The 69,259-nt window shown below is 36.0% G+C and overlaps 4 protein-coding genes across 4 annotated transcripts; 2 read left to right on the forward strand and 2 right to left on the reverse strand.

Annotated features, from left to right (window-relative positions):
* The first annotated feature begins 5,057 nt into the window (after positions 1-5,057).
* On the forward strand, positions 5,058-7,998 carry LOC143556809 (ankyrin repeat-containing protein NPR4-like). Its single transcript, XM_077046047.1, has 3 exons — positions 5,058-5,085; positions 6,810-6,883; positions 7,384-7,998. The coding sequence occupies exons 1-3, from the start codon at positions 5,058-5,060 to the stop codon at positions 7,996-7,998; spliced, it is 717 nt and encodes a 238-aa protein (XP_076902162.1).
* Positions 7,999-8,289: 291 nt separating this feature from the next.
* On the reverse strand, positions 8,290-27,177 carry LOC143556790 (uncharacterized). The gene is made up of 7 exons (XM_077046030.1): positions 26,710-27,177; positions 25,761-26,273; positions 13,278-13,415; positions 12,366-12,449; positions 9,790-9,846; positions 9,025-9,482; positions 8,290-8,502 (listed from the first exon to the last, which is right to left on the reverse strand). Exons 1-7 carry the CDS (start codon positions 27,128-27,130, stop codon positions 8,485-8,487), a joined length of 1,689 nt encoding a protein of 562 aa, XP_076902145.1. The 5' UTR covers positions 27,131-27,177; the 3' UTR covers positions 8,290-8,484.
* Positions 27,178-32,609: 5,432 nt separating this feature from the next.
* Positions 32,610-34,210, forward strand: LOC143556791 (copper transport protein ATX1-like). The gene is made up of 3 exons (XM_077046032.1): positions 32,610-32,964; positions 33,129-33,204; positions 33,805-34,210. The coding sequence occupies exons 1-3, from the start codon at positions 32,956-32,958 to the stop codon at positions 34,083-34,085; spliced, it is 366 nt and encodes a 121-aa protein (XP_076902147.1). The 5' UTR covers positions 32,610-32,955; the 3' UTR covers positions 34,086-34,210.
* Positions 34,211-34,687: 477 nt separating this feature from the next.
* Positions 34,688-37,000, reverse strand: LOC143556792 (serine/threonine-protein kinase D6PKL1-like). Its single transcript, XM_077046033.1, has 2 exons — positions 36,235-37,000; positions 34,688-35,773 (listed from the first exon to the last, which is right to left on the reverse strand). Exons 1-2 carry the CDS (start codon positions 36,726-36,728, stop codon positions 34,996-34,998), a joined length of 1,272 nt encoding a protein of 423 aa, XP_076902148.1. The 5' UTR covers positions 36,729-37,000; the 3' UTR covers positions 34,688-34,995.
* Between the last annotated feature and the right edge of the window lie 32,259 nt (positions 37,001-69,259).

Here is a 69,259-nt window from a genome sequence, read left to right on the forward strand (position 1 = left end):
CAATTATACTAGACACGAGCCACTAAGTTAGACCACACTTGTTAGCCGAAACAAGTGTGTGTCTTAGGTCCGATCCTAAGGGACACATGACACATGGATGTTGTAGCTCCCACTCGATCCCGCATCCAAATGCTTCGAGCATCTTCTTCAACCCCGTTGTGATCCATTGGGCTTGAACTTGGGCCTTAGCTTCCATAAGCTTCCATTTGGGCTTAATTGGTGGGTTTAGGTCCTTTTGGGCTTGAATCCCCTTAATAGGCTTGTGAGACCCATTATCACCATACCCGGCCCAATAAGGCCCAAACTTCCAATTTTGCAATCTTCTTAATTTTACAAAATAAATGTCCTAATACATTTTTCTATAAAATAAAGATATTACAAATAATCTATTTATTACATACCCATATGAATAAATAATTACAAAATTACAAAATTGCCCCTAATTAATTATTACAAACCGAAACTTTGAATAATTAATAACAATCACAACAAACATCCATTTGGTCTACGGCTCGGTCTAGTTTTAACAAACATAACCCGTAAAGTCTTAGGAACCCGTTCCAAAACCCCTTGACCTTATCGGGCCTAGCCCAACCCATTTGGGCTTGACCCAATAACATGATTATGGGCTTCGGCCCATATGTACAAAACACATGGGCTTCGGCCCAATAGAAAGTTTCATGGGCTTCGGCCCATTTAACCAAAAATGGGCTTCGGCCCATTTACTCTCTCCCCTTTTTTCCGGTTAGCCCATTAACCAAAACAAGTGGGCTTCGGCCCAATTTCACCCGAATTGGGCTTCGGCCCATTTACTCGGTTTTTATTTATTTATTATTTTTTATTTTTTTTTTTTGAACAAAGCCAAAAATAATAACAAGATTAAATACAAAAAAAATCATGCATGTTAATTTTTGTATAAAATCTTTCAAGGGGAAAAATATAAAACCGAGAACCCGAAGCTTAGTTTCCCGTATCCCGGCTCTTGATGCCATTTGTTGGGTTTCTATGGATATTTTAAACTTAGTTAACCATTTAACTAGTCACAATTAAGGCGGAAGCGTGATATAAACAAACTAAACATATGTATCCATGTGTTTATATATGTATATATATTACAAGTTTATAGGAAATGTGTACATGAACAACCTAATTTATTCATGTTATAAGATTACCAATAATCTATTTATTAGAAACCCGAAGCAAGGATCAAATGATACGGAAAAGCTAAACTATCAAAGCAATAAACACTTACATTCTTAACCCTTTAAGAGTGTAGTGGATGTTGAAGAAGATGATGATGTTGATGCTAGACTTTCAAAGGGAAAATCCTCAAACAGAATATACCCCGAGCCTCCAACACACACCGAGCTATGTTAGGAAGCTTGAACACGAGAAACCGAGACCCGAACCTCTTCTTTCTTGATTTGGCCGAACCAAAGAAAACAAGAGAGAAAGAGAGTGGTTGTAGTTATATTTACTTGAAAGTCTTGAACCTTTTATATATAATGAGATCATATCTCAATCAAATCATTTGTTAGGTTTTAGTCAAGTGATCCTTACTCAACCTCCAACAAACCTTACCAACTTTGACCAAGTGTATGGAGTGTGTATGACTCATGTTTTTATCATATGTTTTATACCTTATAAAATATATAAACACCCCATCTTTTATAAAACATTTTATAAAAGAACACATGGTTAAATAATCATTCCAATAATAATTATTTGAATAAATAAATTAACCAATTAATTTATTTAACACTTTCAAGTAATTATTCAGAAACCCGATTTCTGAATGTGTCGTGTTCTGTATTTGTTTTATAGATCATATCTCAACAAATACATAATTGGTGTGTGTCTAACTCGTTATTGGGTATGACCCGACTTGGATCAAACACGGCTAGCCACATTAACCTAATTATGCGTCTCGGGCATACGGTATTCCAACAAGAACATGGAGACATAACCATACAAAAAGCAAACTAGTCAATCCTAATCAAGTATAAGAGTGGGATCTGCTAGTTAAACCATTCCTAATATATGCAGAATAAATTATTTAGAAAGTAGAATAATAAATGATCAAATCACAATTTTATATGCATAGCATCGTATTTTGGTGTTTACTACAAATCTAAAATCCATACAACTGTATAAAAGAAACTAATTCTTGGAGGCGTGTTTCATATACAACAATTAATACTTCTTATGATCAGTTAGGGCCAAGTCTAACTCACTAACACAGTAACATCAGCTATGAGCTATTATATGACTTGAATATAATTGAAAAACTCGACCAAAATAGAACGAACATACCTCTTCATTTCTTGCAGGTAAATACGGAGTACTAGTACCCGACATTGAAGGTATACCCGTCATCACAACATGTGGATCACTGATATCGTTAGGGGTGAGCAAAAAACGGTTCGGAACCGTTAGAACCGAGGAACCGGAACCGAACCGGTGCCTCAGAACCGCTAATGTTTGTACCGGTTCGGTTCTCGGTTCTCAGAATTTGCATTAAACGGTTCCCGGTTCGTTCCGGGTAAAACCGGCGGTTCTAGACTTGGAACCGAAGAACCGGAATATTCAAAACGCTTTAATTAAATTTACCAATCCCCATTTTTATAGAGTAAATTATTAACCGGCATCCATTCAATCATTTTTTTAATTCAAATCTTCTTTCTTTACGTTTAAGAATTAGCAACCATGTCAATTTTGATTTAACCTATCAAGGTAATTTATTATAAAATGATATGATCTTCCATTAATCTATCGTTGCTAATGGTTTATTTAACTTCAACACTTAGGTTTTAAAAACGGATGTTCATGTTGTAATCTAAATTAGTTTTACCGTGAAAGAAGACATACAATTATATAAACTTGTTTTGAAATTTGCAAAATATGCATAACTCATTTGATAAATAAATGATCGAACCGGTTCAAGCCAGAACCGCTTAGCGAGAACCGGCTTTAGCGGTTCTAGAACCGAACCGGTTTACTATAATAGGTTCCGGTTCCGGTTCTATTTTTCACTCATTTTCGGTTCCGGTTCGGTTCTCGCGGTTCTGAACCGTTGCACAGCCGTAGATATCGTTAAACCCATACAGTCTACCTTTTTTCTTTCCCCCAACGGCTTGTACCCATGAATCTGGATCAAATAACGGGCGTTTGCTAGCGTCATCTCCATGCCTCTCCTTGACATATTTCTGATATGATTTCTATAACAAACAAGAACATTATATTTTGCAATATTTATAACTTTTAATAAATAACTAATAAGAATATATATTATATAAGTAAAGAAACTTACAAGAGAATCCTTTGCTCGGGTGTCAACCCAATCACAATCGTTTGGAATATCGATCTCATCTAAATTGATGGCCTCTTCTGAACTGCGAGCTATGATATCTACAACAAAAAATAAAAAGTCATATATATTTGATAAATTTTATTAAACAGAAAGGCATAGAATCATTATTTTCTGAACTGGAAGCATCAAATCGGGATGTTGATGATAATTATGTTTTGTTTATTTGAGAATTTATTTGAAGATTGAGTTCAAAGTGCAAACAAATTTCAACTTGTTCTTATACAAAACTTGTATATTTTGCTCTAGGGGCACTTTAGGTATTTTTTTTCTAAACTGAAAACTTACAACAATGTTTAGAATTGAAAGTTTCCATCAGGTTTCAAAGAAACAACAGTCCTCGGATTACAAATTACTTTCACCTATTTGACTATCACGGAAGTCAAATTCGAAAACTTGAGTTTGTAACAAAGTTGCAAACTGCATGAAAGGTGATTTGTATGTATATATGTTTGGATAAAAGATAGCATATGAGGGCTGCAAATAACTAGTTTTGTAATTGATTGAAATTCTAATGTGATTTTCTCTATTAAATTACAGTAATTGCAATATAATGTATACAAAGTAAAAGAGTGGGTAATCAATCTAATTACAAGACTCCGAATAGATAAATATGCAGATGATGATATGTACCTTTACCAAATTGATCTTGGTTTTCAAATCGCCATGAGAGAAGAGAGTGATTGAGAGTTAAGTTATAATAACCGGTAGAGACCAATAATGCGGAGTGCTCCATAGAATGAATTAGCGGGATCGGATGAAGGGACAAGTGGCGGCTTGAACGTGGGTGGGTAATTAGGGTTGGTTGAATAAGGGAAAGAGTGATTTGAGATAAAGATGATGAATTTTAGCCACAGATCCCTTTCTTTTCTTCTTCTTTTTTTTTTTTTAATTATAACATAATTTAGGGTGCGAGTATTTGACATTTTATATAAATGTTTGGATTGGAGTCAATTTTGATAAACCACTTGCTTAATGATTAATTGTTATTATTTTTTCTTATATTGGGTGTGTGACACAAGTTTTCCACTAATCATTCAAATGATACTGCTTATGTTTAGGGGTGCAAACGAGACGAGCCAGCTCGAGCTCGACTTGTTTAACTTACAAAAATTTCGAGCTCGGCTTATTATGAAATATATTTTCAAAACTCGAGCCTGGCTCGTGAATAGATTTTGAAGCTCGAGCTCGGCTCGTTTACTTATGTTTTATATAATTATAATTATTTTATATATTTTTTCTGTCATAGCTTTATGTATAAAATAGTATATATTATTAAATATATATTTTTAAGAAGATATATAAATGACAGTATTGTTTAGGCTAGTGAGCCGGCTCGAGCTCGATAAATGAAGCTCGGGCTCGAGCTCATTTATTAAATGAGCTTACTTTTAAGTTCGGGCTCGTTTGTTAAACGAGCTTACTTTTAGGCTCGGGCTCAATTAAGCTTAGCTCGGTCGAGCTTTTTAACAAGCCGATCTCGATTAGCTCGTAAGCAGCTCGGCTCATTTGCACCCCTATTTATGTTTAGATCTACTGAGCGTCGATAGTCTAGGTACTTTATTTGTTATTCTTTGTGTCAATTTAGCTCGAACACGAATTTCTAGTGTTTTATTTGTTGTGAATGTTCTTGTATTTAAGTTAGGTTTTATCGTTCATTACATCGGTAAAACTTGGATGTTGGTAATACATGAGTATTGCAGTAAACCCTAGTGCTGGTAAACCTTGAGCGTTGATAAAACCCGAACGTTATAGCAACATGTCAGTGTGAATTTTATCAATATCGGTTACACACATCCCTGGCGTTGGCGCGCACCAGGTTGAAAACTAGTTGTATTCATTTTCCTAGTTTTGGATAAATAAAAACAAAAATAGGAATACTCTTTTCTCCTAAAGTTATCGAACCTCTTCTTTAGGCATGCAAACAAACCGAGTCAAACCAGAGCTCAACTAAGCTCGAGCTCGACTCCTGAGTAGTTTTTTTAAACTCAATATCGGCTCATTTGCTATTTATGAATATATTATTGAGTTATACTTATATATAAATTGAAATCCAAAATCTAAAATGCACTCAATATGTCGAATGAAAAACGCATTTCAAATGGGTCAATTTGAATTGATTTGAAAATTATATGGGTTGATTTGGGTTAGCTATTTTAACTAAAATGGTCAAAATTGGTCATTTGAAATTCAACCTTTTTAAATGGGTCAACAAATTTACTAAATTGGGTTGTTGTGGATTAGTGTCCTAAAGAAATATGACAAGTTCAGGTCAGATAGGTTTCAACACAAAACGAGTTTTAGATTGGAATGAGTTCGGTCAGGTTTTGACTCGAAAAAAAAAAACGAAACCTGTTCCGATTCATATTTAATTCATATATGATTATTCAACTCATCAAGTTTCTGGTGTCCATGTTCTAAGTTAGAATCGAATACTTTAAATGTATAAGGAAAATATACAACAGTTCCCGGGGGTCGGTTGTATTACGTGGATAGATGAATACGACATTCAGCTGATACAGAATCGTCTTGCTTATGGGTGACAAGTTAGCGATGATTTAAGCGGGATCAGGTGACTTACTGATATTAGGGTAGACTATCGTAAGATTGATTTGAGGTTAGGGATGAGGCTTAAAATTTCTAAATTTTAGGTGTGTTTGTTGATGTAGATAATGAGAAGAAAAAGGGATTTCAATAATTCTATCGTTTAATTATTATTATTATTATTATTATTATTATTATTATTATTATAAACATAAGACTAAAATTGTAAATGCCACAAACTATTTTTTTTTTCATTTTAAGATAACGTGACTAGCAAATCAAACTTTGATTTGGTCGCTAATGTTGCAATTGAACTCCTTTTTTGTAGGAAAATTTACAACCTTTTTAAATATATTCTATTCTTTAAAAATAGAGCCCATATTTGCGACCGAAACAATTTCTGTCGCTACACTTGTGACGATTAACAACCGCATAAGTTCGGTCGCCAATTTTTCGGCCGATCTTGTTTTTGTTGTAATTTTGTGATCGAATAATTTTGTGTAAACATTTGCAACCATTTTTGCAACCAAATAAACTTCGATTTTGTTATTCTTTAAAACTGCGACCATATTTACAACTGAAACATTTCGGTCGCAAACATTTGTGACCGTTTAATGACCGAAAATGTTTGGTCGCTAATTTTGCGGCTCTTCTTGTGCAAGTAACTGATTTTGGCGACCGAAACAATTTGGTCGAAAAAATTTGCGACCATTTTTGCGACCGAACATATTTACATTTTAAAAAGAAAAAAATTGGCAACCATATTTGCAACCGAAACAACTTCGGTTGCTACAACTGCGACCGATTAACGACCGAAAATATCTGGTCGTTAATTTTGCGACCGATTTTGTTTTGGTCGGTAAATTTGCAACCGCTATTGATTTGGTCGCTAATACAGTCGCTAATTTTGCAACCAATTTGGTTGGTCGCAAATTTCGGTCGCTTTTGCCACTTTGTGTAGTAGTGTTTCGGGTATAGATCGGGTGCTCGAAAAACCCAGTTTCGGTTACTCGAAAAACCCAATTCCGGGTAAGGAACCGGTTCCGGTTTTATTACCGGGTATAAATCGGGTCCGGTTCCGGGTACGGGTTTTGGTACTGAAATGCATACCCTATTTGTACCCTACGGGTACGAGTATTAAAAACCCGGTATTAGAAAAACCGATTCCTGTTATTTTTTCCGGATCCGGTTCCGGGTTCGGGTTTTTTTTTCACACCTCTACAGTAGGGTACGGGAGGATAACATGAGGGCAAAAGTATAAAAATTGTTAACTATAGAAAACTACTCTTTAAAGCATAATAAAAACAAAAATAAAAATACTAATAACAGAACCTAGAATACAATAACATAAGTTATAACATAAAAATACTAGTAATAGTAGAGGAAAAGAAAAAAGAGCTAGCACAGAACCTAGAAAGTAACTAGCATCAACGCCATAATGAATTAAAGCCCGATTTATATAATTATGGCAGGTGGTTAAAAAACTATCGCGTCATCAAGAGAAAGAGCAAAGGAATATCCGTGGCAAGACACCATCAACAATATTTACTGAATCACATGACAAATTAGCAAAGGAAGGCGAGGAATGGATGAAAGATAGAGCTAACTCCGGGATCATTGTAGCAACACTCATTGCTACCGTTGTGTTTACCTCTGCAATTACTGTACCAGGTGGAACAAATAGCGGCAATGGCTTGCCAATATTCTCCAAAAGACTATGCTTTGTTGTATTTGCCGTTTCAGATGCTCTCGCACTCTTTATGTCAGCTTCATCTATGTTAATGTTCTTGGGTATACTTACCGCACGATACGCTGTTGAAGATTTTCTTTACTCATTACCAAAAAGATTGATAATCGCACTTGTTACCCTCTTCCTCTCAATCATATTCATGATGGTAGCCTTTACATCGATACTTTACCTGGTCTTCGGAGATGAACAGGGATGGGTACTTGCCCTTGTGTCTTCATTGGCCACTGTACCTGTACTTCTGTTTGCATTCTTGCAATTTAACCCTCTTTTGGACATCATTTCATCCACATATGGCCCTGGAATGTTCAGGAAGCGTGGTGATTGCATTCTCATATAAACATACACTTCATGGAGAATCTATTAAGTGTTTTTATACTCGGTATATGATGATTTGCTATTATGTAACAAAGAATGAATGTTGCCTTTGTTTTGTGAAATAATGTTGGTACTGCTGCTGTATTTTCATTAAGAGTGTGATTTGGTTGTAATCTTTTTATTCGTATCTCAATAAAATTTGCCAGCCTCTTTAATTACCAAAACAAAACCCATTTGCTCCGGCCATGCGGGAGCCAAGTGCATCAGATACGCCAAAGCATAGTCTTTCAGAGAATATTGGCAAGCCATTTCCGCTATTCGTTCCACCTGGTACAGTAATCACAGAGGTAAATACAATGGTAGCAATGAGTGTTGCTACAATGATCCCGGAGTTAGCTCTATCTTTCATCCATTCCTCACCTTCCTTTGCTAATTTGTCATGTGATTCAGTAAATATTGTTGATGGTGTCTTGCCATGGATATTCCTTTGCTCTTTATCTTGGCGTCGCTATAGTTTTTTAACCTCCTGCCAAAATTATATAAATCGGGCTTTAATTCGTTATGGCATCGGTGCTAGACTGCTAGTTACTTTCTAGGTTCTGTGCTCTTTTTTTCTTTTCCTATACTATTACTAGTATTTTCTAGTTTCATCATTTTACTACTCTTATTGGTATATATTTTTATTTTTGCTTTTATTATTTATAAGTTATGTTATTGTATTTTTATACTTTAAAGAGTATAGTTTTCTATAGCTATCATTTTCTACTCTCTTGCCTTCATATTATCCTGATATCCTCCCATACCCTATTTGATGATCGAGTCATATTTTACTGGATATATGTTTGTATGTTTGTTTGCTTGTTTAAACCAATTGAACTTATACCGAAACTTTCAATCGTTTCCACGTTATTATGTCTTTATATTTTTGTAGTATTTATGAGTTCAAGTTAAAAAACCTATAACCCACAAATGTTCTTGTTTTTAAAAATGCCCTAATAATGGATGTTGAAATTAACATGTGTAGCAAAAGAAAAGTTACTACACGTACCTTGAACCATTGTAGTTCACGTTGCATTTGAAGAGCTGCACCAGGAGCACTTGATCTGAGATTGGGACTAGCATGATCCTTGGTTCCTTCAACCAAACGGGCAGCCAAGTGCAAAGCAGTGTTATATGAGGCATCATTTTGTGCCAGCAAAAGATGACGTTGTGTTTTTATCTGGTATATGATATTGAAGACGTTGGCCTTACGATTTGCGATTGCAATTTGGAACACATTGTGTTTATTCTCATTCACTAGAAAAAGCGCGTTTGGAAAGGTATCCAATATCTCTTCAAAAATCTCGGAGTTCCCCATAGTTGCCGCTGCTTCTATAGAATGCCCAATAAGATCTCTTATACTTTTACTACTATCCAAATTTGCTATTTCTGAGCAAATGAATCTAAGGAGTTGAAGAGCTTGGGCATGCATCACTTTTTTCTTTTGTACTTTCTTGATCTTCGGCACTGCATTGTCAGCAATCATTATGTCCCTTTAACCTCAATATTTGCTACATGCCTATTATCAAACTATTGTGTTGTTGTTGTTGTGGTGGTGGTGGTGCGGTCGTGGTAGTTTGTACTTTGTTATTAGTGTCACTTAACTTCTTGTTGATAATGTTGTCTGTCTTTTACTTACTGAGTTCAGTTGTTGTCATCATTGATAGTTTATTTTATAGAAATGAATCAAGCATATATATATAACACGCCATTTGTGATGTGTGTGATGCATGATACAATGCAAGAATATAGCGCAACGATGTGAGTTGCCTACCAAATTTGCTAGCGAGATTCCAAAACACCAAGCTCCAGTTTGTCTCTTTCTTAGAGTCTGGCCAAAGGATATGATCATGCATTAGTATAAGTGTTGAGAAAGATTTTAGGGTAGAAACTAGAAAGAACATGTTGGTTTATATAAAGGAAAGTAGCATATACAATATGTAGCATGCAATTGATACATATTAGTATATCACAAATAAATAGAGTTTCTTGTTTTGTTAATTTGGATCTACACCATTTAGGGGGTGTTTGGTACAGAGAATGGAAATAGAGAGAAAATAGAAATAGAAATGGAATTGTAAAGAAAGAGAATTGGTATGGAGAATGAGAATCATTTCTCTTGTTTGGTACACGAGAAAATAAACAGAGAACTCTACCATACCCAACCCCACCTCCACCCAACCTGACACCACTCACCACCGCAGCCCCACCACCACAGCCCCACCACCACAGCACCACCACCACAACCAGCCCCACCACCACAGCCCCACACTACCAGCACCACCACCACAGCCCTTTCTTCAACCACAGCCCACCACCACCGGTTGCCGCCACCAAACCCTCTTCTTCAACCACAGTACACAAGAAATTAAAAAGATTTAAATTTTTGGAACATAAGATATAGAAAAAGGAGGCTCAGATCTGTCATCACTGCCTCTTTGGAGATTTTGTGGTGGTGGTTGTGGTGGCGATGATGATGATGATAATCAGAAGCCACCTGCAACCAACGCCGATTTCCACCACCACTGTCACCCACCTGCGACCACAATCAACCGGTTACCATCTCTGTGTTCACCACTGCGAACGGCGGAGACGGGTTGGTGGTTGCAGACTTGGAGACGAGGTGGCGGTTGCAGACTTGGAGACGAGGTGGCGGCCGGAGACGAGGTGGTGGCCGGAGACGAGGTGGTGACACGCTATGAGGAGGCTGCTGAGAAATGGATTTCTCTTTGTTTTAAAGAGAAATGGAATTCTCTAGTTTTAGAGAAATAGAAAGAGAAATAGAAATGAAAAGTGGAAAACAAACAAAAGAAATATTTCTAATTCCATTTCTCCCCAATCAAATCCCTCTACCAAACACCCCTTAAGGGATTATAATTTTTAAGTTATTGGTGATGGACCATAATTATAATTTTTGGTAACGATCATGTGATAAAACATACAAGAATGCCTAAACTTTTAGAAAACCGATTGGTGTATGAAACTGATGATTAGGAGTTAGTTTTTAAATGGGTCATCATGTTTCTAAAAATTATTCATTAAGAGACTCCATGAGTCATTAATAGGTGTTTTGAAGTGAATCAAACATACTCTATATTAAATGATTCAGAGATCCTCTTGAAATCAATGAATTAACATGCAACCAAACAGCAACTTAGCTATTGGTGACGAATAATTTAGAATGATCCTGTGATAAAGCAAAAAGGAATGCCTAAAATTATACTTAGAATGCTAGATTACATCTCACTCTTTTATCCATGTCAGCGTTGCAATATTTTTTTCCCATCTTATCTCATCTCATCTCAAAACAATCGAAATAAATCAACTTTTCACCACGATCATACCAAAATCATTTTTCTATTATTTAAATTAAATAACATCATTAACATTAAATAGTAATTATTTTTTCTTTAGGTTTTTTCTATTAATTATTAGATTCGGTATGATCGGCACGAGTTCACTACCTATATCAAATTTTGTTCGATACCACAAGCATAGGGTGGTGTTCCCCTTCAGCACTTGGTTGTTTCGACTCCCTTAGGGTAGGGAGAATGCGTTCACTTTTTTCATCCCGCAACTTTATCTCAATTTTAGTAAGACATCAATTTTTCATCTCATGTTAATCATCTCAAAACTATAAGGCTATGCGTAGTGGAGGGGCTACAAATTAGGGCGTTTTGCGCCGTGTGGCGCCCAGTCAGCAAAGGGTGAGAATTTGTTTTTGGGGTGTAATGGTGTAGGGGCTACAAATAGTAATATAATATATATAGGTATATATATATAACACTACTAATATAATAATAATATAATCATTCTCCTCCCCGGCGACAAATACCCCACGCCCTTGCACATTTCGCCCCAATTTCGCCCAGGGGGCGGTGTTCCACCCCAATATCGCCCAATTTCGCCCGGGACACATTGCCTAAAAATGTGTTCACTTTTCATCTCATCCACCCCCTACCAGTTTTAACTTTACAAATCAATAACGTTGAGATAAATAATAATATAATAACAATGCTATAACAATAAAATATAACATATAATAATAATAACAACTAATAAATTAAATATAATAATGATAACTAATAAAATCTAATTCTAATGCTAAAATATAGTAACTAAGAATAATATTATCTTAATTAATGATAGCATAATATTCGATATTGGTGCAAAATAGTATAGTTTCTGGATACACACAGCAAAGAATCACCATCCCGAATTTTTTCAATACCAAAGGGGACAGGCGGATGCTCCCTATGATACTAATATGCAAACTCATCACCATTACATCCCCATCCCAACTATCATGCTTTCAAACCCTCTCACTTTGAAGGAATAGTTCTAACGTACCTTTGTCAACTTCCTTCACCGGATTCTCGGTGTCATTAGTACTTTTATAATAGTCGACGGGACTTTCCGTTTCAACAGATAGATCTACATTATATTAGAAAGCAAAAAGAGTTTACAATATGTACAAATCAAATAAACTAACACTAAGTTTGTATTTATTTGGATATGCTTGTGTAGGTATATGTTGGTTAATATAACAAATAAACCAAAACTAAGTCAAGTCACCCGATTGCCTTTCAAAAACAAAAGTATCATATAACCTAATTAGTTAATTTAGAACCTCTCAATGCTTTATAATATGGTCATAACTCATAACACAAGTCAACTTCATGATGAAAATTGAATTAAAGAGATGTAACTTGCATTTAATTTCATTATCGTTAGTTACCAAAAAGACCAATTCACATTTATTAATATTCCCATTGTATTTAAATAATCAAAAATAGAAGAGAAATAATATAATTGATTAAAATCACTATAATATAATTGATTAAAAACAGTGCTTGCATATATTTATTCAAACAATTTTTAACATGAAAAATCTAAGAAGTATTATAGTATATATACTTCACAGCTAACGCTAAAAGTAGTTATTATTACGCTAAAGTAGTTATTCTTACGCTACGATTTTATACTAAAATAATAATACTTACCCCAGTTGATCCATTTTATGTAATAACCATTACTGTATAACAAAACAAACTAGGGTAATTATTATTACTCATGTTAAAAAGTATAGCGTAATAATAAGTTTCTCACATTAAAATTTGTTTCTATTTATGGATGTTACGTAAATACTACTAACAATGAAGAGTGAACACTTGACTAACTATAACATATATAGTTCTCCAAGATCAAAACATTACAAGATGATAATGAAGGTGGTTTAAAACTTAATTAGTAGATGCTTACAGGAGTAGATCATGCGCTGCCAGAAGTTGAAATGGGCACCGCTAGGAAACGCAGAATGCCTGTAAATTAGGGTTTCCAAGGGTGTAAGCTCATTGTAACACAGCTCTGGAAAGCGTTTAAGCAAAGAAAGACATGTATCTACAAAATTTAGTTGAAGATTCAGTAAAGTTGCACAACACACCATAAAATAAATAGGTATCACTTACGGCTAAATTATATGTCAAAAGTCCATCGGCCATACTTCGTCAGAATTCAGGTGGGGTACATCTGATTACTTATAGATTGATTACGGACGAAACTATGGACAAAATTCTTAGCTATAAAACAACTAACGATTTTCCTTTTATTTTGGACGGATCCGCCGTAATTACCAACTTTGTATTAAAGATACGTATTTGCTTTTGGACATGGGGATTCAAGTGTAAAAAAGGTAAGCTAAAGCTTTTAGCACAATATCAACGAGATACCTGATTTTTAGGATTAATTTCGTTGAATTTTTAGATTTTGATCGGAGGATTTTTAGGATTAATTTCGTTAAAAATGCCATTCAGATCTCACCGGCTCCACTATGTTCGGCCAAAAACCAATCGTGTCGTCTATTTAATCTACAACTATAATAACTAGTTTTATACCCGTCCGGTGGACGGACATTTTAACATTATTATGACATAAGTATATTTTATTCACATTATTTGTATAATACAGAACCAAGTTTCTAGTAGATGTATTTTAACTTCTTAGTATTAATAAAATTAAAACTTAACCAATATATTCACCCAAAAATGCTTTACTAAATTAACATTAATAACACCCTTGAATCATTCTGCAAACTGCAAAGTATTCACTTCATATCAAAAACATATATGTATATAACATGACTGTTGTAGTTGCTTTAATGAAAGAAAATTAATGAAAGAAAACTAACTGCAACGCTAGAAACAAACTCCATTTTCCTCTTTTTAAATTTGTGAAGAAACACTAATCGACCCCGGGCAGATTACGGATAATTTGGGGGTTAAATAGATGTTTCCCACGAGGGTTATGTCCGGCAAAGATGGTTCTTCTGATGACCTGCAAAACAGACACCGTGAGCTCGTCACTGAGAAGGGGGGGGGGGGGTACCTCCGTGTGACCATCCTCCGGCGTGAGAATCAGACTATATTGCTCTTGAATATAAGTGTATATTAAGAGAATGACTAGAGCAGATATCAGGTAATATATGAAGATATAAGATATTAAGATGTGATAATACCATTCCAAGATGTTGGAGTATTTATAGCCGAAGGTAGGTTTCCAAGCAGGTACAGCCAGCTGTATAATAATCCTTTTCTACCAACTGTGGGCCACGTGCCATGCTGGTTGGTGGGTAGGTAGCGGCTGATAGTGACAAGGCCGGCTATGTACTATTCCTTTTCCACCAACAGCAGGCTATGTACGTGCCACGATGAGGGTTGGTGAGTAGGCAGCGGCTGATAGTGACATTTCGTACTAGAGGGTGCTCCTCCTCGTACTATTGTCGGTGAGCTGTCACCCTGTGATTGGTTCATGGGCTGCTTTGGTCAGATCTTGTCTATTTTGTCCATACCTTGGCAGGTATAGTACAAAAGATCTTCCAGAAGCATACAGACTGGCTCATTTTGGGCGGGAGTATTCCCCCTCCCGCCATGCTCATTCCTTCTTCAGGTGACACTGAATTATTGAGAGTTAGTGCCTTTTGCGTGTAGCCTTGCTGTTGGTGCGGGTAGCCTTCCCTGATGGCTAGTATCCGCAGCTGCGGGAACAGGCGGAGTACTTCGACCATTGGGAGGCTTTTCCTGCGGGAACAGCTTGCGTACTGCGCGTAAGGACGTCATCTCTCTGAGCGTGGTGGGTCCTGCGGATCCAGTTGGTCTTTGCGCAGACGTCCCTGTAAGGAGTCTTGCGAGTACAACTGCGCAGACGTCCCTCTTCGAGGTGAGTCTTGCGGGTCCAACTGGGCTCTGCTGGGACCTACCTCTTCAAGTCCCCCCAGTCCAATGTTCTTCTCATGAATTGTTAATGAGGTGAACTTTTGGACTTAAGCAGAGGGTTTTGAAAAGGGTTTAGTTTTAAGGTTTTCCGCGGGGATTCTTCCCGCGGGTTTCCTAATGTCACGTGCAGAATTTCCCACTGTTCTGCTTGATCTTTGGGTATGATGCGGGTAGGTGTGTAACCTCTTCGCAAGTCAGGAGCGTTGAGTTTCACTTGTAGATTCTCCACGAGGTTTTGGTAATTTGACATAGTGATCAATTATGTTAAACAACCAATTCCATCTTGGAGCTTCAAACAATCTAGTTCTCAACGTTCCCGCTATGCGGGGATGTTAGTTCCCTTTCCGCAAGCATTGCCCAGAAGATCCTTCTTGGTTTCAATTCCCTGCGGAGTGCTAAGTATGTGAAGGGTTTTGCCTTGACACTGTACCCGCACTCGTCTTATAGTTATTTTACTTCCAAGGTATTCCTGGCGTCAATTCCCTGCAGGTGCTAAGTATGTGAAGGGTTTTGCCTTGACACTGTACCCGCACCTGTCTTATGGTTACTTGGTTGCCAAGGTATTCTTGGCTTCAATTCCCTGCGGGTGCTGAGTATGTGAAGGGTTTTGCCTTGACACTGTACCCGCACCTGTCTTATGGTTACTTGGTTGCCAAGGTATTCTTGGCTTCAATTCCCTGCGGGTGCTGAGTATGTGAAGGGTTTTGCCTTGACACTGTACCCGCACCTGTCTTACGGTTACTTGGTTGCCAAGGTAAGGGGGTATTTTCCCGCTTACTTTTGAATCTTTTTGAAACTTTTTTGAATTTTTTGAAATTCGAAGAGTTGGTGAAAGGATAAGAACAGTCCCAACTGTTGAAGGGACGGTTGCGTTGTCCGACGGTTTCTTCTGACAGTTTCAGGACGTGCAGGAAGTTATGGCGACGTGACAATATATGGTCATTCCAGACGCTTTTTCAGGCGCGTGGGCGCGAGTTTTCGGGCGCGTGGCCGCGAAGTTTACGGCGCGCGTCCTGTCAACAGCTATTGCCAGCTTGCTTTTTCCACGTGTCATAATTTCATTGCACATGCACTTTCCTCTCTCCTCCGCATTAAATTCATCGCATTCATTGCGATGAGTATATAAAGGGGGAGAGGGTGCATCTTAATCCACACTCACTTCTCTTCTTCTTCTCAACGATTTCCGGCGAATACTCTAACCTTTCCGTCGAGCATTCTCTTGAAATCGTTTTCTTTCATACCTGCAAGATGTCTTTTACTCACGATCTTGAGGCTACAGCCGAGGAGTCGGAGGTGTATACTGAGAACCCGTCGTCCACGTCTGACAAGGACGATAAGAGTACTGCTGGCGAGTGCCAGTGTGCTCTTACCGTCGAACTGTACCAGTACATTGTTAGGAAGTTCATGCTCGAGCCTTTCGAGCCTGAGTTTCCTAAGCCTCATCAGACGGTGTACGATGCCCCGAAGGGCAAGATAGGGGTATATGCTGCATTCTTCGTCTATGGGAATCTCAGGTTCCCATTGACGAAGTTTGTTTACCGTGTTCTGGAGAGACACGGTGTACACCTGACGGAGGTGCACCCGATGGCGATCGCAAAGGTTCGCCACTTTGAATGGGTGTGCCGCATTCTGGGCGTTGAGCCCCACGTTGACCGCCTGATGACCTTCTATTCATGGAGGTGCATCCAGAGGTGGTATACCTTGGTCACCCGGATCAAGGGTCTGAAGATCTGCGCTACCGAGCGCAGTCTTCGGTCTTGGAAGCGGGAGTTCTTCTACATCTCTGCCTGTGTCGTCCCCATTGCGATGACATTCAAGAACGGGAGAGCACTCCCGAACCTTCACGCCTCCAACTACGAGGAGGCAGAATGGTTTACTAAGATCTCCCGAATCCAGACTCCAGTCTACCGCTTTGCGGAGTCTGGGATGGTGATGCTCGGGATGAGCCGAGTATGGAAGGATGCTGGGGCAGAGGTGCCACAGATTCCCATCGTCCTTGAATACGGTTTGAACTCTATCCCTTACGGTATGTTCCGTCTTCTTTGCTGATTTAGGGTTTTTCTTCTAACCGTTTCTTTCTTTTTATTTCAGAGGGGAATGACCTACAATCGCTCCTGCATCCGCGGGAGGCTGGTGGTCCCGCTCGGATGGGTACTCGCGCTCTTGATGAGAACGAGTTGCCCATCTTGGAGCAAACGGCGGATCGGTTTGTGGAGGTCTACCCGCCAGGCCACGATCTTCTGAGTGCCACGCGGCCAGGTAAGGAACTCTTTAACCCCCGCCCTCTCCATGCTCAAACCTCTGCTGGAATTCCTCTAATCTTGTCATCTTCTGATGAGGATTCCGCAGATGGTCCTTTTCTCGTGAGGAAGAAGAGGGCTGCTGGCGCGAAGGGCAAGGCGAAGGTTGCCTCCACTGCCGATCAGGGAAACCGGTCTGGGTCGGAGACCGAAAGCGAGGAGGCGGCGGGGAACCTTGGTGGTGTTGAGACCACTGTTCCGGAGGTTGAGACCGCTGTCACCTCCGGGCAGCCCAGTATGGCGACGGTGACCGGCGTGAAGAGGCCGGCTCCATCTGGTTCGTCCCCGCCGATCAGAACCTTCAAGCTCAAGAAAACTCGTAAGTATTCTTTATATCTTAACTGCATATCTTTCCTCCATCATACTTATATATCTTGTCTTCGTGCAGGCGTGGATGCAACCGCATTCCCGAGTGGAGCGGGAAGTAGCATTCCTGGACCCATGACGGTAGGTTTGGTCAACCTACCCGAGGCGATGACCCAGGCGACTGCGCCTGTTTCAGGTGTTGGTTCGGTTGCTCACCCGATTGAGGCAACTGTTCCAATTGTAACTTCATCTCCGCCGGCTGTCAGTGCCATCTTCACGGAATCCTTTACTGAGCCGGCGGTGGTGTTTCCTGCGGGTTCTTCCGCAGCGGCGGCCACGGTTGTGAGTTCACCTCCTGTGAGTTCACCACCGGTGGTCTCTACCGCGGCGGCTTCAACCGTGCCTCCGGCACCGGTGACTACGTCGTCCCCGGCCGGTTCAGCAGGTATGTCTGGGGCTTCTAGCCACTCTTTGCCTCCTTCCCATCTGCCTGACCTCTTGGATGGATATCCCTTAGGTTCAGGTGATGGGTTCGGCGGCTACCGGCCTGTTGTCGACCCTACAGGTGCGTAGGGTTATTTTGGCCTTTTTTTTATATCATCTTTTCCTAACTGCTTTTTGTTTTTTGCAGTGTCGGATTTCAATGAAGTGTATGTTCCACGATGGAACATCCGCCGAGGAACAACCCTTCGCCCGTCTGTGGACTGCGTGGATTGGGCGCGCCACGCAGCTCCCAGTGGTGCGTTGGGGGAAGCAATGGCTAGCTACCAGGAGGGTAGGCTAACCACTGAGCTTCGAATTCTTCTTGCCCGGATGCAGCCGCGCGTGGAGTTGCTTTGTCATGAAAACGACAAGTTAAAAGCTGCGCGTATCCAAGAAGTGGCTCAGACGCGGGCCATCCGGGAAGAGAACAGGAGGCTCTCCGCTGTTGCTGCGGAGAAGGAAAAGGCCTTCAAGGCCCTCGAGGTTGAAGTTCAGGCCCGTCTCGAGGCCCGTTCCAAGGCTGCCCAAGCTGTTAACGAACAGCTTCGGTTGGCTAAGGAAACTGCTCGGAACGCGACCGAGAGGGCCACCAAGGCTGAAGCTATTGCCGAGCCTCTGCGCGCTGAGAATGAGGAGCTGAAAGCCAAACTAGAGAGGCTCCAGCAGGCTCATGATGCCTTGGCCATGGAAGACGCCAAGAAGCTTCAAGAGATCTTGGACCAGAGGGGGGTGCATGACCATACTGAGCGTAAGCTAAAGGGCGTTGAAGAGGCTGCTGCTAAGGAAGTGTTGCTTGCCAACCTTAACAAAAGTGAAGCCGAACGCGCCCGTAACCAAGCTCAAGCTGCCCTCCAGGAGGCTCTGGTTACCAAGGAATGGCTTCTTCGAGAAGCGTTGTCGCAGATATGCGTAGCTTCATAATGTCTTCACGCTTTTCTTTGTACTTAGAAAAGGTTTTGACACATATTGATCTTTTTGTAGGTTGTGCATCGGGTCTTCACGGATACATCTTATGACGATGCTATGAGCTCAGCCCTCAACGCTTCCCATGATGATGGGGAAAACGCAGGTTTCCTGCTTGGTCTGGGGTATGTTGAGAAGGGCATCCCGCCTTCCAACTTCCCTCTTTATGACGTAGATACTGAAGTTGCTTACGACCAAGCAGTGAGCCAGTACGCTGCCTTCCCACATCCGGTGATGGAGAAGGTGAACGAAGTTGCTGCTGCTGATGATGGGCTAGCTATCCTCAAGGCTTTCCTTGAACCGCCACAGCCAACTGATGGTGCGGGTTCAAGTGGGTTGGGGGTAGTGGTCCTGAAGTTTGAACCTTAAGATCCCTTCCCACCGTTAGGATAGATTAGGATAGATTTATATTTCTGTAGGCGGGTAGATACCCGGCCATTCTTGTAATTGAATTTTTTATGAAATATAAATGTTTGTGCGGGTAGGACCGCCAGTTTCACTGGATGACTTGCGTTATAAACGTTATATGACTTGCTCATGCATATTATAGCTTAATTTGGCACTTGTTTTGCCGCATAAACAATATATGATTCGCTCGTGCATACTTTAGTTTAACTTAGCAATTTTCCAAGTGTTTTGAATAAGTTAACCGTTCGACGCGCGGTTGTCAATAGGTTAGTGTTCAGTTTCCTCTATCATGATTGTGCGGGTAGGACCGTCACTTTCATTTAGTGGGATGACCAATCTTCACCTATAACTGACCTGCGTGAAGATTTGCCGTTTTTTGTGTTTATGCGGGTTTTGCCGCCGTCCACACGCAACGACTTCCTTTCACACTTATTTATGCGGTGAATACCGGCATATCAGTGTGGAAAGTTAATAAGTATAAATGTAAGACCATCAGCATCAATGTGATAAGGAGAATCATTTCCATTAGAAGTGGCTCTGGGCCTTTTCTTTACAAGTTTGGAATTGATCTACATGGAGCCTGTGTAATTAAGCTCCCTTCCATGTTCTTGGGATGGGAGTGTCATCGAGCCTTTCGAGCCGATATGCACACTTGGTTCGGAATCTCGTTGTTTACGCAGTATGTAGTCTCCAACATTGAAGCTGCAGTTTCATCCGTGTTTTCCCCAACTGGGGTTCTACACACATTTGCCTGCTCAGCGTTCATTACGCCACGAGGTGCGCGAGCATCCCATCTCTGACAAATGCTTCGACGATGTCCTTCAAGTCTGTGCATTCTTCAGTGGTGTGGCCTTTTGTCCTGTGGAAGTCACAGAATTTGCTTTGATCAGTGTTGTGACGCTGTCGGATTATTGGAGCCTCTGGCCATGGGAGCCTCTCGGTGTCAAATATCTCGGTGACGCTTTTGGTGAGTGGCGTCCATCTGGAGTTCCGGTTCGAAAACCGCATGTAATCCCTTCCGCCCAACCGAGGGTGCGAGCCTGATGAGGTGTTAAAGTTTACCCTTGACTGCCAAATGCCTAGCTTCCTCTTTTTGTTGAGTCGGGCGGTAAGGACGTTGTTTTCTCTTGTTTTCTGGGTGTAGAGGTTTGTGCTCTGGGGAAGATCTCTACCCAGTTGTTTTTCAGTTTCCGCAAAGCGTTTAGCTGCTGTCATGATGGCATCCCATGTGAATGGCATGCCATCTTTACCCGTTAAGGTGCGGATGAGCTCTGGGTCTTTCGCGCCCTGGATGAAAGCAGTGCGAACAAGGTCTTCACTAATAGTGCCCAGACTTAGCTTCTTTGAATTGAAGCGCGTGATGAAGTCTAGTAGAGACTCATCCTCCTCTCGGATGCAGTTGAGGATTGTCCATAGCTCTTCGGTATACTTTCTTTGTTGGCTGAAGTGTTGGCTGAACTTCTGCTGGAAGTCTGCCCAATCGTAGATGTGGTGGACCGGTAGACGATCAAACCACGCTCTGGATGCCCCAGCAAGCGTCATTTGGAACATGTAGCACCACGTAGGTTCCGTCCAATTACTAACGGTTGCCCCCGCTATGAATCTGTTCAAATGATCGTCTGGGTCAGATATACCATCGTATGTGCCAATGTTGGACATCTGTTTGGCACTTTTCGGGGCGATTGCTTCCGCAATGTCCCTTGCGAACTTGGACGTTCCCGCATTTGCAGCAGTTGGTCTAAAGGTTTTGGAGAAATCACGTGGGTTTCCACCCGCGTTTTTTGGTTTGAAGGTTTCTCCAAAATGCCTTCTCGGTTGGGAGTCCGTTACCTTACGCTTCCCTTTCGCCCTATGGCGAGGGTTTACGTCGGTGTCGGATTCCTCCCGATCATCGTCCCAGTACTCGAACTCATTGCTCATGTTGAGCTGTTGAGTGTTTCCGAACTCGTCAGCCTGTTGGATTGAACGTAAGCGTTCTTCCAACTCAGCTTGGAATTCCCTCTGTCGTGCTTCCGCCCACGCTTTAATTTCATCAAGTGTTTGGCGGGGGAGCCTCGTCCGTTGTCTCTCCAACTGGGTATCAGTGAATCCCAGTGAAGGATTATTTACTGCACTTGCCCCAGCTCGGGTAACCGGGGTAGTGTTCGTAAAATTTACTGCACTTGCCCCGGCTTGGGTAGCCGGGGTAGTGTTCGTAAAAACTGTGTACTCGCCGGTGTTCCCCCCAGTAGCTGGGGTTGTGATTACCGGGGTTTCTTGGTCACTCGGTGGCCTTGGGACCGGAGTAACGTTAACCATCTTTCCAGAAGTTTTGAAAAAACTGAAAAAGAGTAAGTTCTAGCTTTTATGCACGGATGGCGCCAATGAAGAAACACTAATCGACCCCGGGCAGATTACGGATAATCTGGGGGTTAAATAGATGTTTCCCACGAGGGTTATGTCCGGCAAAGATGGTTCTTCTGATGACCTGCAAAACAGACACCGTGAGCTCGTCACTGAGAAGGGGGGGTACCTCCTTGTGACCACCCTCCGGCATGAGAATCAGACTAGATTGCTCTTGAATATAAGTGTATATTAAGAGAATGACTAGAGCAGATATCAGGTAATATATGAAGATATAAGATATTAAGATGTGATAATACCATTCCAAGATGTTGGAGTATTTATAGCCGAAGGTAGGTTTCCAAGCAGGTACAGCCAGCTGTATAATAATCCTTTTCTACCAACTGTGGGCCACGTGCCATGCTGGTTGGTGGGTAGGTAGCGGCTGATAGTGACAAGGCCGGCTATGTACTATTCCTTTTCCACCAACTGCAGGCTATGTACGTGCCACGATGAGGGTTGGTGAGTAGGCAGCGGCTGATAGTGACATTTCGTACTAGAGGGTGCTCCTCCTCGTACTATTGTCGGTGAGCTGTCACCCTGTGATTGGTTCATGGGCTGCTTTGGTCAGATCTTGTCTATTTTGTCCATACCTTGGCAGGTATAGTACAAAAGATCTTCCAGAAGCATACAGACTGGCTCATTTTGGGCGGGAGTATTCCCCCTCCCGCCTTGCTCGTTCCTTCTTCAGGTGACACTGAATTATTGAGAGTTAGTGCCTTTTGCGTGTAGCCTTGCTGTTGGTGCGGGTAGCCTTCCCTGATGGCTAGTATCCGCAGCTGCGAGAACAGGCGGAGTACTTCGACCATTGGGAGGCTTTTCCTGCGGGAACAGCTTGCGTACTGCGCGTAAGGACGTCATCTCTCTGAGCGTGGTGGGTCCTGCGGATCCAGTTGGTCTTTGCGCAGACGTCCCTGTAAGGAGTCTTGCGAGTACAACTGCGCAGACGTCCCTCTTCGAGGTGAGTCTTGCGGGTCCAACTGGGCTCTGCTGGGACCTACCTCTTCAATTTGCAAGTTTAATCAATCATTTGCCACCACTTGTCCTATACTTGAAACATATGCTTACCGAGCTCTCCGGCTATATTCTTCAAACGACATGAACACTCGTTTAAGATTTAATCGTCACCGAAAGTTGTCTTCTTTCCTGAAAAAGAAAACCATTTGCTTATAAGAATCTGCTTTTGCCTAATGACTTGGTTAAACTAAAAAGGGAATATAAAGAGCATATAGCTTTAACGGGTGTTGTCAAGCGAGGCGCGCTAGGTCCACGTCCTGTGCCACCACCACAACCACCATCTCCGCCACCAAACCTACCTCTTACGCCACTCATGCCATGAATTAAAGCCACCACAAACTCCACCACGTCCTGAACTTTCTCCTTCACCTCTTGGTTTGCTTCCTTCACAATTACGTTTCCTCCATTAAATTCAGTTCCATAGAGTTCAATAGCCTTGTTCAATGCATCACAGTCAGCAAAAGCTATGAAAGGGCAACCCTGGAAAAAAAAAGTTTCACACATCTAAGATCAGAACATCCTGCTATACAGCAAGTATGTAATAAAACCTATCCTTTAGGACCACCCTTTTTTAGAGCATGTAAGCAGCTCAGTCAGTCAACTCTCGATTTTTACTGGCATAAACCTGAAACTAAAAGAATATTAATTTTGATGATACATCCTGATATAGAAATAACATTTGAAAGTAAATAAGAAGATCCAATAAAAAATGTTCTAAAAACTGATGGATGTTAGTCAAAAGCTAATATAGTTAATAAGGAGTTAAGGACTATAAACTATGTGTGATCATATATTTAGTTTTTATTTTTATTAAAAGCTAATCCATTACTTGTAAGTAAAAGGAAGAAATATGAATAGCTAATTTACCAAAGCAGGAACTCATTTGTGTGTTATCGGAGCATCGAGATCCCACCATGAGTGGGTATCTAAAGATATCAACACTTTGTAAGCCTGTAAGGGTAGGCATTCGTCCAGACTCCTCAAATCACCTTGCAGCATAATTTTTACATTATAATTTTAATTAGGAAAAACAACAACTTATTTTTTAAATGTAAACTATCATCAAAATTCTTACATTTTTCTCTCGGAGTAAAGCGAAGTTCATCGGTGTCCTGTTCGGCCTAAAAAGCATGAAGAAACGAACATTCTAAATATCATGATTAAGTCACATGAAAGTTTTTTTTATCATGGCAATTATATAATTATTTTAAAAAAAAACTATAAATCCTAAAGAACAATAGGTTTAACCGTGTAAGTTCAATCGAATATTGGTTTACCTTCAAGTCAAATTTATGTTGGATCGAGCAAAGAATAAAATGTAGATTAGGATCTCTAACCTGAACTTACCATTTCTATAGATAATAATCCCTACCAAAACCAAGCATAGCATGAGCAAATTGGTAAAAGAAAAAAAAAAGTCACCAAAGTATTAGAAGAGTAACAAAATCATATATAATCAAAATGGAGCAATCTAATAACTTTTGAAATCCTAACAATAGATTGTTGATTGGTAGAAATATAAATTTACCATTGGCCTGAGGAACTTAATTGATTGTTGTATGATCACAATTCGTCAAGTGAAGATGTGCGTATGAGAGAGCGAGGAACTGCCCCCTCATTTGTGTATATATTAGGGTTTGAGAGGAGTGTTATGCGGAGAGACTTGAGCGGGAGTTGAAGTAAGAAAACTGCTAGTAACCTCCCCTTCTAGAAGGTATTTCATGACTTTTAACGGCTGAGATTGCTTCTCAGATTCATCCAAAGGCTGAGATTCAAACAAAATATGGTTACTTGCATTGAAAACAATAATATATATAATTGTGTACTTTTTAGAAATTGTGTACAAAAAAAAGTTTTACCAAAAATTCTAGAAATAGTCTATATTCTACAAAAATCCCAAAAGTAGCCTATATTTTCCGTTGGATCCGACATAATTTCAACATCATCCGACGGAATTCTTCATATTCTATCTCTCAACCCCTAAACCTCAATAACCAACCTCCATCTTCATGTTTCTTATTTCTCTACAAATTCAAGCTAATTCATAGTGCAAATCGCTTAGTTTTTCGAGGAAAACACAACCATAGTGTTCACTTTCACTATAGACCTCAAAATCAAAAACCCCCGAATTGAAAATCTAGGGTTCGACGAACAAATTAAACTATCGGATTTCGGATCCGGTGGAAGCATTACTGAACAGTCGGATCCAACTATTTATTATTACGTCACCTATAACACGAATCTGTCGGATAGCTTAAAAATACGTTGCATCCGTTGGAAAATTTGAATACGTATCAACATTTGATAGGCTAGCTATACTAATCCATCGGATCCGATGGGAAAGAAAAGGCTATTTTGGGGATTTTTGTAGAATATGTGCTAATTTTTTGGTCAAACTAGGATATTTTTGAGATTTTCCCAAAAATGTGTGTCATCATATTCCAAGGTGTTAGAATTCAAATAAAGAAAAAGTTATAAAAAGAGTCCGATTTTAGAATCCGCTTTAGCCCAAAAACATTGAATTTACCTCCTGAACACTAGTGTGATCACAAGGCACGCCTATATATGTCATACAAGTAAATCTGATATCATCTTTAGTTAATTTTGGAACTCACCATAAATTCCGCCTGATATGAGTGCATGCACAAGTCTTAACCTTTTCAATTCGTCAAGAGCTGCATTATCAGTGACTTGTAACAGGTAGTCAACAGAATCTTTTTCACCAGCATTTGAAGCATAGTGAATAGGCAGTTGATTATACATGTCACAAATGTAAGGAAGGTTAGGATTCTTCTCCACCATTTCGTTCATTGCCTCAACATCCCCGACAGCAGCGGCTCCAAAAAGAGCCGTCCTGCCAAAGCAATTTTGCATAGCCAAATCTGGTGGTGACATCAAACTTATAAGCTTCTCCACTATACTAATGTTTGTTTTCTTGTGGGATGCAACTATCAATGGTGTTTCAGAGGCTCCTGTGATGATTGTCCTCACAACGGTCGGGTCTTGATCCAATTTCTTTTGTAAAGTGTTCATATCGCCTCCTACAACAGCCTTGTACAGTTCCAAATATTTTCTGAAGTTCTTCCTTTTTGTTGATTGGTTTTCGACCGTGTAACTCTTTTGGTTAACTAAAGAATTCAAGGTTTTTGTATATTAATAAGCTATAAATCTATGATTCACACCAATTATATGATAAAAAAAGTAATTAATGATAAAACGTCAATCAAGTATAATGAGTAAAGTAAACTCAAAGTAGTGTATTGGTTTGGTGGTAGGCTTGGTTGTTACGAGTTCAAAACTTGTAATAAGCAAGTTATTAACAATTCTCATGAAAATGCCACAAAATCTTGTTTCGATTTAAACCTTCACATTCGTTGAGCCGGCCCTGCCACTTGGTATAGTTGTGCAGGTTGGGTACTTGATACCATGGACAGACCTAGGTTATTAGCACCGGTGTCACGTTACATGACACTGGTAAAAAGATAATTTTTGTATGTAACTTTAACGACCGAAAATCGAGTGACACCTATATCAATTAAGAAGAGTGAATTAAGTATATGTTACCGTGATGATCAGGATGAGTCATCGTAGGAGGTCGTTGAACGCTATGGAGGATAAAAGTCCACAACTCAGCTGAAGTCTTTCCAGGATATTGACTAGATAGCGCTGTCCATAAGTCATCTTGAATTGTTGAAATGATCCAACGTTGTACCTGGTCATCTATTTCCTTCCATTCCTTATAATATGGGTTCTCGATCCATTTCAATTGTTCGTCCGGAATCATCTCAGGTGGTGGCTTGCTGTAGCCATTGATGAAAGCAATGAGACCGTTGCCCTCGATATAGCTCTGCATGAGCATTCTCCAGTAGTTGACAGTGTAGCGATTGAGTTCGGTGAAGCTACTGTCAAGATCATTATCCATGTAAATTGGTTGTGGGTATTTACTGGAAGATAGTGAAGAAGAAGAAGAAGGTGTTGATGCCATTGTTGATATTGTTTCTAGGTTAGAATGGTTTGTTACTTTGCCAAGGTTCAAGCATATATATATATATATATATATATATATATATATATATATATATATATATATGTTTAAGTTCAAGAAAGAAATCAAATTATTGTAAGAAATGAGATAAATGAATATGAGCCACTAGTTTTATTTTAGGTTTTAAATATTTAAAAATAAATAAAAAAGATGTAAAAATGCAAAAATAAATACACACTCTCTCTCTCCAATTAATACAACTAATATAACCATAATAAATATCTCTAATTAATATATCTAACTAATTTAATTATAATAATTAAAAAGATAAAAACAGTACTTTAGTATTATTTTTTATTTACACATTCTTCATTTTATTCAACATAAATACAATTTATTCATATAATACTATTTCTTTATATTAAAAAAATAATTTCCACAAAATATATTAGCATATATCAACGTATTTAAGTTAAATAAATATACAGCCTACACAAAGTTATATAACCTACATTTGTTTTGAGCAATAAAAACGCACTACATACAAAAAACATATAACTTACATATGTAATTCGACATCAACAATTATATAAACTACACAAAGATACACATACCCTACACATACGTAGGTCATATGTTTTTCGTTTGTAAGTTATATGTTTCTTATTCTTAGAACAAGTGTAGGTTATATGTTTTTGTGTAGGTTGTATATTTTTTATTGACATTTAATGCAACCATGTGTAAGATAGTTTTTTGTATTATTTATCACAATGTAACTACGTGTTGATGGATATTGATATGTTGAGTTTGAAGAAATTGGTTTTGAAAAGAAGTTTAAGATAAAATTTTCGTGTGTAGATTATATGTTTTTTATGTGTAGGTTATATGTTTTCGTGTGCGTGTATTTTATTGATGATGAATTTTGTTTGTAGGTCAAATGTTTTTCGTGTGTAGGTTATATGATGTCTTATTCTTAGAACAAGTGTAGATTATATGTTATTGTGTAGGTTGTATGTTTTTTGTTGATATATAATGCAAACACATGTAAAATTGTTTTTTGGTATTATTCATCATAATGTATGTATGTGTTGATGGATATTTTAATATATTGAGTTGGAAGAAATTTTAATGTATGAATAAATTATACTTGTGTAGGATAAAAATTCAAGAAACAAAAAGTAAGTTATAAAAATAAATGAGTTCTTAATACTTTTTAATTAAAATAATTTAATTAGTTATATTAATTAAATAAATAAGTATTATGGTTTATTAGTTACTAGCATGGTGCCCGCGAAGTGCAGCGGGGCGCACGCGTAACTCAATATTTAACGCATAGTCCGTTTCGGTACATACGTCACCTAATGACAGTGAGCACATAGCCTAAAATTGGGCGTGTAACTCGTGCAAAGCCAGTTGCGTGGAATCGAAGATTGAACACGTATAACCGGACGTGAATGCACGTTACCGACATTAAAACATGCTTAACCAATATACAGTAACTTGAAATAAATCATTTTTTAAACCAACCCATTTTGGCCCCAAACCCGTTCTGACTCGACAACGTTCTGATCTGACCCATTTCTACTCGAACGAACCATAACCATTTTTTGTATCAACTCATAAATGACCCGAACTCGCCCGACTCGACTTGTTACCCGGTTCTAAATGGTAAGCGCGTAACATGCTAAATTTTTAAAACTAAAAACCATAACAATATTATACCCAAATTAAAGAGAATAAAATGCTCGTTTTTATGACGAATTTTTTTTTTAAAAAATATTAACGTGTGAAAATGTTATGTCCGTTAAAAAGTCGTGGGAACTGGTTTTGAATTAGGGGGCATATGTGTAACTATTATTAAACTTTACAAAAAAGGTAGTGAAGTTGAGGGACCAAAATTGTAAGTATATTTTGAAAGAATGAAAGTTATGTAAGATTTGTAAGTAAAATCTTAATTACCCCTAGTTTTTTAAATTTTGATGCATTAGGTGTTGTATATAAAACAATGAGTTTGATATCTCTTAAAATTTAAGAGGTTCTTAACTCATGCTTTATATATAGTATAGATATTAATTGAAGAAAAAGAATAATTAATAGTTTCTTTACTTAGCTTTAAGCATTTAAAACTTAAAACAAAACTAGTGGTCCATATTTATTTCTTACATTTTTTGTAATAATATCATTTCTCTCTTGAACCATCCCCTATATATATATATATTAGATTAGACCATCTGTAGTGGCCAATTGTGGATGGCGTTTTAACTTTTAAGTCCATAATATCAAGGAACACCGCCTTCTTGGCATTTTGAGGATGAAATATGTACAAAACACCTCCTTCATAATCTTCCAACCAATTATATTTTTTTAAACATTTTAATTTATATTTAACAAAATTTAAAAAGTAATAATTGTGTAATGATTGCTGGAGATTTTTTACTACACCTTTTTCTTTACAAAATGTTGAAATGCTGACTGGACGACACATAACGTAAAATACCTGGGAAGCTTAGTTTTGACTACACGTGGTCTTATCGTTGTATCATGCATTGTCCTTTTTTATGAAAGAAAGGCGCCTTTCTCTTTTATTCGGACATCAGTGATGTGGATAGTTGTACCATCTAGACAATGAGTGTGAATGGGGATTAGGGAGTGGATGGGTGAAAATAGGATCCACTAATTGTAAATTATAGGTGCTCTTGATACAAAACAAAATTTAAATACACTACTGTGAGAAGTAAGAACTACAACAACAGTAGAAACACTTGTTCGTAGCACATGAATTCACAATGTAGCGAGTGAGAAATATGTGTCTACACCCATAACCAATTGGTCTAGTGGTTTGGTGTTTGCTCCCCCCCACACCACCACACACACACACAAATATTTCGCACGTATAGCGGTGGGTTTTAAATCCTTGCAAATATTATGATATGGTGGAATTATGGTGTTAAAAAATTGTTGTTTAAAAATGATATATAAGTGTGTATGCAATTCAAAAGTTTAGGTGATTGTATTATTAAAACTCAGTACAACCACCTATCTAGTTCGTCTTAACTGCTCTGACCCATAATCTGACGACGCGAATAAAGACGGTTCAAAAATAATCAATTGATAGAGATAGTCATGTGCGCGCTATAGCCGGCAAGTCGTATCCAATTATGAGAGAAGAGTGGTTAAGAGCTACAACTAGATCTTTTCTTTACAAAAGTCGTCAATAATGACATTAAAATGCAGACAAATAAAAGGAGAAAGGGAAGGATGATAGAAAAGGAGTGTGTAAACAAAAGAAGTATAAATTATCAGCTTTTTTCTTTGATTATTTGGATTTGGGACCCAAAGATAGATTAGCTTCATAATAATAAATCAATCCACAAAAGCAACACATCACCACCAATAGGTGTAAAAGATTTGAATCGTCTACTAATCACTTTTAAAATTTAAATTTAATAATTTGAGAATACTTTTAAATCTTTAATTTGATAAATCAAAAGAACCAAGAACGTGCGAGTACGAAAGGTTTGTTCATATATAAAGCGTAGTAGAAATGAGATCCAGAACGTCCTTTTATAGGTGTGGAACAGAAACAACGAAACATTGCAACTCTTCATGAAAAGTAACTTTTTGCAGTTATAAATATCAACAGTTGGACAATTATATTTGTATGAAACACATTGCTCCAAGTTGCCACTGCTAAATATGTAGTCACGTATGCATTGGTACAACTAACAGTCAAGTTGTTACTAACAATCGGTTTCCATTGACGATCGGTTGACGCTAGTGATCTGTTCCAACTATCTAGCCATCATTTTCATGCAACTTTTCACCAATCATACAAAGGGAAATCTTGAAAATAAATAACTTCTAGTACACTATTAACAAGGGAAATAAAAGTTTATTGTACTAATCGAGTAGAGTTTGATCCATGTCAATTAAATGGCTACACCCGAAGCATACCGTGCCCAAAATAATGTTACCTTTTAAAGTACAGTGGACAAATGGTAATAACAGCAAAAGTAAAGTTATGGGTTTAAATTGAAAATAAAGAAAAATCATGGATAACGGACACCATCTTATTCTGAACTTGAGAAGCCAGTTGAATCTGTGGTTTTATCTTTTAGCAAGGGTTGAAAGTTATTATTTGGTGTCTCTAATGGTAGGGACTGTTGGTTTAAGTTTGTACTTCATTGATTGTAATATTCAGCCATTGGAATAAATGTTGGCCCAAATAAATACAGAACAAAATTTGATGATATCAGAATAGAAACATGAGACCAAGATATCCAGAAAATTGTTATGTTCTGTTACATAACCACATCCGACCCGCCTGGTTTACGACTCGTACTCGTGATTTATATAAAGGGACAGTCTATACGAACAAACACACCATCCACTTAACATATATATTTCACATATCATATGTCTTGTATAACTTTATTAATACGTATGATATAGGGAAAATGTTATACATGCCGTATGCTATGTCGAGAATGTTTATAATGCCGACTAATTAATGTGACAGTGACAAGTACTGTTGCATAAGTCATACGATCCTACATGATATATGAAGTGGTGTACGTAAAATATAATAGCACCTGCTAAAAATATGTGTGCACACCGTTTACCTAGCGTGCCAATTAAAATAATAGAAATGCTAAAATAACACACGAAAGGCCCCCCTAAGGCCTAATGAGTTATTTTGGGTCTAATTGTTGGGCCAAAATAAGTTGTCTAGCAAACTTTTCCTTGGACTGCTTGTGGGCTTTCCCTAGTCTACTACGTGAGTACGTGACTACGTTGTGATCAAAAGTTCAAAGCAATTCAACTTTTATCAACTATGGTTAAAATTAAAATATAAAAAGAGACAAAAATAAGAAGTGTGAGAAGAATTTTAGCCACGCAAAAAACCTTTCAAAAAATATTCTTTTTAAAAAATCATAACTCAAAATATAAATAAAAAACGAAACAAAATTAAAAAACCAAAATGTTTCCCCCCGTCATTCCCGTTCCAAAAAAATAAAAATAAAAATACACAATGTCGAGAAAAAATACACAATGCCGAAAATGAACAAACAACACAATGATAAATAAAAAAAGACACAATATGTCGTAAAATTTATAGTGCACCCATGTTGAGAAGAGTCACCTTGCGCAGAGCCGTCTTAGACCTCATACATGGCTCAGCCAACGTCTAGAGCATCATTTCGAATGTCAAATTTATACAATATAAATATATTTTTTAACATTAATAAGTGAACTAGGTCGATAGAAACCAATGCGAGCCCCAAATATCAGAACAATTTCATTAAACATCAAACAATCTAATAATATTTTCTGAGCATACTAATAAAGTAATTGACTTTTATTGGGTTATTTCAGGAGGGAATATTTTTACACAAGTGTTTTTTCTTCTAGTATTTGTCTTGTACATTTAAAATTCGAAGACGACCCACCCTCACATTTGGACCATAATATAGTAAGCCAAAATAATTCAACTTGTGAGAAGAGTGCGGTTAATAAATTATATATCTTATCATCCACGCAATAACGCATAGATTACATTTCACAAACTAATTTGGCGGTATGTGGGTCCAAAAACAACCACCATTGTACTACAAGATTATTTGGGAGCCTTTGTACGTTTGTACATTTGTACTGAGTTATGTATTGCACGAACTTAATTTGTGGGATTAGAAGCCACCAAACCAAAACGCTGATTAGTACACCAAACTAACACGCATTTAATCTCTCTTTTCGCCCTTATATAAATCGATGAATTTGCCTCTGATTCCTAAACAATCACATCAAACTCATTCATCGAATCAACAATGTCTCAGGTACTTAATTATCTTCCATTAAATTATTGAAGATTATACGTTATTTATTGAAGATTATTATGGCTTAAATGTAGATCATAACTTGTGTTTCTCAAATTTCAATCAAGGGTTATATATGTATGTTATTTTACTAATATTAATATGATTTGGTTGCATTAATTTAGACTGTTGTTCTCAAAGTGGCTATGTCATGTGGAGGCTGTGCTGGTGCTGTGAAGAGGGTTCTTAGTACCATGGAAGGTTTGTGGTTCATCTTTCTATCCTCGTGAATCCGCGAGTATTTCTATATGGAGCTTAATGTATATAATTCGTTTATAATTCCGTTGATTTCTATTTCTTATAAGTGAATTATGGCATGTCACTTTGAGTGCATGCAATCACTTTAAGGCACGTTTTTTTCATGGAATGGAATTGGAATTGGAATTTCATAGGATTTGGAATTTGAAGGAATTGAATTTTGAATCTGAACATTCCAATAGGAATTGGAATTGGAGGGAATTTAAATCTAAATACAGTCTTAATGTGTTTGTTTGACAAATGAATATGGATCGTTTTTTTTACAAGGATAACGGCGAAAACATTTTAGTTTTTTTAGATTTTTTGTTTTTTATTTATATTTTGCGTTATGATTTTTTTATTATTTAAAAAAAATTATGGGTTTTCTATTAAGATAACAAAAACCTCTCAAAAAAAAATACTGAATCAACATAAGTACTATATCCATAAAAATTGAATCTATGTCTTCGAATACGAGTAAGGTGAACCAGAAAAAGTAATCTCTTTTCCATATTTAAGAATGTATATTTTACCATGTTATTAGTGTTTAAAATCATCGTTTAGGGGTGGAAACTTTTGACATTGATCTCGAGCAAAAAAAGGTAACTGTTAAAGGAAACATCGAGCCAAATGCAGTTTTACAGACTGTTTCCAAGACTGGGAAGAAGGCTGAATTTTGGCCATCTAGTGCAGCCAAAGAAGCGATTGACCATGTTGTTGCATCAACTGGTGAAGCCAAAGACGACGTTGACCATATGGTTGCACCAACTAGTGAAGCCAAAGAAGTGGAACCAGTGGTTGCACCATCTGGTGTGGCTGAAAAGCCAGTTGAATCTGTTGTTTGATAATCTTTTACCAAGGGTTAAAAGTTGATATTTAGTGTCACTAGTGGTTTGGGCTGTTGGTGTAAGTTCGTACTTCATTGATTGTAATATTCAGCCATTGGAATAAATGTTGGCACTCAAATAAATACGTACAGAACAAAATTGGATAATAATATGTGTTTTGATATTTGAATAGAAATATGAGTCCAGAAAATTGTTATGTTCCGTTACATAATCTCATCTGACCAGCCTGGTTTACGACTCGTACTAGTACGTGATTTATAGAATGGGTCAGTCTATACGAACAAACACACCATCCATATACCATTAGTAGGTCGTACAGCCATATATAACATGTTTAACTTTATACAACACGTATGATATAGGGAAAATGTTACATAATCATGTATGAAAAATTAGAAGCTTTTCATACGAGCCCGTATGATATGTAAAAAATGTTATACATGCCGATGCCGTATGCTATGCGGAGAATGTTTATGATGCCGACTGATTAATATGATAGCAACAAGTGTTACAGAAGTCATACGACCCGTATGATATATGAAGTGGTGTACGTAAAATAGCACCGGATAAAAATAAGTGACTGCGCATCGATCGTTTACCTAACGTGCCAATTAAAATAATACTGAAAATGTTTAAAAAAACACACGAAAGGGTCCCCTAAGGCCTAATGAATTATTTTGGGTCTATGTGTTGGGCAAAAATAAATTATCTAGGCGACCCATCTAAACTTATGCTTGGACCGCTTGTGGGCTTTCCCTAGCTAACTACGTAGTGATCAAAAGTTCAAAACAATGCAACTTTTATCAACTAATACATGTTTATTAAACATGTTTTTTTACATGTAAAATAACCAAATAATAAAAACAAAAGTACATATAAAAAGCAACAATTTGTGTAGGCTTTGTGACTAATAATAATCTATATGATCATCACGATGATCATTTTGTGCAACAAAATCTTGAAAAGAGACGGGTTTAGGAACATAGGGTGGCGAAGCCCCTCGCAGAAGTGTCCAATTTACACCATCAAAAAATGGCTGGTGCTTGATCGATGGTGCACCCTTCATGGACCCTATTCGCTTAGCTGGGTCCTTGATCAAGAGTTTTGTGATCAAATCCTTCATAGCCGCAGACGACACTGGCTCTTTTGGGAAATGAAGCCCTCCAGCCAAGATGCTAGTTAGGGTAAACTCGTTATCGCTACCCCTAAATGGTGTCACACCATAAAACAATTCATACACAAATATCCCTAAAGTCCACCAATCCACTGCATTGCCATGCCCTTCACCAGAAACAACCTCGGGTGCTAAGTACTCATGGGTACCAACAAATGACATTGACCGAGCCTCCACTGGCTCAGCCACTATGTCGAAGGGTGGACGGTTAGTGGGTCGTGGTCTTCGTTTCCGTTTGGGGTGGAAACAAGAGAGTTTTGGCTTGATGCAAGGAAGGATGCATGAGGATAATGAACCCTTTGTGGACATTAGTGGGCTGCTTATGGCTAGTTCTTGACCTTGAACAAGTTTTGGAGCCGTGTTGTCGTTGCATCTTAGGCATAAATCAAAGTCGGTGAGCATTATATGACCGTCTGATCGGACAAGAACGTTTTCGGGTTTTAGATCTCTGTAGATTATTCCCATCATGTGAAGGTATTCTAGAGCAACCACAACTTCTGATGCATAAAATCTGCATTTGTACGTGAACCTTTTAACTCAAAATGTTTTAAACTATCAACACATATATGCTATAAACTACAAAAGTTATCAATTTAATTTACTTTATCTATAATTCTTATATACTCTCTAGCGCTATACGCATAAAGAATAAAAGAAAAGAAAATGGCCTATAACTTTGTCAAAATCAACCGAAGCAGACCATAAACACGCTATTATATTCACTTTTGGTGATAGCATAAAACTTTATTAAACTTATAAAATATAAAAAAAAGTATTTTAATTTATTTAAAAACTAATAAACATCCGATAAGCATTAATTAAAAAAGGGGAAAGTTAATATACAAACTAAAAGAATGTGAAGTATTGTATTTATATAAACAAATAGTATAATTACACTATGTTATAATTACACTACTTGATTCGCACCGTTAGCATGTTAATTTAATTTGTATTTTCTTGAAATAAACTTACCGGACGGCAGCTTCATCAAACCTCCTATCCGGTTGCCGCTGCCGGAGAATATGCAAATCACCACCGGGACAAAACTCCGTCAACAAACAAGACCACTTGTCAACGTCCAAACTCGCATAAAGTGAAGGCAAAAACGGATGATCCAACATTTCCAGTATCTCCAATTCAATCTTCGCTCTACTCTCTTTATCCCTACTCATCAACTCCTCCTTATCCATCACCTTGGCCGCTATCATACACCCCTCAGCGCATTTTAGCTCCACCAAGTACACACTCCCAATATCACCACTCCCTAACTTATGCACAAATCTTAGCTCATCTAAACTCTGTGTGGCCCCACTAGCCTTCACCAATTGGCGTATGTCATACTTGGTTGGTGGTGGGACACGGTGGGAGGATGAGACATTGCGGCTTAAGGCGGTAGAAGAATCGGTTGTTGAGCTTGTGCTAAGCTTTGATAATGTAGGGCTGACGTCATGCATGGTGGATTGCATGGTGGTGGTTTGAAGGTTGTGGTGAAGAGGAAGAAAGGTGAATTTAATTTATGTAAGTGGTGGTGATGACGTGGACGTCGGCCGGCAGATATGGAGGGTGTGTGACTATGTCATAGTGCCGGCTTTTTACAAGAATTGCTAAAGGACGACATGGTAATGGCACAAAAGCTGGATTTGGTTGTATTATTGTTATATGATTGGAACTTATATATATTCATAATAATATTATCTTCCAATAAGATTGGTATTCGGTGGTATCTAACTGAACCTATATACTTTAACTGAACCTATATTCACAAGGGGAAAATGATGAAAGTGTTGGTTTATTGGTCAAAGTTAACAAAATATCCGGTTGACCCACTTTTTTTAAAAATGTTCAAGCAAAATCTTGTCTAATTCAGGGCCGTCTCAACGTGTCCGGAGGCCTAAATCGAGACAAAAAATTTGAAGCCCTTTTGAAAAACGATTTTTTTACTTTCCATTTAACAATTTTTAACCCAAAAACCATATCAGACATATAAATCTAACTGCATACCATAAATGTTAAATAAATAAAACTAAATTGTTTAAATCACAAGATAAAGGGATTATTGTGACAAAATGAGTACTCTTCATTATTTTTATTTTCTTTTATAATATTAAATTCTTAAATTTACGGTAGCCCTAGGAATGTGGAGGCCCAACTCTATTGCCTTACTTGGCAGTGACCCTAGAGTCGGCATTGGTCAAATCAACTAGTTTTAATCGTCAAAACGACTAAATTATTAGCTACCTAGATGATGTCACGTGCTACTGTTTGAAGAATCTTTAGTTTTTCTTTAAAGAAACCGTTGGAGCCGAATGGTTTCCTACATTCCATGGCTCCGACGGACAACTGGTTTTCAGCCAAACAGACGGGCATGTCATCGTTAAATTGATTAGCTCTTTAAATCAATTTATAAATTATTTTTTATTGTTATAAAATGGCCAAAAACCAACAAAAAAAATTCCAAAAGATGCTCAAAATTAATCCAAAAAATTCCCGTTAGACATCAAAATAATCTCGTTTTTTTATAATCTAGCTTAAGAAGAATCAAAAGTCCTAAACCGAGAACCCTATGGATCAACGGTGACACACTTGTTAGTCCGTTTAAAAACATGCATATAACTGGACACAAAAACACCAAAAATCGTGTTTGCAGCGCCAATAATTAATTTTTTCCTTCAATTCAACGGTAACCCGATAGTGGCATTAAATGGCTGGCTAAAGTTTTCGGCAAGTTAATTATTAAAAGGCGTCGATTTGACATGATTTATGTGGTTTTTTTATTTAAGGTGGGTCAATATTTAAACATTTTGTTGAGTTTGACCGGTAAAATAGTTATTTAGGTAATTTTCTGTTTCATAAAACAATAAATTAATTAAAAGCACAATCAATCATTGAAATTTAAAATAAATTTTATAAAAAAAAAATCGATAGTGTTATCTTTGTATGTTACGTCAATATAAAACGGGCGATGACAAAAAACTATAGTACCTTGAATAATACCAATCATTTTCAAAGGCTATTTAATGAATCATTGATGTAACATGTTGAAGGTTGTCACTTGGAAGGAAAATGATATACTTATAGTTATTATTTAGGTACATTATTAAAGTGATAATAAAGAGATTAGTTATTGTTTTTGATCAATTATACATGTCTACTTTCTAGTTATCTCGATAATTCACTTATTGATCTTTAGTTCCAACTAAATCAATGTGATACACGGTTTCGTTTTACGTATCGTTACGAATCATCTTTTATTTTAATAAAGTGGCACGCAACTACAATTCATGCTAATTACAACTTGTTTATTTCACATGTATGGTTCATATTTCTCATTTTTTGCTTTTGTTCTACTTATTGTTCATATTTCTTAATTTTTCATCCTAGTCTTAGGCTCTTAGCTAGAGGTTTTTTTTGTAACCAATTGTTTATATCTTTGGTTTTCATATTCAAACTCATGAACTATATATTCATGTTTACGGAAAAATAAAATGGATAATCAATGTGAAACAATTTAAAACATCTTATGAACTTTTTTATTACCAGTAACTAATTTATATGTGGCTTTACGACATATAATTTGATCAAATGACATAAACTCGACATCTGATCACTATTTAACCATTCAAAAGGTGTGTTGTTAGCGGCCGGTAAGATTACATTGACACGTTCGAGAAGGTGACATATGAAACCAACCATGCATGACAACTACTATACATGGGCGGATCTACATATATACTTGTGGGCAGAGGTGCACAAATCGGGTTTTTTCTAATACCTGGGTTCGGGTATGAACCGGTTTCGGGTATGATCGGGTATTGAAAAATCGGGTATTGAGAGAAATCGGGTAGGGTTCGGGTAGGGTATTGAGGAGAAAAACTCAACCCTATGTACCCGGGTAGGATATGATCGGGTTCGGGTATTGGAACCGGGTATTAATACCCGGTTTTGAATTTGTAATTTTTTTATACATTTTTTAATTTGTTTAAAATTTAAATTTGCTTTGTAATTTATAAAAATAATTAAATTATATTACAAAAACTATAAATCCACTTAATTACAAATTTTTACTTAGTAATATGCATTTTACAAAAACTTAAACATAAAAGTTGTGAAGTAAAAATAAAAATATACTATAAAAACTCATGTATTATTTCAAAATTAGAAAATTTGTATCGGGTATCGGGTATAACCGGGTATCGGGTATGGGGTATGACCGAGTATAAATCGGGTACGGTTCCAGGTATGGGTATTGACCTCAAAATACATACCCTATCCATACCCTACGGGTAGGGTTGGTTCCGGTTTCGGGTATAGAATACCCGGGTATAAAAAAACCGGTTCCGTGTATTTTTTTCGGGTCCGATTCCGGGTACGAGTTTTTTTTGCACCTCTACTTGTGGGTTCATGGGAACCCACTGAGTTTCGGATTTTATGTAAAACGCCTAAATAAAATATGAAAGTGACCCCACATATAAATTGTGAGTGAATTTAAACCACTAGCGCTTCTACTGTGATAACCCGGGTTCGAGTCCCCTTTAAAGCTTTTTTTACGGGATGAAATAGAAGAGGATTTGTGGGGTTCTTGTTTCTTCAGTGGAAACAACATATTTATGCGTCATATATTTCTCCTATTTTACATCTTCGGTGTCCAAACCTAGTTTTCATTCATCCTTCATAAATTGAAGCTTTGGTTTTATTAAAGCTTTTAAAATTACACGCTTGTCATTTCTTTGAAGTTAATCCATTTGCTTTTAAAAATCTATCCAGTTCCACATATTTCTCCCAGAATCGGTTCCTATATATCCAGACCCGACCCGACCCGTTTGACCCGAAGTTTGGAGTGAAGTCTTCAAACTTTGTAACTTTGCAGTCGGACTAACTTTTATACATATGGATTTTACGGTTGGACTAACTTTTATACATATGGATAATCAAATATAAAATAGATTTTGTTTTAGTAACATAAGAAGTAATCAAGCCTTTTTATTTCACGGTTTGGTATAACTAATTAACTATTCACGGTTTGGTACAACTAATTAACTATACTGTGATGGGTATTACATAGTGTTGTGATCTCAATTTAAATGGTTCTAGTTTGTTCATGTCTGAAATGATATTTTGTTTACAACAAATAGTATATTTTATCTCATGTTACATGGTGCTTATATAAGTAAGGTGCATTCGTAGATGGACGCAAATACTCTTCTTATACAGTGAGTCAGTGACGAATACAAGAATTTTTATAGTGTTGTTCTGGTTTCACTGATTTTAAATGCTCCAATTTCGTAAAACCGGATATAAAATTTTATGGGTCGGTTTGATAGTTTAGGTAGGGTAATCCAAGCTCCGATACTTCATTACCCATCCTTTTGACCGCAGTTGACCTTTTGGTCATGGTTGACTTGTTGACCATTTTACATTTTCACCTAGACCTAAAAACTCGCAGTCCACTCCACAACAAAGTTTCATTTTTTTCCCCACCTACAATCCATAACAAAACTTACCGCCATTTTGGCCCATAAGCAAGCTTATCAAAATCATAAAAATCATTCCAAATTTCTAACCCAATTGTGATATCTAAGGTATAAGGTAAACTAATAGGTCGACTTCCGGGTGTAATCGATTTGGACTTTCAGGTTCCTCGGGTTCTAATACTCATATCCGACCCTAATCTCCATCGTGTTCTTCGGGTTCAGGCTATTTGGGTTTGGAGTTTATGGCTTCGGGTTAATTAGGTTTCGAGTATTTGGCCTAGAAAACTAAAAAAATATATATGTGCTAAAATTCAGGCAAAACTATCATCTTCAAATTTTAACGTATATAAACCACATAATCCAAAACATACAATCCTTAAACAAGTGAAATTAAAAACTACAATAATAAAAAAAATCAAGCATAAACATCTTCAGTTGATCAAATGATTGAATAAATAGTCCTCTTGAGTAATCAATGGAATTAAAGTAGATTGGAATAGCAATCGGTTCAATGGGGTTGGAATGTAGGAATCGGAATATTATATGTTACCAACGTTATTGGAGTCGGTGATATGACATAGAACGGACGCAGAATATAAATCAGAGATATAGTTGCATTTATTTCCGACGGTTAGGTGAAACAGGTTTTTTGGATTGCCCGAAACACAATAAAATGTACTCTGTGCTCGACCCGAATTAGTACGGGTGGGGTTCGGTTTTGTAAGATTCGGGTTCGAGTTTTATAAGTACGGGTACTTTTGGGTTTGTGTTAATAGTTTTACGGGTTTGATTTCGGATTTCAGATACAAATGATAGAGCCCTAGGTTGAATCATACACTGATCGATCATTAATTGTATTTGAAACATTAATCAAAACAAGAAAACTAATTTCCTAAAACACTACAAACAAAGAGTACTTCATTTTGATGGCGACTTCATCCATGGATTCATCCATCGTGTCCATCAATCAATGCGTTTTATGGTTTGTTTAATTAGTTAAAAATTTTGGCACCAAGGAGATTCAAACCCGGTATCGATAGGTTTTAAACCAACGCCTTAACCACTAGAACCCTTGTTCATTATTGGATATTGGTTCAACATATTTTTTATTTATAGGCTCACTTTAGTTTCTTTTATACAACTGTTCTGTTATATGCAGGTCCGCTCCTTTTCCACAAATATATTGTACACGCGTCGCCCACCCAATGCTTTACACGCTCTTTTTAAGCGTTTAGTATTATAGTTTTCATATGTACCGAATCTTAGTCAAAATGATTTATAGAAATCGCATTAGTGTTTTCATACATTCATAAGGTCTTGGAACACTTAAAACAACTATATGATATCTGGAAGTTGTTAAAAGTCATTTTTTAACCCTTAACGAACCATACAGAAGGATTAGAAGGACCGCCTAATAATGATACGGTTCGTCTCATCCATTGTACCATCCCGAAACTTTCGGGCCAATTTTATCAACTTATGAAAAATGAAGTACTAACAAGAGAAAACATAATCCAGCCACCCATCGCGCTACGCAACGGGTTAAAAATAGGCCCATTTCGCTACACCCAAAATGGGTTGTGTACTTGTGTTACACCGAAATTGGTACGTCGGGGCAAATTTATGATTTTACGAGTAGACTTTTCGTTTTACTGTAATAAACATATACCTTTTTCTAGCACGTGTATATAGACTACGGAATACTCCAACTACATAGATAACCTAATAACATGTTTCGTGGAATCTTTAGGCATGAAGGAGAAAAAACAATACAACGCGTATAAAGTTATGCAAACTCGCTTGCTAGTGTTACCGCAAACCGTCGACACGTTTAAAAGATTAAATCCATTTTTTCTAGTTCTGAAGAAATAAACATTAAAACTAAAAATTAATAGCCAAATTTGAAAACTTATCGAACGTCGACAAAAAAAAGTTCAAGCAAAATAATTAATTTAAAAGATATCTTACTTTTACGGTTTCATACACATGGACCATTAATTGGCGGAAGAAAAGTAATTTAATATTTTTAGTCAGGTGGTTGTGTGTTGGTGATGGGGAGGGGGGAGTAGGTTTATTTGGCCGTGTGTGTACGTGTGGTGTGGGATAGGTATTTTTAGCCGATGGTGAGAGAGTGGGGTAAGGTTTTTTTAGCCGAATAGTGATGGGGTGGGGGTTAGTTTTTTTTTTTAGCCGAATAGTGATGGGGTGGGGGGAGTTTTTTTAGCCGGGCTAGTGGGGGAGGGGAGAGAGGGGTTAAGTTTTTAGCCGGGTGGTGGAGGGTTGTAGGTTTTTTTAACCGGGTGGTCGGAAGGTTAGGTTGTTTTTAGTCGGGTAGTGGCACCGCACTCTCTAATTTTGGAGAGCCCCGATATAATAATAATAATAATAATAATAATAATAATAATAATAAATAAATAGATAATAACAAATTGCATGGGTCCCCTTCCTCCCAATAAATAATCACACACGTTATGTCTTCTCTACAATTACAACTTACAAATTATATCAAAATTTTAAAATGGTAATCAACATCCTCTTCATTTTATCCGTCCTCTTTCCAGTTTTCCGGATCAGAAAAGAACTCATCAGTCTGCTAAAGACTTTCTTGTTTTACATATTCGGATACGACAAAGTTTATCTTCATAAACACGAATTGCAAGTGGATCTTCCAATCATTCGATTCGAGGATCTGTTGGAGCGAAGGCATAGGGAGGTGGAAGAAATGTGTTTCGTATGTTCCAAAAATTACGAGGGAGATGACGTGGTGTGCCAGCTCAGCCGCTGCGGTCACGTCTTCCATAACGAATGTGTCGGGAAATTGATTAGCCAGAAACAACATGACTGCCCGTTTTGCCGGTCGTCTTTCTTCTCTGGCAGGCCTTCGGTTACGTGTAAAAGTTAATGATAGTTAGGATTATATGTAATTATAGGGACGTGTTATGGTGACACGGTGTTTTAATTCTTTTATATCTTAGCTTCTGATTTTAAATACTCCGTATAAATTTAAACACCTCCTGCCTTGTGGTTTTAATTTATTGTGTATATAATGGCTTTGGTTTTATTAAAGCTTTTAAAATTACACGGTTGTCATTTCTTTGAAGTTTATATATCCATTTGCTTAATTTGGAGTAGAGGTGAAAATGAAATAACTTGCTCTAGACCAGTGACGGATCTAGGAAATTTTCTCACAAGGGTCGGAAATATTTTGTTTCTGTACACAATTAACCATCGCTATATAAAAATTTTTTTGGTTCGGTTCGACCATCGGGTCGGGTCGAATTGCGTCGGTCAAATATATAGAAAAAAATGATAATCAAACAAAGCATTATATAACAAAAAAAAAAGTACGAGAAACTTTATTATAAATGCATAATTATTGAACAATATATCTAGCTTTGTTATATACGGGCTTTCATTTTCTGAAATCTAACCAAAACATCATCAAGTTTGACATTTATTGGCAGGTTGTTTCTTAATGAAATAAATAAAATCATCGTTTAACCTCTTATCACCCATATGATTACGCAAACTCTTATCACCCATATCACTAGTAAAAGAAATTTCCACAGGGGTCGGGGGACCCCACCTCAAAGGGTGGCATACTGTTCTAGACCCGAACGGAACCGGTTCCAATTTCTACCCATTGGGACTCATACCTAGTTCAGACCCGTTCATAATATCATAACAGAAAAAACCTACTCGGTTCCACATATTTCTCCCAGAATCGGTACCTACCCCGACCCGACCTGACCCGGTTGTACTAGAAGTTTGGAGTGAAGTCTTTAAACTTTGTAACTTTATCGTTGGACTAACCTTTATACATATGGATTTTACAGTTGGACTAACTTTTATACATAGGAAGTAATCGGGCATTTTGATTTCGCGGTGGTATAACTAATTAACTATACTGTTATGGGTATTGCATAGTGTTGTGATCTCACTTTAAATGCAACTGGTGTGTTCATGTCTGGAATGGTATTTTGATTACAAGAAGGAGGACAATGTTATTATGTTATCTCCAGGGGCGGAACTACAGGAGGGTCAAGGGGGGCAGTTGACCCTTCGGCCGGCCAAAGTATGTGTTAATCGGTGTACTTGACCGGATAAGATTTTTATGTGTTTTGAGTCTTTTGACCCTCTAGATTGTCACGCTGTAATATTTAAAGGTTGAAAGAGAAGAGTGACGTTGCATTATTCGATTTTTTTTTCCGGAAAGATGTCGTTGACGTTGTGCTCCGGTTTCAAATTTCAATCCTTCTGGAGTCTATACGTATTTTATTTATTAAATACTATATAATTATGATTTCAATTCAAGTATCATTATTTCTCTCTCTCTTTTTTTACGACCAACAGACATAGAATGGTTAAGTACTTCATAGAGAGTGACCTAATGGTAAAAGACTATTGTCAGCTGGCCCAACTTAGATGTACAGAGCTCTTAAGCGTCTTTAAATTATCTTCAGTTTCGAGAAAAACCCATCTTTCCAAAGACCTACTGGTGGTAAAACCCGAATGACTTCAAGATCGAACTTTAGATCACAAATATCTCTTTTTCTTCATTGAGCCACTCACATCTCCCTAAGATATTGTAAGTGAGGATTAAACTTGAGTATTCATTAAGAAACCCAAGCTCCCTAAAATATTATCGTTTATATTATATTATATTTTATTTTATAAGTATTAAGTTCATTATTATATTTGATAATTTGTGATTTTATATTATTAACTTATTTGAAAAATTTATTATATATTGCTTATTTCAATTTCAATTATTTTATATAACTGTATTTCACAAAATTTAAGTATTCTAATACACAAATTTTTAAAAGATCGATACTTGAAAAATAAGAAAAAGCCCAAATATTACATTGAGACTTAATGAAATCTTGAGTACCAAAAAATACAACTATTAAATAAATTAAATAAAAAAATAAATGGCATAATTTATAAGTAGTTAGTTTCGCGTAAAATATAAATCAAATAAGTCAAATCAAAAAGAGTTTAAACTGTTAGATGATGAAATTATCGGTGACTCAAACTTGCGTAAATTAATAGTTGATGTACATCGATGAATGTAAAACATTTCTCTTATGACCCTCCAGTTTAAAACTTCTGGTTCCGTCACTGGTTATCTCATTTTACATGGTGCTTATGGACGCAAATACTCTTCCTACACAAAATTTTCCAGTGTTGCCACTTGTTTTAAATGCTCTAATTTAATAGAACCGGATATAACATTTTATGGGTCGGTTTGATGGTCGGGTAATCCAAGCTCCGATACTTCATCACCTATCCTTTTTACTACAGTTGACTTTTTGGTCAAGGTTAACTCGTTGACCGTTTTACATTTTTACCTAGACCTAAAAACTTACTATCCACTCCACAACAAAATTTCATTTTTCCCACTTACATTTTGTGGGTTGGGTTGTACTTTCAGATTCCTCGGGTTCTAGTACTCACACCTGTCACTTATCTCTCGCGGGTTCTTCGGGTTCGGGCTAACCAGGTTTCGAGTATTTGATCTACAAAATAAAAAAATATATGTGTGCTAAAATTCAAGCTAAAAATATCATCTTGAATAAATAGCCCCCTTAAGTAACTGGTGGAATTAAAGTAGATTGGAATAATTGGTTCAATGGGGCCGGAATGCTGGAATCGAAATGTAATATGTTACCAACGTTATTGGAATCGACGATATAACATAGAAGGGAGCAGAATATGAACCGGAGATATAATTGCATTTATTACGCACGACTAGGTCAAACAGGTTTTTCGGGTTTGCCCGAAACCCAATAAATATAAAGTACTTTGTACTCGACTCGAATTAGTACAGGTGGGGTTCAGGTTTTGTTAGCTTCGGGTTCGGGTTTCACGAGTACGGGTACTTTGGGTTTGGGTTAATAGTTTTACAGGTTTGCTTTTGAGTTTCAGATACAAATGACAGAGCCCTTGGTCGAATCATACACTGATCATTAATCAAAACAATAGAAAAGTAATTTCCTTACCGCAAACAAAGAGAGTACTTCATTTTGATGGCGACTCTTTCACCCATGAATTCATCAATCGTGTCCAGTCGTCCACCCGTCAATGCATTTCGTTGTTTGTTTGATCAAGTTAAAAAATGTCACTAAAGAGATTCAAACCCGGAATTCATATCTTTTAAATCAAGGCCTTAACCACCAGAACCCTATTCATTTTTGGATATTGGTTCACCTTATTTTTTATTTATGGGTTCACTTTATTTTTTCTTATACAGTTCTATTATGTGTATGTGAGCTCATTTTTCACAAAAATATTATACTCGTGTTCCCTACCCAATGCTTTACACGCTCTTTATAAGCGTTTAGTATGCTAATTTTCATATGTACCGAATATGATCCCTATATCCCGATTTATGGTACCCAATTAGTCCATCAGTTTTTCTACTAAGCATGTTATCACCAAAATGATTGATCAAAAGCTTTAATAATAATAATTTTGTAATTTAAAATTGAGTGTCATGAACCGTCTGGTCAATTTAATAGTCCTAATAATCCCTTAACTAATAATAGAAATGAATTAAAGGATTCTTTTGTAATTCATCTAGTGTCATCTAGAAAAAATCTAGTGTTAGACTGTTATCTAGAAGGCCAAATATAAAAATTAAAAATCTAGACGATATGACGTTTGCAAAATGCTATATATTGAATGACTTCTAGAACATAAAAGACATGTAGGCCCATTTTTGAAGACAAATCTAAAACATGTGAATGAGAAATAAGAAATCATGAACATAGGTTGTAGAGGACCACGAACGTAACCCAAAAGCGTGGGAAAAAGAAATAATAAATATTTCTGCCGTCTTATTAAAAATGTTATATATTCTTATTTATTTGTCTCATTATAAATGTTCATTTTAAAAATTTATTAGTCAATTTTCAAGTTTACTCTTAAACACACACAACTAACATTAATAAACAATATTGATATACCTAATTTCAAGGGCATTATTGTTATTTGGTAAACAAAAAAAAGTAATCATTTAATCTACCTTAAACTTTGTGTTTTTCAAACTATGACACTTAAAAATGGACGAAGTATAAAATAACGATAAAAAGGAAATTTACCTATAGTAGTAAAGTTACTTTGTAGGTAAATTACTTTTTGGCATTTTTGGTTTTAATATATTCGGTTCATGTTAGTTTGGGCTTGGTTATTTCCTTTTGGTTTCTCTTTATTTGTAAGTTTTTTTTATCTTCTAGCTATTGGCTAGGAGGTTTCCGTTTTAGTTTTAATATATTCAGACTTAAAAGAACACACAATATGTCGCCTATTAAGTATTGTACGTTTCTATCATTAAATACACTAGCATATGTATAAAAATTCATACATGCAACTTACATGAGGTAATCACTAATCACAATCTATTCTCATGTATGTTTTGTACTCTTTTTCTCTCAATACACAGTTGGTTATTCTCACGTCGAATGGTGGTCGGATAAGAAACCATTTTCCACCGACAAGCTCTGACGGTGTTCTTTTTGCAGGTTACTCAAATATGGTAATAACCAGGTTGTCGTCAGTCACTACACTTGAATTCAGTGCACTAATATGCTAATTCTTGTATCTTCAATTACAAAAGAGAAAAAAAAACATTATTATTGTAACGAAACAATAATACACTAGCATCTTATGTGGTATCTACGTTTTGGTGTATGTATTATTGTTTGATTTTCATTTTGTGAACCTACTAGACCAACTTTTGGTTCTATGATAATTTTTTTAACAGTATTTCGTTTCATTAAAAAAGAAGAAATGACTAATCAATAACAAAATATAATATAGGACTACCGACTATATATGTATGTCCATTTTTATGTAGACAAGTCAGGTTCTCCAACAAATAATTTGGTATACCTAATTGCTCATACATGAGGAGGACGAAAAATTCCTTTTAGAGTATGACATATCAAAAAATATCATGAGGAAAAGTAGATTGCTAAATATCAGGTGGATGAGAAATGGTGGGTGAGAAATGTAAGATTTAGTGTTGTAAACATTGGCGGATCTAGATCAGAATTTCAGAGGTAACGTTCAAATTAATTTTTTTTATCGTATTTTATACAATGTAAATTAAATCTTTGTCTTTTATCGTATTTCGTACATTGTGTGTGTATATATATAACTAGTTTTTGTCCCCCGTATTACGGGGGTTGTTTTACATTACTCGTTTTTAATATTTATATACTAGTTTGAGTTTAATTTTATTTATTGTCAGGAAATGTATAATATACTTAAAGTTTGATGATAAAAGGGTTTTACAAGTAACTAAGATGTTATAACCCGGTTTAAAAGTTATCTAGGTTTGATGAGACCCAAGACCCGCTTATTTTTTTAGTATAAAATAGTTTCTTAATTATAAATAATATATTTTAAAAAATTCATATAATAAGTTTTAGTATATCCTACTTTATAGGATTTTCACATCAATAATTTGGTGAGTATTTTTTTTTAATTTAATGAGATGTTATAACCCGTTTAAGGTTATAACATTAATAATTTGGTTGTTTTACATTAAGGAATCTTTGGGTTTGGTAAAACTCATACCCGTGAATTCGGGTCAAATGCATAAGAAGCATTCATTTAAAAATCAAGCAAATCTGGTGACTCCAAAAAAAGGGGGAGCGACCGCATCACGACACGTAGGATTTTTATGTTCTCGTTTTTATATATTATAAATTTGATATTGTACCGATATCATTATTTTCTTGGAACTTCGTTTCAAAAGATTACAAATAAGACTTTGCCGTTGTATTTTCTAAATTCCCTAATTTTAAATCATAAATCCATAGTCAATTTAAATCTACGCATAAATGCTAGATCCCTAATCAAATACAATTTTCAGTTTGCATTATCCTAATATCCAACAAACCATAATCAATCATTCAATTACTATCAATGTGGCGTGGTCCATTGATAAAGGCAAAACCTTTAAAACACATGAGTTTGGGAGTAAGAGGTATTAGGTTCAAGTCTCATAAGCAACAAAAATTGAAAGAAGTGATCTATTAAAAAAATAAAAAGAAAAATCATTCTATTGCCTACAAACAATTCCAAATTAACAATTTATATAAACCAATTAATTAACAATTATAATTTTAAATAAAAGTATAAGAATACCTCAATTGAACAAGTAGAATTCAAACCGTGGAAGGAGAACTGAAGAAGCACCGACCATCAGCCGCCGCATGGAAGTTCGGTGACTAGAGGAGGGCAGCAGAGGGTGGAAGCAACGGCTGAATGAAACTTTGTTTTGTTGAATGTTGATGTCCAACCTAAACTAAGCATCAAAGTATCAGGGAACAACAAACAATGATTTTATTTGGTTTGGGCTTAAATTTGGTTGGGTTTTAATTGATTTAGGCTATTAATTTGATTGGGCTTTAAACAAAAATGAGTAACGTTATATTTTTTCAGGGATAACGAAATACATAAACAGACCACAACATATAAAAACCGCACTAACGGCTAAAAGTTGAGAGGTAGCGGGTTGTAAACCAAATAAACTAGCATGAACGAAAATTTTGAGCCCCCTTTACGTTTTTGTCCATACTTTACTATTTGTTTCATCAGTCTGAACATAGTTTTTACAAATTAATTTGACGAAGATTATATAAAAAAAAATTATCCAATATCTCAGTTAGGTCAAGAATATTAGGTTTAAGAAATTTTAAATTCTTTTTCAGAAAAAAAAGATAAATTGACCTTAAACATACAAACAAAAACTTAGTTTTCAAATCTGCTAGAGAGAAAAATCAAAAATAACCTAGGCTTCTAGAAAATTAGCATGGAGCCATTGACCCTCTAGTGAAAAGAAAATTGGACTAAACAGTCAATACCGTAGTGAAAAGAAAATTGGACTAAACAGTCAATACCATTCTAATATGGGTGGTAATCTTGACCCATGGGTTAAATGGGTTATATCAAAATGCATAAGATGGGTCAGGATGGGTCAAATTAAAAAAAGAAAATGATTGAAACGGGTCAAAACGGGTTGACATTTCTCGAGTTTTTTTATGGAACGAGAAAAACGGAGGAAACGTTTAGGTATTTTTACTTTTTAAGTTTTTGATTTATATTTCGAGTTATATTTTTTTTGAATTTTTTTATGAGAGGTTTCGAAATCTCAACCCATTTTGACCCATTTCAAAACCCCTTGACAAAAAATTCAAAAAAATAACAAAAAAATTATAACTCGAAATATAAATAAAAAACTTAAAAAGTAAAAATACCAAAAATTTTCCTCCGTTTTTCTCGTTCCATAAAACATAAAAAAATAAAACCTCGAGAAATGTCAACCCGTTTTGACCCGTTTCAATTGTTTTCTTTTTTTAGTTTGACCCATTATGACCAATCTTATACATTTTGATACAACTCATTCAACTCATGTGTCAAGATTGCCACCCCTGCGTTCTAACATAGAAAATACATTGGAAAGCGAAAACACAATTTATGGAGTGAAAATGTTAAATTCATTTGAATTTTCATTACGAGAAAATAATTACATGTGTTTTAGTTTTTTTTTTAATATTGTTAAATTTTGTTCTTATTCTCGTAGGAGGATAATTAAGGTAGAAAGATATAGCATTAGTCGGAAAATGTTGTGTTTAATTATATTGTTGACAATATAATTAAACTCGTAAAACAAGAAATAAAGATGAGGGAGTAAAATTATGTTTGAAACTTGACTTCTTGTAAAGCCTAAATCATAAAGGACTTTACATTAATTTTTTACATAAGAAAATAGATCACAAAAACTTTTTTTCATGATTATGACATCATAATTTAAAAATTCACCATTGAATGTCAACATATGACACTTTCATGTAACGCCCCCAAGCGCTTGATCACCAACCATCATACTATCTATGAGTTCTTAGGTTTTACAACATCATAAGTTGGTATCATTTAAATACAAGTTATGATGTAAACAATGATGCAACATCATGTTAGTTATGATTTAAACAAGATGCAACAAATAAGTCAAAGCGTCAAAACTCACAACCAACCCAAACTCGGTCATAGCACAGGCCACGCTAAATACCGTACCCTACGCTGGCATGTGATGGCTTATGGGCATAAATATAGTGTGTTGCAGAAAGATTCGAGTGTTGACCAGCTTCAAGTGGCGTACCTATGCAAGTGGGTGTAGTGTAACATCCTAAAATATTATAATGCTAAATAAAGAAAGTTACGTTTAGTGATTTCGCGTTATTAATTAATATCGAGTAAAGAACGGATCATGGACTTAAATTAATTAAGGTGGGTTAAATGGGAATGGACCTTAGGTCCATGGGCTTTAAGGGATATAAATATCCCCTAAACCAACCTAAAACCCTAAACCCTCATTCATTTCCATCTTAATCTCTACACACTCAAAAACACACACATACACTTACACCTATATACGGCCGAGAGCGAGAGTGAGATCCAAGGCCAAGTAAACGAGATTCTTGATAGATCCTTCATTACGCAAGATAAACACAAGATCTATGGTCCGTGACTAAGCCAAACAAACACGAAAAGGTACGTTTTGATCTTAAAGTTTACGTTTTTATAAACGTTTAGCATTGAAACTTAGAACGAGAGTAGATCGGGTATAAACGAAACATAAAGTTGTAAACTTGATGATAAATACGAGTGTAATGAACCCGAAAATGGAAACGGCTCGGTTAATGAACCCTTAACACTAGTATTGAATGTTTTTGAACTTAAAGGTCCAAACTTTACGTGTTTTCGGGTCAAACCATATCCAAAAACGACCATAGGAATGATCGCGGGTTAGTCAAATACCATACCCATGGATTTCTCGGTAAAACGATGATGATTTTGGGGATTTAGGATGAACAGTGGCGGCTGCTGCACAACTTCGCCTGCAGGCGAACTTCGCCTGCAAGCAAGTTCGCCTAATTGATAACTTCGCCTAAGGCTAAGTTCGCCTAATTGATAACTTCGCCTTAGGCTAAGTTCGCCCATGATAACTTCGCCTAAAGCTAAGTTCGCTTAAGGTGTAACTTCGCCAAGTTAACTTCGCCTGATGATAAGTTCGCTTAACACTAAGTTCGCTTACAGTAAGTTCGCTTAATGTTAAGTTCGCTTATTGTTAAGTTCGCTTAATGATAAGTTCGCTTGAGTTCGCTTAATGTGTTAAGCCAGGGGCTCTACCCCTTGGACCCTGCTAGGGGCTGCCGCCCCTAGACCCCGCTTCCAAGGGCGCTGCCCCCGGACCCCCGTTCGTTGTGGGTTATATAAAGATAGAAATACAACATGAGTTGTAGTAGTTAATTAATACATGTAAATATTATACAGTTTACCGTGCACAACTCAGGAAGGGAATAACGATTAACGGAGAGCGTAACAGAATTCAGGTGAGTTTCTAGCCCCACTTTTGTGTTATGTTTTCGGGGTTGTGTGCATACTCAATATGTTTGTTAATACGCTTATCCTAAGAGATAAGTGTATGCCTTATGTGGATAATGTGAAATGTATGAATGATTGCTTGATGGTACGTGAACGATCTTCGGATATTGCACGTATTGTCAGGTTGTAACGCTATGTATAAGGTAAGTATGATATGTATGCTTATGTGTATGAACGTGATAAAGTTAATAAAAGAAGGAAATGATGGTTGTATGGTTACGAAAAGGGTACCGAGCCCTAATAATACTCGAGGTATGATGCATGGTTGTATGGTAACGAAGAGGGAATCGAACCCTACTAATATTCGAGAACTAGGGAACCGAACCCTACTAATATTCGAGGAAAGAGGGTACCGAGCCCTAATAATACTCGAGGAAAGAGGGTACCGAGCCCTAATAATACTCGAATATTCGAGGAAGGAGGGTACCGAGCCCTAATAATACTCGAGAAAGGAGGGTACCGAGCCCTAATAATACTCGAGGAATGTAGGGCGTAATGCTCTTTATAACGTAAGATATGAAAGCAAGTTAATACAAAAAGAAAGTATGAAAGTATGAATGAAAGAATATAAGTTTATGTGTATTGTATAATGTATGATTAACTATAACTCACTCAGCGTAGCTGACTTTTAGTATGCACGCAGGTGAGTAAGATGAGGCATCTCGCTTGAGCAGACACGTGGCACTGAATAAGAGGCTGGCATCGGAAGACTCAAGACGTTTAAGTCTAATGTTTGTTTATTTTGAAAGACAAAATGATGTTTTAAGACAAGATGTGTTTTGTTATGAAATGTTTTATGAAAGCTTTTATATTCCGCGAATGTTTTAATTAACTCTGATATTTAGAACTGCGTTTATGAGTAAATCCAACACGAAAGTAGGGCTACCGGTAACGGGGCCTTACATGTAGGGCACACCCTTTGTAGCACCAACACCCTTATGCTTCATGTTTCACTGTGATTTAAAACTCTAAATATGATTAGATACATGAGTTTTTATTGTGTTCTTACACATACATTGTCTCGTATTTCATTTCATCATCTCACGGTCTTGGTTATTTGAAGGTTAGTATAGTTAACAAAAAAACATACTGATAAGTAACTTACATGTTTCTTAATAATAGTATTAAATTATTGTAATAGTCGTCTTCCTTTATATAATTACCCTTCTCATTTTCATATGTCATAAAGTAGTAACTTTTTATTCAAGGATTATGCAAAACCATTCTTGACTAAAAAACTTTTTATATTAGTTTACTAGAAAAGTCATTTACAACATAAAAATCTATTGACTTCTAGTTCACCACCATCAATTCTCTTCTTGTTTTTTTTCCCTCATTACAACAAGAATCTTCTATTTAAGTCGAATGTTTCGAGATACATTTCAAAATCAATATGTGTGTTCTAATGACATTCTCATTTCTAAAAGAGTATCACGTTCAAAACCACTTTTTAAAACAAAGACTATTCTCAATTCAATGGTAACCAATTAATAACTTTTATTACTATTATATGTCTAATAACAAAATTAGACATATCTAACAAATTCGCCATGTAATCCATTAGATAAGTAGCTTAAAACTCGTATACTAAATATGGTGGAAAATGTTGATATATAAAATTCTTAAATCTTTATATACATTTGATTATGAAAAAGGTATTACTTTAACTAACGATTAAAAAAATTAATATATAATTGGATTTCGAAAATACATTAATTGCTATTCATGTAATTTGACTTTCATATACTATATGATTTAAAAATAAAAGATAAATAATCAGATTTCATAATTTATTAAAATAAAGAATAATTTAAAATAAACGTATTTTGTTAGTATAAAAATTATTTTCTTTATAAACATATGATTATTATAAAGAGAGAGGCATACTTACTAAGAGAAAGAAACGGGAAAACATTGAAGGTTAGGAATGTCACATTGACACCACATACCTACTTTACTTAGTAAACGATTTCACTTTCCTCAACAACACATACAATGACATACAAGCTATAAATTCCGAAATAATGTGTAAGATAAACTTACATTTTCCTGTAAGGATTTCGATACCTTTGTTATAAACTTTGACCCCTAACTTCCAAACTTCAACTTTACTAGTTTGTTAGTAAGTCAATTTCATTTGTTAGGGCATGTAATCTAACACTTAAATTCAAATATTCATTAACGTAAAAAATCTTTTCAACAAATTACTATTACAAATTCATATACTAACAAGACTTCACATCGGTTCTCTTTATTCAACCCATATTGATCCATTTAGCCAATTAAACCTAACGTTCCATGCTTAGATTAAGTGTTCAAACATCCATCCATACTTAAGTCTTATAGAACACTATATATATATAACACTTTCATGTGTCACTGTTGTTAAACGGCTAATTTAGCTCTTTTCGGCCCAAATTTGTTTTTCATGTTCGAAGATGAATTACTGCAGACAGACTCACAGAGCATTTCTACAATATAAATACACATGAACAAACAATCGTTTGATTTTATATGTTTTCGAGTCCAGTGATAAACTATAGTACTTGCTTTAACTTTGTCCAATTGTATCAAATTTTATTTGTTATCCGTAATAGAAATATTAGTATCTTTAACGTTCTTAAAGCTAGGGTCCTTGTCTTGTGATGTCATAGATATAGATAAACATTTGACACTCACCTCTGTTGATCAGTTCTTCATGTATGTAATAGAAAACATGGATATTATGATAAACCTATAACTAAAACATACCTGTCACAGCAGAGAGAGGCCACGGCTGATGAGAATGATCCAGACGACATTACAGTCAGCTTGGTCGAGTTCCCCTTTAGGATGTATATTAGTGATGGGGATTAGGGTTCTTGAGAAACCGAATAATAGAGGAAGAGAGAGGCTCACGAATTTGATGTGAGGGTTTAGGGTTAAGTTGTGATGTTAATTAGTCTCTCCATATTTATATACATCCAAGAGGAAACCCTTGATTAGCAAGAAAGGGTAATTTGGTCCATCAACAATTACCTAGCTAATATAATAATAAGGTATAATTTAATTAACTTTGATCTATTATAATATAAATGATCATGTAGGTCATACATAAATATACATATCCATATATTTATTCTTACATTCTCCCACTTGGCCAAATAATCATTTATTATGAGCATTAGATTAGTCTGCAGATTTTAACACTCATTTTAGCTTTAAACTTAAACTGGAGCAGAGAAATACAGTCATTGAATTGAACATCAGCTCAAGACCCCCATTAATCATACTGCAGTCCTTGTTTAAACCCTAAGTAGTTATGATCAAAATTATATAAGTAAGCCCTTCAAATATTTGATTTGTATAATAATTTGTCTATATGTCATTACGCATGCAGAACATATTAAGAGACATACAAAATCAAAACTGAGGAAATGTTATTAAATAAAATGTAAATAAGTACAATATGCAATTAAATAAGGTCTTCAGTAAATCCCATATTAGCAACATGTTCTTCAAAAACTTTAGGTGGGAGACCTTTAGTCATCGGATCCGCTAGCATATTATGTGTACTAATATACTCAATACAAAGCTTATTTTTCTCAACTCGTTCACGCACGAACAAATACTTTGTATCAAGATATAAACCAGCTCCAGTCAAACTGTTACTGTTTGAGAAATTAACGGCAGCTGAATTATCACAATAAAGCTTCAATGGTCTATAAATAGAATTGACTAATTTGAGTCCGGAGATCAGATTTTTAAGCAACATTCCACAGCATGTAGCATAATAAACAACTATATATTCTGCCATCATAGTGGAAGTAGTCGTTAATTGTTGCTTATGACTCCTCCATGAGATGGGCCCGCCTGCTAACATAAAGATATACCCCGAAGTGGACTTCTTGTCATCTTTGCATTTAGCAAAGTCAGAATCAGAATAACCTACCACTTCTAAATTGTCACTTCTTCTATAAGTCAGTTTGTAGTCTTTCGTCCTTTGAAGATATCGAAGCACCTTCTTAGCTGCTTTCCAGTGTTCAAGGCCAGGATTAGTCTGATAACGGCCTAACATTCCAGAAATATAAGCAATATCTGGGCGAGTACAAACTTGTGCATGCATAAGGCTCCCGACTACTGATGCATAAGGTATCAATCTCATTTGCTCCTTTTCAACCTCTGTTTTCGGACATTGGAATGCCCCGAAAACGTCTCCTTTAACTACAGGAGCTGCAGTTGGGTTACAATGTTGCATGATGTAACGAGTAAGGACACGGTCAATGTAGGCCTTTTGAGATAATCCTAAGATTCCTCTGTGTTTGTTTCGGTGAATTTCGATGCCAATAACATAAGAAGCATCTCCGATATCCTTCATGTCGAAGTTATGCGAGAGTAATCGCTTCGACTTATGCAACATGTCTAAACTATTACTTGCTAACAGAATATCATCTACGTAAAGGACAAGTATAGTAAACTTACTCCCACTCATCTTGAGGTAGGTGCATTGATCCACTTGATTCTTTGAAAAACCTTGTTTCTTCATGACTTCATCAAACTTTAGGTACCATTGACGTGATGCTTGTTTCAACCCATATATTGACTTCTTGAGCTTACAGACTAGATGTTCTTGACCTTCGGGTTTATAGCCTTCAGGTTGATTCATGTACACCTCTTCGTCTAAAGTGCCGTTAAGGAAAGCGGTTTCACGTCCATCTGATGCAGCTCTAAATCAAAGTGAGATACTAGGGCCATAACGATTCTTAATGAATCTTTTCGAGAGACAGGTGAAAAAGTCTCTTGATAGTCAATTCCCTCTTTCTGAGTGTAGCCCTTTACAACCAATCTCACTTTATAGCGTTCAACGTTCCCATTTGGATCAAGTTTTGTTTTGAACACCCATTTGCATCCTACGGGTTTGACACCGTTGGGCAAATCTACCAAATCCCAAACGTCATTTTTCCTCATGGAATCAAGCTCATCAATCATCGCTTTATTCCATTCAGAAGACTGATCACTGCTCATGGCTTCATTATAAGAGATAGGATCATTAAGCTTTCCGGCGTCAGCTTCAGTCAGGTAGGTGACATAATCATCAAAGTTAGTAGGTCTTCTAGACCTAGATGACCTCCTGAGTTGATTAGCGGGTTTAGCATTGTCTTGGTTTTGAGTGTTTGATGTGCCTTCATTTTCTGTGATAACGGGTTCTGAGTGTGGAGAAGGTGATGCAAAATGTTCAATTGCATGGGGTACAAGAGGAATAGTCGGAGTTACAATAATCGACGAGTCTCCCCCCACATCTTGTATTTCTTGCAATTCTTCATAAGGGTTAGTACTGCTCCCACTGATCTTGTAATCCTCCAGGAGCACGGCACGCTTGGTTTCTACGATACGAGTGACATGGGAAGGACAATAGAAACGATAACCCTTTGAATTTTCAGGATACCCGATAAAGAAACAGGTAACAGTTTTAGGGTCAAGTTTCTTTAGGAAAGGGTTATAAAGTTTTGCTTCAGCAATACAGCCCCATACTTTCATATAATTAAGACTCGGTTTCCTTCTTGTCCAAAGTTCATAAGGAGTTTTAGGGACAGACTTAGAAGGAACTCTATTGAGTATATGAACGACTGCTTTTAAGGCTTCAGTCCAGAGAAATAGAGGTAAATTAGTGTTGGCTAACATACTGCGTACCATATCCATAAGGGTTCGATTTCTCCGTTCAGCGACACCATTTTGCTGAGGAGTACCTGGCATGGTATATTGGTTCACGAATCCCATGGCCCTTACAAAACTCATAAAATGGACCAGGGGCCTGACCCACATCAGTATGTCTTCCATAATATTCACCTCCTCTATCTGATCTGATAACTTTTATTTGACGATCTAATTGTTTTTCAACTTCAGTTTTATAATCTTTAAAAGTTGTTACAGATTCAGATTTTTCTTTAATGAGGTACAAGTATATATATCGGGAATAATCATCAATGAAAGTGATAAATGAAGTATGTCTAGTTATGCCAGCAATGGGGTAAGGACCACTAATATCAGTATGAATGAGTTCTAATAAATTAGAGCTCCTAGTGGCGCCTTTCTTATTTGTTGATGTCATTTTGCCTTTAAGACATTTGACACATGTTACAAAATCGGTGAAATCAAGATGTGGTAAGACTTCATTCTTCATGAGGCGGGCTAATCGGTCTCGTGAGATGTGGCCTAAACGTTGATGCCACAACATAGAAGAAGTTTCTAAGTCTCATTTCTCTTTAATCTTTGTGAGTGATTCATTAATATTATATGACAACAAAGATTTAGAAAAATTATCATCTAGTTCTAATCTATAAAGACCACTATCCAAAAAGCCATAACCAAACACTTGAGAATTTAAAGAAATAGTAAGTTTGCCACGACCATGAGAAACATCAAAACCGTCCATGTCTAACTTTGGTCCTGATACAAGATTCCGAGTAATCTCAGGAATATATAAGGTATCATAAAGTTTAATACATAAACCCGTTTTCATTATTAATTGTAAAGTTCTCACAACCTTGACTTCAAGTTCTTTATCATTCCCCAGTCTTAGTGTTCTTTGGTTTCTTTTATCCAACTTTCGGATTGAAAGGAATCCCTGAGTAGAATTGTACATGAACCATAGAACCAGAATCAAACCACCATGTATTAGCAGGAACAGTTAAATTATAGGACTCAAGTATCATAAAGAGATCATTACCTTTCTTAGCCAGCCACTCCTTGAAGTCTGAACAGTCCTTCTGCTTATGAATGTACTTCTTACAGAACTTGCAAAAAGGCTTTCCAGTGGAGTTCTGAGAGCTGGTTGAGGCACCTGTATTATTCTTCTGAACTATAGCAAACTCCTTTATTGGATTAGTGTTCTTCCTCTTCTTGGAACTGGTGGCAAGGGAAGCAACTTCAGGTTTGTCCATCTTCATACGCTCTTCCTCTTGCATGCACATAGCGATCAGCTCACTCATAGTCCATTTGTCCTTCTGGGTGTTGTAATTGATCTTGAAAGCTTCATAGGCAGCTGGAAGAGAGGTCATGATGAAGTGCACCAGAAAACCATCACTGATCTCCATGTCTAATCCCTTCAGCTTATGGGCCATGTCGTTCATCATCATAATGTGCCCACGAATGCCACTCCTTCCATCGTACTTAGTAGTCACCAGTTTGAGAACAAGAGTACTAGCGTGCGCCTTAGACGTTCCCTTGAATTGTTCCTCCACAGAAGCCAGACAGGTTTTAGCATTGTCAGAGTCTGGAATGGATCCTCTTATGGGCATGCTAATGGAGTTTTTCATAAGCATTAGAGACATGCGGTTGCATCTCTTCCATTTTTCGAAAAGTAAGTGATCAACAGGAGTGCTATTAGCGGTTAGCTCTGGAGGTTGATCCTCGTTTAGAGCAAATTCGAAATCCAGGAAGGCAAGATTAAGCATAAGAGAGTCCTTCCAGGCAGCAAAGTTATCTCCGGTTAATGATGTGATTCCACCATTCGGAGCTGTTATTGGAATTTATATGAGAATGTTAAGATACTAAACTAGAAGGAATTTAGAGTGAACTAGGGGCAACTTAAACTAATGCAGACATAAATAAGAACCATTTAAATTATGAAGCTGTGATAATAAATATCTATTATTGACATCAAAATAATAGATTAATGTAATTAATAAAATTATACTTAAATAAAAGATAAATCACCTTTGGGCATAATAAAATTTTACTTAAGTATACGTGCAAAACAATTGTAACACATCACCTTTGGGCAGAAGTGAAACAACCATTTTAATTATGCACGAGTTAGTTTTGCTTGGATATAGATGTATCGCATCACCTTTGGGCAGAAGTGATACATTTAAATCATGTTTAAGCTAAACTAACATAGCTTGTATTTAGACTTGAATGATATGTTAGATGTATCACATCACCTGTGGACAGAAGTGTACATCATCATTCATTCAAGTTAAGCTTTTTATATGTTTTGTAAAAGTAATTAATATGAATTTTAAGTATTTACAAAACATTGGTTTAGTTAATACAAAACATTTAAATCATGTTTAAGGGTACTGTTCACAAAAAATTTAGTCTCGGGATATTAGTTTTCTGGTTTGATGCGTCTACGGGTTTTAGTGTTTTCGGAAATCAGTGTTCTCCGAAAACCGTTTTAGCCGTAAACACATACACCCGTAAGTTTATGAACAGCTAATAATGTTTAATCTGAATTCTTAGGGATTGTTTGTTTATCCAAGATTTGATTATAACAATTCAGATAAACCAGATTTTCGAAAACTGTTATGAACACGAATAATCATTAATTTATCAGATTTCGAAAACTGCCAGTTTATATATCAGACGCGATTTAAAAAAAAACGAAAAATTTTTAGGGTTTCTGTCTTTCGTATTTTTTTAATAATGATAATAAAATAAAACGAATTAACAAGAAAAAATGATTTTCTGTTAGGGTTTATCAGTTTTCGGATTTTAATCAAAACAATAAATAAATAATACGAACTAATGAAAAAACGAAAACTGTTAGGGTTTATCAGGTTTTAGTCCATGTCTTCCGGTTAGATCCTGAGTTAATGGAAGACATGAAGAACTGATTAATCAACATCGCTCTTGATACCACATGTTGATCAGTTCTTCATGTATGTAATAGAAAACATGAATATTATGATAAACCTATAACTAAAACATACCCGTCACAACAGAGAGAGAGGCCACGGCTGATGAGAATGATCAAGACGACATGACAGTCAGCTTGGTCGAGTTCCCCTTTAGGATGTATATTAGTGATGGGGATTATGGTTCTTGAGAAACCGAATAATAGAGGAAGAGAGAGGCTCACGAATTTGATGTGAGGGTTTAGGGTTAAGTTGTGATGTTAATTAGTCTCTCCATATTTATATACATCCAAGGGGAAACCCTTGATTAGCAAGAAAGGGTAATTTGGTCCATCAACAATTACCTAGCTAATATAATAATAAGGTATAATTTAATTAACTTTGATCTATTATAATATAATTGATCATGTAGGCCATACATAAATATACATATCCATATATTTATTCTTACAACCTCATCTAGAATGTGTAGCATATTCATTTGGGTCATCTAAAAAGTAATGCGGTATATATTGTTTTAAAATAAGCAATGTTAATGAATAATATATATTATGATTACCATGTGTGTGAAACTATGAAAGGGTAGTGGATAACTGGATTTGTTGATAAGTTGAGTTATATACACCTAGCAGTTTACATCAAAATAGAACACGTACCAGAAGTTATATTTACTAAAAAGCTTTATCAAAAGAGTGATAATAAAATATATATATATAATGTCGAAATATACCTTTCTTGTCCATTAGTGTCGCCATATATTGAGTTTTCACAGTATTTTGCCAACCCTGGCATTCCGATAAGCAATTTTAATCATCGACTTTGAATAAGAAAAAAAAACAACTTAGAAACTAACGGTTAGGTTTTGATTTTTAATAAAAAACGAAATTTTAAACCGATTTGTACCTTTTCATTGAATTTTATGTTTTATAAACTTGGATACTTGTAGGGTGCAAACTTTAGCTAGCACGGAGCTCAAGCTCGGCTCGTTTTGACTTTTATTTCTATAGCTCGAACTCGGCTCGTGAATGTTTTCCACGCTCGAGCTTGGCTCGGGCTCGGCTCATTTACTATTTATTAATTATTTTTTATATATTTTTAGTTGTTTTTATATTTTTGTCAATTAAAATATAATATATAACATAATATATATTATTTAGATTTTTTGCTAATTTATTAATTATTATATACATATATATATACATGTAAATATATATGCGTATATTTTATAGAATATATACAAATGATAGGCTCGTTTAGGCTCGTCAGCCTGCTCGAGCTCGATATATGAAGCTCATGCTCATATATTAAATGGGCTTACTTTTAGGCTCGAGCTCGTTTAACGTTAATCAATTCTATTTTGTTTAGTTAGATGATCTTATAAATCATTTAAATGTAGGCATCTTTTATTAACTCTTAATATTTTTGGCAAAAAATGTGCATATTCTATTAATTATTAGTTTTTAAAATTATTAGGCCCAACTTATAATATCATGAGTTAAATTTCTTTGGCCTGAAAATTACTAGCCCGGTTAGCAAAACAGAAAAACCGAAAACCCAAAATTGAAAAAAGCCCAAAACCAACGAATTTTGAAAAAAAAAACGACACTTTGGTTGTCAGTTCGGTTTTAGCCCAAAACCGTGACGAACCACACCATACACACCCTCTAACAAACCTCAATAAGTGATTTGATTTGTTGACTACGAAATCTCCCACTAAATATGTATCAAGTAAATAAATAATCAAAGCCTTCATCAATGGTGCATAATCAGAAGCGTTGGAGTTTGGACAACAATAAGATGTGTGTCATATATAAGGGGTGGTAGTTTATAATAAGACTCAAAACATGACACGAAAAGAATCATGTTTTGTGTTAGCCTGGAAGGATAACACATTGAATAAAAATTAAAATATTTTATGTTTACTACTTGGGCTTGATGAACTTTATACGAGCACTCCCACAGTCCAACTTGCGGCTATGAGGCCGATGAGCCCGACAAAACACAAGGTGATGTTGTTAATGGGTCAAGGGCTCAAATCAAAATTATTATGGGCTTGCTATGGTTTAAGCATAATCCAATATTCCAATGCTTCGAAAATGGATCTTGTAGAGTTGTAGAGAGCATATTTCAAGAATCAATAACCAACATAGACAATTAGCGTTTTGATTATGATTACTTGTAATTGTTTTCCTTAATGAAATTCGAGTATTGTAATGCTTTTTAATAGTTTTATTTATTGTTTAGTAGTTTTTTTTATTTTAAATGCTTTATTTTGAATAAAAGTTGACGGATAGCTAGGAGTGTGAAAGATGGACATTTTCATGGTTTTGGAATGGTTAAAGAAGGTTATGACTTATGAATGATGAAAAAACGCTACGATGATGTGTAATGATGATGATGTAGTCATGTAGATGAGAGAGGAATGAGAAAAAAGAATTGCCCACCCTAATCAATTACATTTTAAAGAAAACCAAGTCTTATTTCTTAAGATTAATTAAGATTTATTGTTAAAATTATTATATAATGGTAAGGGTGATTATAATATCCCTGTTGAAACATTCTACTTTATAAATGATTAAAAATTAAACATATGTCATTTTATATTTTTAAAACAATATCTCCCCTAAATCAAACTTTTAGGTGGTCAATTAGGAATTTAAGATGATGAACTTTTAGAACGATTAAACCATTGTCTAGTTATTCTTTAATCATTTTGTTAAATAATGTATGTTTATATTTGGCCTACAAGTGATTTTTCAAACTTTCACCAACCAAGCTTTGTCATTAATAATTAATTTAAGGTAAAGTAATTAATCATGCATTCCACTTTGAATGCAAAGGGATACAAGGGATAAGATGAAGACAAGTAGTATGATTACTTTAGGGTTGGACATGACTTGATAAGATTTTGAGAGTAATCTTGTTTTCCAAAATAAGTATAGCAATTATAGGATTATGCACAATATTTTATGCATAATGTGTTATCACATGATCTTTTATAAAATTGGTCATTTCAACTTTTAACAAAAACTTTTTATTAACTTCTTTATTATTCAAAGAGCTCGGCTTTTTAGATTTTAAGACTCCATATTTCTTAGGCTTAAAATATCTCATATCAAATGTTCACTAGTGCTTATTTTTTTTTTTCTCGCGACAACAAAGATTCTTAAAAATTCTTATATTTCCACGTTACTAACACTTTTTATATTATTTTCATAATCAAATTATTTTTTTTCTAAAAATTGCAATTTTTTTCTTTATGAGTTACCAAATTTTAATGTGTATCCTTTACTTTTAAAATTGACAAAATTTGTACTTAATATTTCAAATTGACAACATTTGTACTTAATGTTTCAAATTGACAACATTTGTCCTTTGGCTTTAAGCGAGTTAATTTTCTTCGTTAATTTTAGTTTGTGCAAGGCACATAAGGATGGTTTTGAATTTTTACACATTTATTCTAACATACAAAATATAGCATCATCACTCCCTTTAACCATATTCGATCAAAAAATCCAAGACGACCACCACTACCACCCACCCCACCGCCACCAATTAGCCGTCCATGTGCGATCAACTTGAAAAAATTCATACAAATATTAGCGTATGAGATGACAAACCTAAAACTCCAAAAAAAAGGTTCGGTGGGTACTACATGCCAGTCAACATATATTTTATCAAATCTACGTATATTTGATGTAACTTAAACGCACGCGCATCATTTAGATTTTGGGAAGTTGCCTATTGTCCCGGCTTAAACTGGTGAAACCATTAGAGAATTTAGAGGGGGTATGCCCTAACGTTACGCGTAATGGGTAATACCCATTAAAAGACATTATGTTGCCACATCATCACTCTTTTTAAGGGAAAAAAAACATATGTAATGGGTAACATCCATTAATGCTTCTGTAATCATTACCACTTCAAGTAACATATGACGTTATTGTAGAAATATTCATGTCCCTTCACACACATTTGGTGCTCAGGAGGATGGTATATGAGCTTTAACCACCCCTATAATACCTCATTACATTTAGCCTTAACTATTGTCTTCTTACACACCATTGTACATGATTTGGATATGGATGATGTTTTGAAACATATAAAAGCCAAATAAAAGTGTATACAAACATTCATATCAAATTAAAGAGCATGCTATAAATTTTAAAATATGCCATTTTATTTATAATAAGACATTGGCATATAAATGAAACTATACCACGTGTCAAATGTAAAACAAATTTTTATAGTTACTTATTACACCCTTCTGTGTATATAAAGTTGTTTAAATAAACACACTTTAAAGAAATAGACTATATAGTTTTGTATATAAAGTTGTAGATGTTATTTGAAATATTAACGAGCTTTAATAAAAGAGTGAAACAACTAATTCACGTACCCCGATTTCGGATACATATATTTTTGCTAAGATTTCGATCTCACTGTTTTTTAGGTAGTCATTCAAATGTGAACACTTAAACTTTCACAATTTTTATATTCAATATATTTTGTCCATAATGTAATCTCATCACGGGTTATGAGCCAGGGTCTCCGGATCCATGTCAGCAGCCCGATCAGCATACTAGCCAGTGGGCCTGGCCCATATTTTATAAAAGATCAGAGATGGTAGAAATTGATATTTCATTTCTTTGATAACATATAAATACACAATTACAAAGAGTAATTACAGGAGAAAAATATGCTAAACATTAACTATCAATATTGACCAAGATATATAAATAAACTTTACATATTTGAATTAAATCATATTAGGAAATAGCAATATAATTTGCCGAGATATATGTCATTCCTTAACACATTTATCCTACCTTTCAAGGTCAAACTTTAGGCTTATGAACCCTCAAAATACGGGGATTTGATATGGAAAGAGAGGGGTGGGGGGTATGGTGGTGGTGGTGGTGGTGGTGGGTGGGGTGGGGGGGGGGGGTGTTGAACCATACGGAAGGTCTCACCTAGGCTCCTTTTTTTCAATAGCATTTGAAGCTACAACCAATACCTGGGTGAGCATTTATGAGACGAGATGTCAACCATCTATACGAATTTTGACGTTCAATGTCTGACTGCCTAGAAACACCAGAGACCTTGAGATCCAAAGCCTTAACCATCCCCCATGCCATTGGACCACACAAACTACCCCACCTAGACTCCTAATATGATATGTTGTTGTAGACAGTCTATTTTTTGTGATTTTGCCAAAATATGTCTATTCATTTTAAACGTTTTTAACTAAACTTATTTAATAAAAAGCCGAAGAGGCTATCATGGAGGTAACACCACCATGGCACCAGATATATCACCAACACACCAAGATATACATTGAAACCCAGAAAATGCCAAAACATTCAAACCAACTACAATTAACCACGTTGTACTATATTAAACATTTAAACCTTCTCAACTTATCTCAATTGACTGAAAGACTTCTTGCCTGGTTTCATGTCCAAGGAAACCAAGATACTTAGGGGCTATTTGGTTCATTCAGATCTGAATGAGCCTCTGTCCCATTCAGCAACATTCTGAATGATTCAGACATAATTTTAACCATTCGGATGTTTTTCTATTTGGAACCAAACAGTCTGAAGTCTGAATAAATCAGATGTTTACATCTGAATGGTTCCATTCAGATGTAAACAAACAGCCCCTTAATGTCTTCAACAATCTTGACAAGAGATGTGGATTTCTCCCTACTAAATCCTTATGCGTCTTCCATAAACACCTCAAAGTAGTAAAAATAATGCAATGTACTGCCTTTGCCTTCTTCTCGAGAACCTTTAAAAACTTGTACATCTCCAAGAGACATGTAACACCAAAAGCATAAATGTTCAGTCTCAGTTATTGATTAGTTGTACACGATAAGTTCACTTTACCAAGTTAATAATAATATGGACCAAGTTTAATGAAGACTTACTGACAAAATTAGAAGATTTCAACACATAATAGATTTTTACTCCTGATACATATTTCTAATTCCCATGCTTAATGGATTTAACTTTTATTTTCTATTAAAAGTATAATGAAACATTTGGTTCAATCATATAATCATTAAGATTGGTTGGCTTTTAATGATTTGGTTGATTCAATTTCGTAAATATATTTAAAACCGAACCAATATAAGTTGATTATTAAAGATATTGAAATTTAAAAACCCCGTCATTAATTTTATAATTTCCTTAATTATTACAGTTTGATGTTTTATATTGTTTGATTGATTAGCTTTTCTACTTGTCAAGATTATGCTAAGGAAAGATGGACCTCATAATACTAGTATTATGATATTAGTTTTGGGTTTAGTGTTTAGTGAGAGAGACAAAGTCTTTTAAACATCAAAAATTCTGGTTCAAATTCAAGTGAAATAAATTTGAATTTTAAAGACAGTACTATGATGTCGAATAAGAAAATATATGTTTAAAAGAACGTGGAAATATAAGATTTTCCTGTCACCCAATTGGCACCATTTCTTCAAAATGTAATGATGGTAAAAACTAAAAACAATTGACCTAATGATAACTTAATTCATGGGCACACCTAACAATGACTAAGACATCCACTTCTTTGACCTCACTAGACACTCAATAGATATTTAGCAAGTTCTAAAAGGTAAGGCCGGAAGTTGGCCAACAACAAAAACGAAGTTAATACAAAGGAAAACACAAACAGAGAGAGACTTTTAGGATATGAAATTTGAGAAATTAAATGTTCCATGGGATTGTTGACAATTAGATTATTGACATTGAAACTTGTTTTTTCAAGCTGTATTTTTATAAAGAAAAAAAACCACGTAACTAATAAGAAGATAGAAACAAAGCAATTATACAACTTATAACGAAAAATTTGTGAAGTTAAAACTACACCAAAGGGACTACTTTATTGAGGGAATACTTGCCATGTTTTTTTTACACATACATATGCATTAAGCTTAAAACTATTGACGGGTTTATACTTCTATATAACACACAAATGCTACTTCTAATCAAACAATAAAACAATTAATTAAAATAATAAGCAAAATGCATCTTAAACTTTAAAATAAATATAAAGTAAACTTAGACTTCAAGAAAACTAGATTGCCCCTTTAACTTTAGTCTCCAACACCACAGCTTGCACCGATTTGTAGTTGATGAGGACAATCTTGCACCAAGCCCAAATATAACTCTAGATTCCTTTTGTAAATGGACACGTTGGCGGAAGGTGATTTGTCGATTCCACTGATTGATCAAAGAAGACACAACCAGTATAGTTTGTATTGATACCCTGTCGCAATAGTGAATCTCGAGTGGGATTTTTACTTAACACCATCCGCCACCCAACACAACTGACTTTAACCACTATCCATTTTATCCAACTATGCGAGTATGAACGGGCACTAAACATACGTTTTTAAATTATTTGTCAATGAGATATATAGCATGGAACTCACCCGAATCATCG

This window comes from Bidens hawaiensis, unplaced genomic scaffold, assembly GCF_021521415.1.
Source record: "Bidens hawaiensis isolate Kalapana, Puna unplaced genomic scaffold, B.hawaiensis_p1.1 tig00018745_1, whole genome shotgun sequence".
NCBI lineage: Eukaryota > Viridiplantae > Streptophyta > Magnoliopsida > Asterales > Asteraceae > Bidens > Bidens hawaiensis.

What these genes read in the sequence shown, in the direction of transcription:
- LOC143556791 (XM_077046032.1), top strand. An exon ending in GGTTCTTAGTACCATGGAAG is followed by an intron (nt 33,205 to 33,804) that starts GTTTGTGGTTCA and finishes ATCATCGTTTAG; the next exon opens with GGGTGGAAACTTTTGACATT.
- LOC143556792 (XM_077046033.1), bottom strand. Translation starts at nt 36,728, where the DNA reads ATGCAATCCACCATGCATGACGTCAGCCCTACATTATCAAAGCTTAGC. An exon ending in TTTGATGAAGCTGCCGTCCG is followed by an intron (nt 35,774 to 36,234) that starts GTAAGTTTATTT and finishes GTACAAATGCAG; the next exon opens with ATTTTATGCATCAGAAGTTG.
- LOC143556790 (XM_077046030.1), bottom strand. Translation starts at nt 27,130, where the DNA reads ATGGCATCAACACCTTCTTCTTCTTCTTCACTATCTTCCAGTAAATAC. An exon ending in GCAGCGCATGATCTACTCCT is followed by an intron (nt 12,450 to 13,277) that starts GTAAGCATCTAC and finishes AATATAATGTAG; the next exon opens with ATCTATCTGTTGAAACGGAA. An exon ending in GGTGAAGGAAGTTGACAAAG is followed by an intron (nt 9,847 to 12,365) that starts GTACGTTAGAAC and finishes TCCTTTGGCCAG; the next exon opens with ACTCTAAGAAAGAGACAAAC.
- LOC143556809 (XM_077046047.1), top strand. Translation starts at nt 5,058, where the DNA reads ATGAGTATTGCAGTAAACCCTAGTGCTG. An exon ending in TGCAGTAAACCCTAGTGCTG is followed by an intron (nt 5,086 to 6,809) that starts GTAAACCTTGAG and finishes TCGCTAATACAG; the next exon opens with TCGCTAATTTTGCAACCAAT. An exon ending in TTTGTGTAGTAGTGTTTCGG is followed by an intron (nt 6,884 to 7,383) that starts GTATAGATCGGG and finishes TAATTATGGCAG; the next exon opens with GTGGTTAAAAAACTATCGCG.